Here is a 72,089-nt window from a genome sequence, read left to right on the forward strand (position 1 = left end):
AATCTTTCACTCTTTCGTGACGCTTGTTCCAATCTAAATTTTAGAATGACACCCTGCAGTAAGACGTAGTCCTACGACAAAAAATGTCCTCGGTTGTGATAAACATCGCAAAAACAAAAAAAGAAAATAAAAGTAAAGAAGAAAATACCGAAACATAAAATGACAATAAAATACTACAATCATTTATTAATAGAAAACACCATAAATGCATCAGTTTCTCAATTTCTACATCCAAATCTGAATTGCAATCAATGCATATAAAAACAGGAAGTACGAGATCTCAAATATGCAGATTTCGCTCTCATGTGTCTAAAAAGTGTGTTGAAAATATTTAAGATCATTGAAGTACTGAAAAATTGATTTTCTGGATTTTTCCTAACCGGAGAACTTAACTGTTTCACAACCGGGACGGAAGCCAGTTTGGAAAAATTTGTGTAATATTTTTTGTTTCAATTAGTTCCCTTAAAATTCGTCAGTGCGATGAAATAGAGGTCGAAAACTAAGGTTATATGCATTTTACTACCTTTTTCAGACACAAACAAAATCAATCCTAAAACATTCAAAAAAACTTTTTCGGGTATTTTTTTGAATACATTTCCTAAAGAACATTCTATAAGCAGTATTTTGATGGTTGTTTTCTCAAAAACTAGATTACAATGAGACGAGACGCTGGTAGTAATTTGGTTGTGCTAGTTTAATAAACACGCCAAAAATGGTGGGTGTTTCACAACCGGAGCCGTTTCAAAACCGGGGACAATCCCCTACTTATACACAATGTCCACTATGCTCCTGTCGCCTTAACTTAGAATCCTGCGGCAGCGAGTAGGTTATATGCTGGGTCGATAATATTCATAAATAGCACCAGTCTTTCATGTTTGAACCAGTTTTTAAGTATATTAGTACGGAATGCGGAAGTAAAAACTGATGCAAATTTCGATCCCCAGCTTTAAGTCGATGACCGCTGAGTTTAGCATCAAGTTTTTTCAAGGTGAATTTATGCATGCAGTTTTTTTTAATTCGAAGCCTATTTTTATTGCAAAACATTATGGACGTTTTTCAAAATTATCGTACAAGTTTGAGCTGAAGTAATCTTAAAATGCGTCGCATGCAACTCTTGAACCGAGCATAGTACAACAATGTTGCCCAATGATTTGTTGTCAATGCGTGCCAATAAGATTCAGTTATCTCCGGTTACTTAACGCGATAGCTTGCATCTGCGTTGTCTATCCTGGTATTTGGGATTTCGAATTGCAACCGGTTGTGATTGGAAACCCAACACAGCGGAACTGAAGAGTTTCAGCCAGTTGCTACATTATTGAGTTCCCGGTTTGTTTAGTGGTAAAACGAAGGTGTTTGTTTTACTGAGAATCGAACGAATTAAATGTTCTGTAGTGAAACGGAGAACTGCCTTTCAAAAAGTAAATAATGAGATGTGCTGCGGCTTGTAGAAGTTGTCCGTATTGGCGCGATACAGGTCTTCTATTTCTGGTTTGGGGTTATACAAGAACCGACAGATTAACGTTTACGAGATCAGACTGAATAACTGTCGTTTCATAAAAGAAAAAAAAGCTTTCCGCCGACCGGCTTCAGATAATAATCCGATCTACATTCAACTAGTTGTGTTGAAGTTTTGTTGGCTCAACAAATTTGAGAAACTATCGTAGCTGCAAAGCGCCTAAATTGATTCAGCATGGAAAAATTTGTTCATCAATATGTTAAAATAGTGCGCGGTTTTCTATAGAATAAGTTTTGCTATTTTTGTGCATCATGAAGTCCAGCTTCAAGTGGATCTGCTCGTTTCTGGCAATTTTCAGTGTGAAATACATCACGTGTGATAGTTTGCCGTGTGATTTCATCGATTCCGTTAACATCACCGATGGGGTTCGTGACAGTTGGGGAAATATCATCCACAACAAAATTCTTTACAGACCCAAGTATTATCGGACAATCGATTACGACTATGAGCACTTTTCGCAGAAAAAGTCCGTAACCAACTATATCCGTGGATGTCCGTGTGCGGTTCGGCTGTGCGTGAGAATGTGCTGTCCTCAGGGATACGTTTTTCACCGGCCAAAATGTGTACCGTCTGATGAACCGCTAGAGGTACGCGTCAATACGTCCCTGTACAACACGGAACGTAACTTCGAAGTGGTGGATTTGGCGCAAAACCATATGTATGGATTCCTGTATGGTGAACCGTGCAAGGATTTCTATGAGCTGGAACCGTCGGCGAACGAAGCGGATGAGTGGTCATTTGCGAGAGTGAGTATTACAAACATGCAAAAGTTTATTGATCATTAGTTATTTGATAGGATAGCCAGCCCAGTCAGCATTTTCATTTGTATAATTAGATTGCAAATAAGAGTTACGTACTGATGTGTATCCAACAAAGTCGTAAATTCGACGCGCAAAAGCCACTTATCCGTATCATTTTGGAGCCGTATATCGGCACTGAGGAATAATTTTGAGCGATACACTTATATAGGTATTTCAATACGATAAGATCCGATTAAGCGTGTCCAGCTTCATACAGCTGTACAAATTGGTGCTGAAAATCGTATGTTTGCCAGCTACTAGCATTATAAACGACAGAATATCAACTTGTGCGCGCTTTATTAGGCTTTATTTACGAACCCGAATTTGTTAAGAGATATTTACGATAATTTTCGTACATTGATATACGAGTTGGTGCTGGCTGGGAGGTGACCAATAATCATTACCATAAGCAATAAATCTGCCGCTTATTAGCATATATGGCATTTCATACTGCACATTGCTGTTACTTAGCTTTTTGACTGTATAACTGTATTAAATTGCCATCCAATTCAAATTCTTTTTGTCGATAATCAGCTATAAATGAGCATTGTCAGTACTATAAGAGGATCAGCCGTAAAATAGCCGAATATTTTGGCAAAGCAGTTTTTAAGTAGTATTAAGGGTGACTTAACGACAAGGGCGTCAGGGTCCATTTATGGCAGTCAGCATGGCACCGAATATCACCCTTCCTTTCCCTTCTTCAGTTTACCAGCATGCTCCCATAGACTCGGGAATCCATCACAAAAATATAAAATTAGTTCAACTAACCTGCTAGCCGTAAAAAGATCTTGCAACTCGAAGCACTAAACATTGCATTCTATAAGTTCTATTACTTTTTCGGTCAATAATTACTCTAAATATTGAGATTAGTGACCAATTGATATTCATCACTATATTTTCACTTGTTCGCCGTCGGTTTTTTATTAATTTTTTCGGCCGTTTCAGTCGTCAAATAATACTTGAGGCACAGAAAACTTTAATTTACCACTCGAACAGTTATTTAGAGAGATATTATAATCATTTTGCCCAAATTGTTCACTTGAATTGATAGGAAAAACTTTACTTAGTTTCGATTGCAATTCCGAATCCGCGACCGTCGTTGTTGAACGTTGCCAAGGAAACGGACGTTTATATGGAGTGATGCCAACGTAAACATTTGAGCATGAAATTGACCAATTATTTTCGCTATTAAATTAAAGGTCGTAGAGTGTCGATAATCTATACCTATAAAGAAGGATTTCTGTCTGTCTGTCTGTCCTGTGTTCCTTATAGAATCAAAAACTACTGAACCAATCGGCGTGAAAATTTGCATGTAGAGGTTTTTGGGGCCAGGAAAGGTTTTAGTGATGGTTAGAGACCCCTCCCCCCACTAAGAGGGGGGGCTCCCATACAAATGAAACACAAATTTCCTCATAACTCGAGAACTAATCAAGCAAATAGAACCAAATTTGGCATGTGGGTGTTTTCGGTGACAAGAATTTATTCTATGGTAAATTGAGACCCCTCCCTCTTTATAAGGGGAATTGTAACTCCTCTCCCCTTTAAGAGGGGGGGCTCCTGTACAAATGAAATACAAATTTCCTCCTAACTCGAGAACTAATCAAGCAAATAGAACAACATTTGGCATGTGGGTGTTTTTTTTGGTGACAAGAATTTATTCTATGGTGAATTGAGACCCCTCCCCTCTTTATAAGAGGAATTATAACTCCTCTCCCCTTTAAGAGGGGGGGCTTCCATACAAATTTCCTCATAACTCGAGAACTAATCAAGCAAATGCCACCAAATTTGGCATGTGAAGGTTTTCGAGAGCAAGAAAATTTTCTATGGTGAATTAGGACCCCTCCCCACTTTAAGAGGAGGGGCTCCTGTACAAATGAAATATAAATTTCCTTATAACTCGAGAACTAATCAAGCGAATTGAACCAAATTTGGCATATGTGTGTTTTTGGAGACAATTTTTTTTTCAATGATGAATTGGGACCCCTCCCCACTTTAGGAGGGGGGGTCCTATACAAACGAAATACAAATTTCCTCATAACTCGAGAACTAATCCAGCAAATGGAACCAAATTTGGCGTGAAGGTGTTTTTGGAGGCAAGAATTTTTTCTGTGATGAATTAGGACCTCTTCCCACATTAGGAGGGGGGGCTCCAATACAAATGAAATACAAATTTCCCCATAACTCGAGAACTAATCAAGCAAATAGAACCAAATTCGGCATGTGGAGGTTTTTGGAGGCAAAAATATTTTCTACGGTGAATTAGGATCCTTCCACACTTCAAGAGGGGGGGCTTCTACACAAATGAAATACAAATTTCCTCATAATTCGAGAACTAATCAAGCAAATGGAACCATATTTGGCATGTGGGTGTTTTCGGAGGCAACCATTTTTCCCATTATGAATTAGGACTTCTTACCTTTTTAGGAGGGGGGGGGGGCTCCCATTCAAACGAAATACAAATTTGCTCATAACTTTAGAACTAATCAAGCAAATGGAACCAAATTTGGCATGTGAGAGTTTTAGATGGCAGAATTTTTTTTCTGTGGTGTATTACGACCCCTTTCCCTTTTAAGAGGGTGGGCTCCCATACAAATGAAATACAAATTTCCTTATAATTTGAGTACTAATCAAGCAAATGGAACCAAATTTAGCATGTAGGAGATTTTTGAGTCTTGAATTTATTTTATGATAGTTAGAGACCTCTCACCCCTGTGGTAGGGGGATATGGACTCTCATACAAATAAAACAGAAAGTTTTGCGAAACTCAAAAACTAATCCAACTCGAGAAATTCGAGACTCTTCCATAAAACATTTATCAATAACAAGACCACAAAAACTATCTATAGTAACACTAGATCATTCAGGACGAGCCGGTCGCAAGTGTTGCCGGTGACCCGCCGTCGGAAGCGCCGCCCACTGGGGGGCTTGCAAAACTCGAGATAGTGACAAAGATCATCCGAGATTCATGATTTATGTACAACACAGATTAATTTGTGGCAATACGAAGTTTGTCGGGTCAGCTAGTTTATATATATAAAAGTGAGCGTGAGTATGTTTGTATGTTTGTATGTATGTATGTGCCTTGACCGATCTTCACCAAACTTGACACACATGTTCCTTGATATAAGAGAATCAGCACTGGGGGGTTAACAAAAACGAGGGAGGAAGATTCCCTGTTAGGGGAGAGGGTCCCTAATAGGGGGGGGGTTCATAACTCCCAAACGCCTTGACCGTTCTTCATCAAACTTGGCACACTTGTTTCTTGACATCTGGGCATTAGCAAGGTGGTTGACAAAGGGGGGAGGAGAACTAATAGAGGGGGAGAGGGGGCCAAACTCCGAAATAAAAGGGGGGAGGTTCGTAACAGGGGGAGGCCATAACTCCGAAATGCCTGGACGGTTATTCATCAAACTTGGCACAATTGCTCCTTGGCATAAGAGAATCAGCACTGGGGGGGTTAACAAAAACAAGGGAGGGAGGTTCCCTGATAGGGGAAACGCCATGACCGTTCTATATCAAACTTGGCACACATGTTCCTTAACATCAGGGAATCAGCACCGGGGGTTGACAAAGGGGGATGGGACTAATAGCACGGAGGGGCTAGAGACGATAACTCCGAAACGCCTTGACCGTCCTTTATCAAGCTTTCATACATGTTCATATACATGTTGATATAGGGGATCAGAACTGAAGGGGTTGATAAAAGAGGGGGTAACAGGGGCAAGACTTCGAAATGTTTGGACGGTTCTTCCTTAAGTGATGGTGAGACAAACGAAGGAGCTGATGACAAGAGACAAGAGGTTGCTGACGGGAAAGGGGGAGTAACGCCCATATAACTGTAACAATTTATCCGTACAACAGAAAAAATCAAAATACGAAACACTAAGCGGCAATGCTCGCAGATGTAGATTTGTCAAGTGTAATTATGCGCCGAATCAAAGTGACCCGAATAAAAAGTGTTCGACCATTAGTGCTAAGTGTTGCTGGTCGACTCTATTTGAGTCACAGCAATCATTGAAACAGTGTGGAGTAGATCTGAGAACATCATATTTTGAAAAGTACAATAACAAAACTATTCATTATCTATGGGTGAGGCCATTGTTACCGGAAGGTGCAAATAGGATAAATGCCTTTGATTCTCTTTCTTTATAGGGTTTTATTGGGATTTCCGTAAAGAAAAAAATGTGTAAGTGGCCGGGTAGACAAAAGTGAGGGAGCTGACAAATGGGGAGGAACATAGAAAAGAGGAACAAGCGTTACGTTATATTTTTGCATTATACGCATTTTGGTTACAATAACTGATGTACAAGTGACTGTGAGACAAAAGCGCCCCGAGTAAGATCGGGCACTTGTGCAAATTTGCTTGGCTAAGACGGTACTGTCAAATGAATGTGAATTGAGTCAAAGTGATCGTACCATCCCTGACTGGTATCAGTAAAAAAGCAACTGGACTCAGACGACCTTCACCTTAAATGCTTATTGGCTTGCATTTGAATGGCATTGGTAATGCTTATTGGTTACCTGGATAGAAATAAAGTAGTCTGCTGTAATTGTAAAACCCAGAAAGCATGGACGCACCCAGTTTTTAGTGACAATGAAACAAAAATGTTAGAAATTTAATTCTTATTAGACATTCCACGATTACCTAACCATTATCGTATCTTTTCAGAATGGCAGCATCATTCACGATACTAAATTATTGACAAGGAACCAGTATTGCTTCATGCAAACGAATGATTTGGAACCTGTGGTGTCTTTTATTTGCTTCGAGTCGGGAGAGGATATTAAATACGCTTTGTACCCTATCGGTAAGATTTGCGTTTGTTTGGTTGGTGACTGACTTTTTATGATCCAGACGGACAAAGTGCATTACATGCCATTGGAATGTTTGTTGACCTTTCGTAAAGTCAATTCTTGTGGAGGTTTTATTGTAGTTTGAAGCGACTCTTGGAAATCACTGTAAATACACCCAATTCTTTTTCTACACGGGGGATGCGTCCCGTGTAAAAAAATACCGTGCAAAAATAAACCGTGTTATTTCGAGAAACCGTGTAAAAAAAATCCGTGTTATTTCGAGAAACCGTGCAAAAAAAGTCGTGCAAAAAAAATTCCGCGTACTAGAATCCGTGTAAAAAGAGTTGGGTGTACAACTGTTGTTGGTGAAATTTTAGAAAAACCGTGTTATTTCGAGAAACCGTGCAAAAAAAGTCGTGCAAAAAAAATCCGTGTAAAAAAAATCCGTGCAAAAAAAGAATTAGGTGTAGATATAAATAAAAATTCAAGTTTCAAGAGGACCTTTGATTCTCGAGACGCTTTTTTAGTCTGGGTGTCTCTAGTTTTATAAAAAAATTATGACCGATTTATCACAGTAGAATTATAAGTTTAATCATCGGTTCTAAGGGGGAACTACTGAAAACCTCATCAAGTGCACTTGAAAACTAAATGTGTTACTTGAGAAGTGTTTAACCACCGAAGTAACAAATTCTATTATTTATCGGTGGAGTTTCATTATCGCTTGCAGGTATGCTTCTGTCGGTACCGTTTTTGCTCATCACCTTCTTCGTTTATGCGTGTATCCCGGAGTTGCGAGATATGCATGGAAAATCAAAGATGTGTTACGTGTTCGGTTTGATCGTAGGATACACGGTCCTGTCGTTGGTTCAGATGGGATTATTTGTGGGCAATACCATACCCTGCAAGGTGGCCGGCTACATGGTATATTTTGCGTTTATGGTCAGCTTCTTCTGGCTTAACGTCATGTCATTCGACATCTACTGGACTTTTAGGTGGGTGAAATTCAATTTAAACATTTTTCCATTGCTGGAAGGGCAAAAAATGAGCTCTAATAGGCATTATTTTAATATAAAGAAATGAAACCGGTTCAAATTACCCTTTGTTCTTCGCAGAGAAATACGAGCTGTCCTGACCAACTCGCGAAAGAAGTTCGCTCTGTATTCCCTGTACGCTTGGGGCTGCCCAGTACTGATTGTCACGCTGGCCCTGGTCATGGATTACACCGAGCTGGTACCGGCCAACTTTCGACCGCAAGTGGGCGTGAAGCGGTGCCTGCTACAAGGTGATTATTCATACTGCAACGAACTCTTCATTATTGTGTAGAGTTATACACTCAAAAAAATCGACACGTCGCATCCACGTGAAAAATCATGTAAACTTCTGTACAGCAACTTACGTGAGCTTCTTGTACTAGTTAATGGGAAAATTGATACAACTTACCGGAATCGCACGTAAACTGGCTAGTATGAGTGCGAGTTATCAACAATTCACATGAATGCTACATGAAAAGTGTGATGGATGAGAATTACCTATGTTTTCACGTAAACTTGACGTGCTGATTTTTTTGAGTGTAGATATCTAATAATTAATGGTAATATCACAGACTAACAGACGTAACACTGAAGCCTCATTCCATCGTCAATAAAAACGATCATTTCAAATTTTCGCTTAAGCCAAGACACTCGCCTGCGCTGTTGTCAGATAATATACAAGTAAATTTATAGCATCGCCAAATTTATAGCAACCTACTCTGCGTAGCGCGAAGACTGCGCCAGGTGATGCTAGTGTTTTTTCCAAGTTTTAGGAGTGTCATTGAAACGATGTTTTGTTAGAAAATTTGTTTGAAGTGTTCGTCTGTTAGTCTGTTGTAATGTTTTTCGGATGGATTTCTCACCCTTTTTCAGAAGACAAATATGTGGAATTTCTGTACCTCTACTTACCGATGTTGCTGCTGGTGTTTGCAAATGTAATGTTTTTCGTGGTAACTGCCATACGGATAATATCAATTCAGCAAGAGGTTTCGACGGTTATGCGTGGGGATTCTGGGCGTCATTCCAAACTGTATAACGATCGGGATAGGTAAGTTAAACTTTGTGCTTGGTAATCGTTTTTTCTAGCACCGTAAAACCGAGATGGCCCGAGTTGTATCAAGAACTTGTCTCCACTGTATTCGGTACTGGGCTACTCGTGGCCAATTCGTTACGCAACTCGGTTTCGACGTGGTCGAGCCATTCAGAACGTGGGATCCCTCTATTTCTGGTACCGGTGGGGTTCTTGAAGATAACAGTCGTTTGGCATCCTTGCGAAAATAAGCATCTCTCCAAATAGTGCCTGCAGAGGCGTAGTAGATGCGAACATTGTTTTCTGTGGAACCTCTTTCTATCATATGTATGTTTGGTTTTCGTCGCATTGATTTTCAGCCCAACCGTCCAAGCTTCCGTTTGTTACCAGTTGGTAACATAATTATTGCTCGTTTCTTTGGTAACAAAACGCGCTGCTCACTTTTTTGATAGCTTGAAATCGTCGCAGAAAGAATCTGCTTGGCTGTATGAAAGTTATAAGTATACATTATGCTTGTCTAGCACGTAAGCTATTGATTTACTTGACAAAATAAATGATATTTGCCCCCGCGACGATTCTGGCGACGGTTTCGCCCGCGACGGTTATAATTCATCGCGTACGAAAGGGTGGGAAATTGATAATATATACGTCGGCTCCGCCAAGTGCGTTTTAGAATAAAGTGCTAAACGCACCGTGGATTCGAGCAGTTGCAGCAAAGCTTCCCCTCCAGTTTCCTACCACAGTTGATTAGGTGATAGGCGAACACGAGATACTGGGTGTGAGCAGTATCACATACGACTACCACTAAAAAACCTATAGAAAAATGTAACAAAGCGGAGTAAGGGAAAGAATAACATTTATTGTCATTTTCCAAATTTGTATGGCCTCTTTCTCACAACCCCAAAATGATAAATAGTGACTCAGCGCATTAGACGAATTCAATCCTTGTGCTAGCCTGAAACTAAAACGTAGTGCGCGGCGGTTTAAAATCGTTTAGTCTAAAATTATTATACCTAAGACAAATTGTACTGTATAAATGTGCTATTGTGTAGTTAACAAAACGAAAAACGTAGACAAAGAGTTAAGATTGTTGAAACTTACGGTCTCCAGGACAGTTGAAAAGACGTTAAAATTATGTAAAATTAGTACGGCTATAGTGAAACTCCCTAAAGATAAAATAAAAACTAGTGAGAGCGTCTAAGTAGTAAAAAGCTAAAATTGATCAAAACGAACTTCTGAGTAAATCCTCACCAAGGTCTATCAGAACAGTGTGTATTGTATAATCCATCATTGTTAAAGAAAAAGGTCCATCGGACCTTTTTCTTTCTACTTCAGAATAAAATCCGGGTGTTGCCCGTTTCAAGCGATTGATAATTTTCATAAAACCGTCGTTTGCCATTGTGAAGACAACTCTTTAGAGGGATTTTTGCAGAACTAGCGCTAGCACGGAATGCTGACCCGTTTCTACTCAGTGCTCATCGTAGTGGTTACCATCCCGGTTGCCGGTAATTACCGATCGTGGCAGAAACTACCATCCTTCGGTGCCGATAGTAGTTGGTGGACCGAAAAGCCATCTTTGTCCACGATTGTCGAAAGTAATCGGTGGAGCGAAAAACCATCCTTGTCCGCCATTGCCGGTAGGTGCCGCTGCGCGTTTTGAATTGACAGCCATCGGCCATTGTCGGTGGATTCAAGAAGCCATCTTGACTACCATTGTTGGTAGGAACCGGTGCGTGTGGTCAGCCATCTTTATCCGTCTTTGCCGGTAGGAACAGGTACTTGCTGTAAGACATCTTCATCCATCATTTCCGGTTGGAATCGATTCTTGGGATCAACTATCTTCAGCCGCCATTGCCGGTAGAAACCGGTACTTGCGGTGAATTGTAATTAGCTTCCATTGCCGGTAGGAGCCGATCGGTATGGTACATTCGATAATCTCAGCCATTGCCGGTAGGGACCAGTGTCTGCGGAGAATCTACTACAGACGTTATTACCGGTTGGGACCGGTGCTTGCTGAATTCTCGTTCGTCGTTGCTGGTGAGGGCCGGTGGTCGCAGAGGTCATCGTTGTCGTCGAATATGGTCATCGAGGACTAACGCCAACTGGGATTGTCATCGAGATTACTGTGATAATTTCCCCCTGCACCTCACCTCAAGTACAACTGTATCTGTTGGGAAGAATAAATGCTTAATGCGAGAAATGAAGATTCAGGCAAACTGAAAATTCTTGATATTAGGCCAAAAATATAGACTTAGCGAAGGTGAGAGTCGAACTCACAGCTCCCAATCTCTAGTTAGCCGAATAGCTATATGTCTATCAATCTGTGCGGTCGCAACACATACAGTCAACAAAAATATATTCGCGCTGGATAAATGTGCGAATGAATGATAGAATCAGGCAAGCGTCATAACAAAACCTTGATATAAGACCACAGAGTATAGACGGCTTAGTGGTGTAATTGGTTAAACAACACGCTCAACTAGAGATTGGGAGCTGTGAGTTCGACTCTCACCTTCGCTAAGTCTATATTTTTGGCCTAATATCAAGAATTTTCAGTTGGCCTGAATCTTCATTTCTCGCATTAAGCATTTATTCTTCCCAACAGAAAAGTAAAAAGCCGACTGCTATACGTCGTTGAAAAGAGAAAAAAAAAGTACAACTGTATGTAAGGTATAATTTAAAACCCCACGTGTAAAAACCGTATAATATAAGATGAAACCACTGACGAACTGACATGACACATAGAAGAAAATTCTTCAAAAACCATCGTCCTACACATTTTGCTTGCACACTAGCGTCCTCTGTTATGTATGTTGCGGAGCAGCTTGCATTTGCAGGGTTTTATACTGTAGGCTTTTCACATTTGCAGGGTTTTATACTGTAGGTTTTTTACATTTGCATGGTTTTATGCTGTAAATTTGAAGCAACACTCGAGCGCCGCGGTGTGGCCATCTTGCAAAACATGCTTTTTTGAAAAATAAGTGGTTTTTGAATGGACGATGGAGTTAACGCGAGTGTCTCGTCTGTTTGTCTGTGATGAAACGTACGTATAGTTCGTTTAGTTAACTCATGCATATAGCCATAGATCCATTATAGTTCGCCTATTTGAAGTTCGTTCCGGACTCGTAAAGGAGTCATAATACCTCGTTTTAGGTTAGACTCACTAAAGAGAAGATTCGTTTCGCTTTTGAGAAGTCGCGGTTGTGAGCCTCCGCCTCGTTTATTTTCACTTAAGGTTGGTTATTGGTTCATTCGAATACGCTCCTCAGGTGAGTGGCAACCTACACCGAGTCGACATTACCCTTTCTTCATAGATTTCCCGCTGAGCTAGAACTCTTTGGGTTACACGTTTTAAGTCTGGCGTAGATTGCCACCACCGCTATGATAGAGTAGTGGATAGAAGGAGTGGTTTGTCTCATCTACAAAAAGGACACGATGGGCTCGACTGCTGTAAATTACCGTGACATTACGCTGATTAACATCATCTACTAAATGTTCTCTTAGAGCTTGTTTCGTCATCTATCCAAAATATCAAACGTCAAGTGTATTTGATTTTAACATTAGTAAGGCTACCGACAAAGTTAGAATTAAGGCATTAATTTAGTAAACAGTCTGTGCAACTATATGTTGAAGATGAATGAATAAATAAATAAAATCCCGGCTCTATACTGCTAGTACAGAAGAACTGTCGACAGATACTGACATTTTCTCTTAAATCAAACAACTCGGTACGTCGAAGGGCTTGCTATTTCCTAGTACTTACTAAATCATTTGACCAATCTAACGCAGTTGTTTATTCTTCCCACAGATTCTGTCTCTATTTGCGTCTGTTTATCATGATGGGTATCACCTGGTCACTGGAGGTGATTTCCTGGGTCGTAGACAACGAGGCATGGATTTTCTACATCTCGGACGTATGCAATTGCATCCAGGGCTTTCTGATCTTTATGCTATTCGTTAGGAAGCAGCAAGTGATGCAAGTAATCTACAAAAAGTATGTAGGTGAATGACAATTGATTGTTTAGCACGCTTTTATAATTTTTACCTCCTAAGTAACAGTTTTCCACACCGCTTTGGCGTATTTGAAATGTGAATTACTTGTATTTATATACTCTATCAGTATAACATTAGGCATACAGAAGTTTGGTATACACACGTTAGACATCTAGACGGTTGGCATAAACATATTGGCCATAATGGAAGATAGGCACAATGTGCGGAAGGCATAATATCAGGTAGGCATGTTTTGCACCAGCAGCTATCTCCCGTTAGCCTGCAGGAGGCCTAATCGGCTAAGTAATAAAAAGCAAAAAAGCAAAGTCTTGGGCTTAGACGTTTTTCTAGGACATGACCTTTCTCTATCGGCAGACTTCGTAGCTGGCTCTTAGAGTATAGGACAATTACCAGGTAACGATCCTACGACGACTGACTTTTGTTAGCCCAGCATCGTAGCTAGCTGAGTGGTTAGTTTTGAAAAGCATTTATTGCGTACCAAGGAACAAAACGGCAGCACTTTGAAGAGCTGGTGTGGAATAAGAGTTGTGTGGTAGCAACAGGAGTTGAATAAGCGAATTTGCTGAAGTACTTATTATTTCAACGTCATATCCAATATTTTTTTAGCTTGTAATCAACATCTACACGTTGTTGTGTAAATATGGAATAAGAGTCGAATAAACGTTGTGCAAACGTATAAGCAGCACCGCTAAGAGCAGGTATGGAATACCCATCGCATAAAGGCAACCATAGAAATCCATGTCGAATAGACGTTGTACAAACGTATCAGCCGCATTGCTAAGAGCAATTGTTGGATAAGAGTGCAATAAGAGTGGAATGAGCATTGCACCAAGGTATCAGCAGTCAGTGTGGAATAATAATGGAATTAGGGTGGAATGAAAGCTTCGCAAATGTATCAGTTGCTTTGCTAAAAGCAATTGTAGAATATGAGTCGAATAATCATCGTACAAATGTATCACCAGCACCACTAAGAGCTGGTGTGCTTTAAAAGCTGTCGGTCAAACGTTTAATAAGCAAAAATTGTTCTTTGAGCTGATACATTTGGGCAACATAATTTTCATTCTTATCCTAGTCTTATTGTTTTATTTGGTGCTTTTAAGCGACCAGTATTCCACACCTGCTATTAGCGGTGCTGCTAATGCATCTGCACAACATTTGTTCGATTCTTATTCCGCTCTGCATAATGGTGCTTTGAATACTCAGTTGAAAGACAGTTACACAACAACAGTTGAGACAGAATGTAGATGTGGATTAGAAGCTAGAAAAAATCAGAGGGGTTGTGCACAAGACACGACGGCATGGTTGACGTAGGACTACGTAAGTCCCTTTGTTGCATGATCGTCTATCGTTGGACGAAAAATGTGCTTCCATATCGATTCTCTAACATAGCAGTTTCAATAGAAGCATAAACGCAAACGAAATACTAAATATGTGACATAGTAGCAACTGTTTACGTTCAACTAATTTACTATGGTTTGATAAAGAAAATTGTGCTATATCAAATAATTAAACGGTTTTGTAATTTAAGACCAAATGGGTTATTGAGAAATTTCCTTTACATAATTTTTTGAGCGGCTTAGGGACATATTTGCACCTTAGAAATACTTAGATCAAACGATCAAAAAATGGTCTTTGTAATGAAAAAAAAAAAAAAAAAAAAAAAAAAAGGGTAAGGAGGGGTGAAAGTGGGATTCAACGATTCATCAGTGCAGATTTCGTGTAAATTAACTATATTGCCATGAATGGGTGACTACCAGAGGTTGGAAAACTCGCAAAATGAATAGATACGCCGAGCATCGGCAAACGGTTTTTATCATGATAAAACAGCTACGCGAGTGGTTCAATTCGCCTATAACAATGAGCAACATACACTCACACTTCATAGCATCGCTGCATGTACGAATATCGTGAGCAACGTAAAAGTGCAATTTACCGCCTTCTGCTGCTTGTAAAGCCACTAACACTACTTTAAACTATTCCCTTTTCGTGGTAATATTATTTTGAATACTTTCCGGCGTCCCCAGGAGTTCTATATCCGATCAATCGAACACACTCAATGTTCAATATTCAATATTTGAACGAATTCTGATGTTCACTTTGAGGTTTTGTTCGTGATAAAATTCAAAGCTGATGCGTGCATTATCGGCGAGGCAGGCGAATAGTGTATGTTCATGGCGGATGTTCATCAATTCAAATGATCACTTTTTCGCGAATTCTCCAACCACTGGTGACTACTTTGGCAACTTGAATCTATCGTAAACATTTGTTGTTTGTGAATGTATTCAAATTGATCACGATCGGTGAAATTTCACCGATCGTGATCAATTTGAATACATTCACATAAGTGCACGGTGATTAAAACCAAATCATACATTTGTTGTTTGCGAAGAAGAGTTGCTAAGCTATGGGTAAATGGTATTCCAGAGCGGATTTGATGTAATATTTCATTATACGGCAAATGAGACATCAACAGGAGGATATTACTTGTCAAAAAATTGGTGCAGCATTTTACATCACTCACCTTTTTTGAAAATGCGGTGAGAAAAATTTACAAAATATATTTCGATTTCCGATAATTTGATCGAACCCCGTTAAGCACCTAGCGGAGTTGCGCTGCCGGAAGAGGACCAGCAGGAATAGCATCACATGGAACGAATTCAGTAGACCGACTGATACGTACCTAATGCAATGCATGTAAGATGGTAAACAATGAGGAAAACACTGCGTGGGCTGCAATGAAGGCCATCTTGAATCTTGAAGACTACCGACAGAGGAAGATGCAGCGAACGCAAATCTTCCGGAATGTCGAGCAATTGCGTCGTTTTCAGGAAGTTCATGAAAGTTTCATGAAAGTTCTACCAAAAGAATACGGAATACGTAAATCTATGTTAAAACATAATCAGCTTCGCCAAAGACAGGTTAAAAGTTTCTTTTAAATTGGAGACTTTTTGCAGACCGATTTCACCTTGAACTGCTGAAAAGCAGTAGGGAATGTCTCCGTGTCGTCTTTCGACTGCTCGGCAAATTTACCGGAAATACGGAAAACAATACGTAGGTTGCATAAATATGTCACCGGATAAAATCTCATTCCTATGCGCAGTGCTTTACTTATTATTGGATAGAAGCGTTACTCGCACGTGTTACCAATGAGCAGCTGCAATTAAAATGTTTATTTTAGCGCAGCGTGGGGCGCCGAACCGTGTTGGTAATCTAATATTTTGGGAGAACATCTCCACCTCATCTCCTTTGCACTGCCAACTATAATTGGAAATCATACATTGAAGAAAGCCTCCAAACTTACTGGCAGCGATTACTAGTTCTAGATTACTAAATAAAGATAGTGAAAGTTTGAACAACCATTTTTAGGTAGGCGTAAGCTCACTCCACGAGAAATATTTAGCTCGACATTAACCTTCTCTATACCACAAAACTGTTTTCCTAATGAGGGATATAAGTTGTTCTGATTGCTGTGCACATCGTAGTCCGTAACTTGCCAGACTGAAGAAGGTTACGAGTAGTAACCGAAATACGCGTATTTGTGAAGATTGCTATTAGTTAAAGTAGAATTAAATGAAATTTTCTCCTAACCTTTCTCGTTGATACATGAATTCAACTGAAACGCTTAAAAACAATTTATATCTATCCTGGCCGTAGTTTACATTTAACGGGTGTTTATCGTCACGTAAATTGAAATGAAAGTGCTCTGTCTTTTCTCTTCCGTTCGAATGTACTGAAAGCAAAACTTTCACCGACTAAACGAATGGTTTCATTTAAACTATCGTCGAAAGTTCATTAGTCGCGAAAATGGTTGCCTTAGTGAATTTAATTAGATCGAACCTGCTTCCCGAGATATATCGACGCTACTAGCTCAGCACTTATCCTTACGTTTGGCAGGCGTGATTCACGCAATGTTTTGTTCGGGAAACTATCGCGTAGCACGAATATGTGTGCACAATTGGCGCTCAGAAAGGCTGCGACCCACCGACGCTAAGGTTCTAGTTGACATTAGTCACAAAAGCGTGCGTCATATTCCAAGCATGGTCGGTGTGCATAAATTCTGGCAATGAAGCGTTTTTTTCTGGTGAAGTGTAAAAGTATGCAACATGCACGATTGGTGGAATGAGATTACATCTAACAGTTGATTATGTACAGTGGAAGTAATTTTAGGGTAAATAGGAATAATTTCTCTGCAATCAAGCATTTCGATTCGCACGTTTCTCACAACTAGTCACAAGTGCTGATTTGTGTGCTGTAGTGTGTTGATATACTTTATAACAATAAATTTGAAAGTAAGGCAAGAATATCCGGACATGCTTCTCGTAGAGGTTTTCTTTATTTTGGGGCTGTTATCAACTGAATGTTTGAATATTGTGGAAACTGAAATAGTGCAGCTGCCGTGTGATTTTCTAGATTCAGTAAACATTACCGATGGAACGAGGACTCACGATGGAAACATAACTCACGAAGGCATTATTTATGAACCGCAAAACTATGCAACGGTGGACTACGTTTATGACAGTGATGGGCGCAAAATTAGTGCCCCAAGTCACATTCGCGGTTGTGTTTGCCAAGTAAAGTCTTGTTTTTATATGTGTTGCACAGCAAATGATATTTTATACGATAGTCCGTACCCGTCGTGTCGATCTGTGAATGAGTCTTTAGCGGTGCGAGTAAACATATCAGGTGTAATGGTTGATCTAATGGAAGAAGGGTTTTTCAAAGCATGGCGCAGTGAAACATGTGAGGAAATGGTCGAAGCAACTTTGGACGAATGGAATATGGATTGGGTTAGTTTAGGTGATCTATGCCGCTGAAGTGTTACATCTAATCGTTTTAAATTTGTCTTTAGACCGGGTATGTGCATTCCTTAACTGCGGTTCAAATCATGCAGAAAGAATATTGCTTGCTCGTGAATGAAGTGAGTGATCCAGCGGAATTGTACTTCTGTTCGAAGTTTACAGCGGAGATTAATGAACTTGCCATTTATAAAGCCACCGGTATGAACACTGACATTTTACATTTAGAATTATTACACAAATCATCTACTTTGATATACGTTTCTCGAAATCTGCAATTATAATTTACATATGGTTATTCAACTATGCAGTTGCTATTTTTCAGAACTAATATTCAATATTCAAAAGCGTAAAAGCTCTCTCTACGGTAGAAAATGACCTGTAATGTTCCACTACCCTTAAGTTAAAGCAATGCTAGTATTACATTTTACATTTTGTCGCAGATTCATGATAACGATAACAAAGCTCGGCAAAATCTCGCGTTCTAATTCATTTAAAAACCATTACATTAGAAACTTAGTAACTAGTAACATATCTGGGTGACCGACCACCATGTTCCGGAACTATATTCGGCTCTCCACCTGAGATAAATATTATTGTAAATTACCACATGTCATGAGTCCACGTAGGGTTACGAAGCCACCTCGGCATACATAATCACGATTCATACTTTATTTCGAGTTTTAAAGCAATATATCCACAAGCACTCAAGTTTTTAGCACGAGTTGAATCTTTCACTTCTTGCCTGTATATGTACATCCAGCAGGAAGACGACATAGGTAGTGTGGGGTTGGCTATACCGACCCCCCCCCCCCCCCTGAGGCGTGAGGATGCCGACCCACTAAAACCCTACTCGAGTCTTCAGCCTCAATTCTCCCTGGAACCACCTTATCGGTATTACTTCAGGGAGGGGATTTGTGCTCAACGTACCCTCTTAGGTAACTACTGGACTACGGTAGTTATGCTGTTTACTCGCTGTTTACTCCTGCTGCCATGTGGTCATCGAGGCCGATCGTGTGGTACTCCGTATGCCTCTAGTTCCACGTTGGTTGAAGCATTCTACGTCGTCGCTGATGATGATGCCAATAGGCATAATACTCGCTAAGACGAAGATTGCGTCATGTGAAATTGTGCGATACGCACTCGCCACTCTCAAGCACATGAGACGAAAGGTACTTTCCAGCCTACCTAGGTAGCTTTTGGTAACTAACGCCGATGCCCAGGTCGGCCCACCATACCTGAGTATGGACTGGAACACGTTGGCTAATAGCCTTCGCTTACTGTCATATACCGCAGAGCAATTAGATATTAGACGAGACAATGTCGAAATAGCTGTGGAAGCCTTCTTGCAGGCATAGTCGACGTGGCTCCCGAACTTGAGTTTGTCGTCGACCATGACACCCAGGAGTTTTAGGGACCGCGTTGACGAAATAGTGTAGTCTCGGATGCTGATCTTTGCTTTCTGCACCGACTTGCGACTCCAGTTTCCTGGAGCGCATCTAATCTGTAACATTGCTTGTAGACTGGGCGGCCGTCAACTCAACCATCAGAAAGACAGGGCAAGACAAGTAGCGCAGCTACAGAAAATAATATCTGCAATACCAGGAATAGGTGAGAAGGGGCTCTTCAATTTCTTGGCACCAGCAATAACTATATCTGGAGTTATGTCCAAAACATCCAGATCAACAGCACCATCGGGAACATCCGACGCAGCTATATCAGCTGTGCAGTACAGCTACTAGCGAACACAGAAGAAAAATGATCGGCAAACAATTTGCAAGATTGGGTAATTGCCGATTCCGTTTCAGCCGGGAGCACACTAGAAGGAATGGAAAAGCTTTTCCTCTTGGAGTTTTCCAAATTGTGTCCGCAGTCCATAGGATTTGTAGAGAGAACTATTCAGCCTACGGTAACCGTCACAGGCATCTTTAAAAGCCGGTTATTTACCGGTGTTCGTTGCTTACAAAGTGCGCAGCTCACTGTTATTACAGGTAGTGTTTAAGAGAGGTTTAACTCTAGGTAGACATTCGTTTAACCAAGTACAGTATTGCAAAACTACAATCCGCGATGCATCTACGTCCTTCTCGCCCAACAATGCAGCCTAGTCCGGGGAAGACAGGTATTCATCAAGTGCTTCAAAGTTTATACGACGACAACTTAGAGGTGCCGTTCGACCATTGATTGGTAGCTGGAGCGTCAACGGAATGTACCACTATAGACAAAAATAAATCCAGTGGAGGATGGTGAGGATCGACGGGAGGCAGTGGAGATATTGTGAAAATGACAGAGATCTTTTGGTTAGAACTGTGAACTAGGTCGAGTGTTCGTCCAAGGTAATTGCTCGGTGGATTTACTTGCTTTAAGTTTATGAATTCGAATCCTGCAATTACAACAGCACTAGCAGCAGGAAGCAGGAAGTCGTATTGTACTCCATCCTCTCCATCAAACCAGAAAATTTGTGGTTAGTTGTAATCACCGCAAATCAGAATTCTGTGATCAGAAGCTCTTTTCTCGCGAATTGAGAGGTTGTGCTCATGTATGAACTTAACCACTTTGCTGCTATCGGGAGGGATGTAAACTACTACAAGCAAAAACTGCTATCAGCAGAAACATAAAGTTATTCGAGGCAACTTCCATGATTTAGATCGACCATCGAACTGGGGAACTGTTGAGCAACGGCAATCAATGCGCCATTAAAACAGCTTTTGGAATATTATTCAAGCTACGATCACATCGGTAAACGTTTTCAGTTAACATGATTGGATCATTGCTGCAGTCATTAGACTGAACTTTCAACAACGGAGTGGGTTCGAAACTGGCAGTAATGGTCCGATTACAGCTTGGTTCAATCCATGGAATCCCCCAGCTTGGATAAAAGATTGCGGTACATAACTTCTTAAGCGTTGCTTCATATAATCCTCCCTTACCCCCCATCTTTCGCTCTCTTCACGCCTGGTATCAATCTGTTAGATCCTATCGACTCTTTGTTTTATTACTTTTTTCTACCGTTCCCTCCGTAAATTGTAAAATTCACCGTAATAAAAACTTACGGAGTCTACTTTTGTTTTTGAACTACCTTGAACATCCGTGTCATTGGTGTGTGTTGAGTTTCGAAATAGTACTCCTATCAAGTGGAGATCCTGAGCTGCATGCGGGAAAAACGACACGACTGCCATACGCGGGTTGGACCTCGAGGGCTTCTATAATGCCAAATTCAATGCACCCCATATGATCGTTCAGGAGATAGTTGAGACGAAGCGTTCGAAGGATCAGTAGGAGTTACGTTCAAAATGGGACCGTATTAGCCTGAGAGTGGTTGACGGGAGATTCCGTCACCAACCACGACGGAAGGATCAGGACGACTCTGTTGGCAGGAACCATCGGGAACTCGATGAATATGTAGACAAGAAGTATTAGGAAACTCGACTTGGGGACTCGACGGGAGGCTCGGAAACTCCCTTAGCACTATGGGCAATGCGTGCTGGATGTTCACGACAGCAGCAATCAGAGGAATAATCACCAACAATGTCAACTTTGCTGATTGCAGGTTCGTTGCAGCTGTAACGTAAGAAGGAATCAGGCAGGTGGAGAGAATCAAGAGAAGCCGGACGATTACGTATATCAGGAAGTCACCATAAGGATGTGCGGCAGGTTTCACGTAATTGCTATAAAGCTATTTATATGTTTTTGATACATTGGACTCTATGCTGAGTAGATTTGGAAGAAGATGTCAAACCGGTTTTGTAGCCGGATCGGTAACGGACCATACCTTTGTGGTGTGGCAGATTCTACGCAAGTGTCGCAAATACCATGCCCTACGTACAACCTATTTATATATTTCAAGGCTGACTGAAGTTTTTGGAGCGTCTTAGTAGAATACGAAACCTACATTTAAAGAAAGAAGAAAACTTTTTCCAAATCAGTTTTCAATATTAATATAATTTTATATTTCAAGGCTGCCGGTTATAGTATCCACCGTGAAGAGCTAAACTATATTAAAAATAATGACCAAAATACCTTTCCTGGGAATGGTATTGAACTGAATAACGCCTCGTACACTGTACAATGGTGAACAGTACTGTGTGAGGATATCAGGTGCGTTATCATGGTCGTTTGAAACACACAAGGGACTTCGACAAGGCGATGGTATTTCCTACCTCCTGTTCACCATTACGCTAGAAGGTGTTTGTTAAAACATTTCGCCGAATACATTTCGCGGAAACCCAATTCGCGGTTGACGATAACACGGAATATCCTGTTTCACGGAAAACTATTGCGGTTTTCCGCGAAAGGGTTTTCGGCGTTGTAGTTTCTATCGCAAAATACGTGAAAATGTTTTCCGCGACACGGTATTACCGCAAAACAGTACTTCGCGATATGGTCTTCGGTGAAATGTTATACAACTAGCTTTGTTTTATCCGGGGCATGATCTTCAATAGATTCTGTCAATCTGCTTATCTACTTCTCTGGCGATATGAACATTATCGGAAGAACGTTCCGGGCGGTTACTGGGTAGTACACCTAGCTGAAACGCGAATCAGAGAAGGTTGGATTGGTAGTGAATACGTCAAAAACTAAGTATTTGTTAGTAGAACGAACCGAATGTGATTTGTAGAGCTCGCATTTTTTTCCAAGTTGGGTATTTTTATCACTGCGACCATTTGTTTGATCTATTTTGATATAGCCCCTTTTATTACATTGCTTACCAAAAGTTCTTTTACTTATCCATAGAGCATTTGTAGCTTTGTTTACTCCTTGCTCTAAGTGTGTGTTCCATTTAAGTTTACTGTCAAGAAACACTCCAAGGTACCGCCATCCGGGGTGAGACTGTGTCATGGGGGTGAGATTGTGCCAAAAACCAAAAATGTTTATTTGTGAAAATTTATTATATTTATAAAAATTGGCGACCTAAATTCAAAATGATGATGAACAGAACATATTTATTCATAACTTAGAATAGAACACAGATAATATCAGCAAACTATTTAGTCTAAACAGGGTTTCAAAGTTCGCGATTAAAAATACTCGGAAATAACGTTTGTAAAAAATGTCCCGCATAGACCAACCCAAACAAGAAATCGCATCAACTTGCTATTTTGAATAAGTTGGATAAGTTTTGATTACGAAAATAATATTTTTCGAAACTTTGTACTTTTCGAGCTTCACGGGGGTGAGATTGTGCCAAACCATAATGATCGATTCAATTTGTGGATTTCACAAACACAACAAAAATACATCAGTTTACAATCTCAGTTTCTTGATATTTTCGGTGAAAATTAGACCAATACTGTGTTTTCAGCGGACGTTTCGACCTACTATTCTTCGGTCATTGACTACGCCTAAAACATATAACATTTATTGGATAAAGTAGACATTGAAAAATTTTCTTCGGATGTTACCCACTTACATTAACACGTATATTCTCTACCTCGTCATCTATCTAACTAAGCTAAGCTATCGTTTTTTCTTCTTGTCGTCCAATTGTCGTAATTTGAGCATTAGTCCGTTGTATGTGTCATTACAATTTCCGCTTTCTCGTTGTAAATTGACTGTTCTCTCGTTTCCTCTAACTTTTATGTGAAACATTACGGCTGCTAATCTCGTGTCTTTGTTGTTTATTTTTTCTAAAATCCGCGTTTTGCTAAAATGAAATATATGACCTTCTTGTATTGTATGTAAAGCTAAACCTGATCTTGCTTCAGATTTTTTAGAGTCAATTTTATGTTCTGCTATTCGAGTTTCCAATTTTCTGCCTGTTTGCCCTATATAATTTTTGTTATCTCCTGCTCCACATGGTATAGAATATATAACGTTTTTTTGTCTCATCATTGGAATTGGATCTTTTAATTGGCTGAAAATTTGGTTTCTTATTTTGTCCCTAGGTTTCATAGCTGTTATTAAATTACTTTTACGGAGAACTTTTGCCAATTTTTCACTCAAGCCAGGAACATACGGAGTCGATATATATTTTACTTCAATTTGGTTTTGAACATTACTTTCCAACGTGTTGTAATGCTTATGCACGCGCTGCTTCAACATTTCCTGAGTGAACCATGCTGGATAATTATTACCTTCTAGCAGTTTTGTTGCTGTTTGTATTGCTGCTGAACATCAGTTTACACCAGTACACTCACATTCTTTACACAAGAAGCACAACGAGCACAATATTTTGACAGATTAGATTGCATCATCCATTTTGGAGCAAACAACATCATAGGTCTGCTAAATAATTTAAACTAATTTTTACCTTTTCGTTGGAAATTTCAGATGCTTTGAATAAACACTCTAATATAAGACGAATATATTTTACCGTGTATAAACTGCCAGTTTTAAAGAGGGAGAGGGGGTGGGATAGGGCATATGTTCTGCGGCCGCGGGTTCTCGAACGAAGTAATGGTTACTTTTGTTAAATGATCAAATAGGTATGCCCCCTTAGGATACACTTCTTCATATATCTCCCCCTTGTTAACCCTAGAAACGTTACTGGCCATATAAATGCCATTTTTAGTTATTTCTGACCTCCCCGGGTTATTTTCGTTCATACTTTTTGTATGATGTGTTGTTTTTGGCCAACCCCCTGCCCCTAATAGTCCACTTAGTTCAAGGACGGCCCCATATGAACTACTTTATACTGATATTTATGTGTATTGTTTATAAACATGCTAATGTTCACTAGAAGGGGTGAGATTGTGCCAAAGTTCATGCACTTCCAGTAAAATTAGGTTTCATTGTAACTAAACCATCTCTACGGTAGATGTTAATTGAACAATCTAGTGTATATTGACAGGTTTGAAATCAACTTAGTTCCTAAATTGTGTGTATACTGAGCTAAAGAACAAAAACATATGCTTTTTTGGCACAATCTCGCCCCGGATGACGGTACTTTTAAAGTTTCAAAACTGTTCCTTTTCATGTGTAGATTATTGAATGAAAATTTTTTCCTTCGCGTAAATGGTATAAGTTGTTTTAAGCCTTTTCTATCACACCATGCAGACACAAAATTTAAAGCAATTCGCATTCGATTAGCGATGATAGAATCAAATGTTCACGTACAATTATGACTATATTATCGGCGACGCCAATTATTGCGAAGCCAGAGCCGTCAACTTTTCGAGAAAATCATCAACTATTAAAGACCACAATAGAGGTGATATTCCGCCCCCTTGTGGGCACCCTTTAACTACTCTTTCGCTGATCGTTGAGCTTCCAAGGTTTGCTGATATTTCTCTTTTTGTTAGCATTTCACTGATCCAGTGGATGATGGATATATCGAAACCACGTTTCGTCATAGCCATAATCACTGAATCATAAGATAAATTATCAAGAGCGTCTACTACGTCGAGGAAGGCAGCTAGTGAAATTTCTTTTGCTTCAATAGACTTTTCTAGTTTCTTACAACCGTATATAGTGCTGTTGTTCAAGATTTGCCTTCTTGATATACAAATTGATATTTGCTCAAAGTATTTTTGGGTTCGTTTTGCGTTTTTGAGCAACCTTTCAAGTTCTTGACTCCATCCCTAAGTTTTAAATTATACTGTTCCTAGTTTGTTTTCCTGGGATCTCTAATGATTTCAGTAAGTTGTTGATTAGTCTCATAATCGAATATTATTTGTTTACTGCACACTGCACAAAGTTAGATAAAGTACCTCTTGGTTTATTGCATTTACAAAAGTTGGCTTGTCCCCTTTCCATGTTGTAATCAATGGGGACAAGTTCCTGGTGATAGCCAAATTTGTATACCGCGGGTCATTGGTGACGTATTGTTGCTGGAAAAAACTGGAAGTTGGAAGCCGGAAGTAGTGCTTTCTACGGAGCCTGCAAAACGCTAAGGTCTGGTAAGCTTCTACTAAGTGTATACAAAATGCTAAAAGGACACAATACTCGTTGAGAATTTGCCAGCACTGGCCGTTTTTGAGCGTCGCATGCTTAGAATCATCTTTGGAAAACCATGTAAGAATGGTGAATGGAGTAAAAGGATGAGCCCCGAGCTGACGTAATCCGACAGCCAACCCACTATCCTATAGTTCGCTAAAGCCAAGGGTATAATAGACAGAACCTGTTGAGAGAACGCAAGACAGCTATCCTTCAAAAATGGTGTTCGTAATAAAGGCTTTTTTCCTCAATTGTAGGAATTAAGACCTACAAGTTAATCTTTTTCGCTGTCACCCTACTATTTATGAACTGTTCCTCTTAATGTGATTCCATTTCGGATGTCAGCGTGCTTGCCGAGTCATTCGGCTTTCCTTCGTAAACAATAGCGTTCCGCTAAGCGGTCGTCGGCTTGTTTAAAGTAGCGCTTTCTCCTATCGAATCGAAACTACCGGGGTTTCAGTTTGTTCTAAAAATAGTAAATGAGTATTCGGTTGTACTCCCCGGCATCGCGTCGATCCGTTTTGTCGCCCAAACAGTGCCAATCATAAGCAGCGCTCATAATGGAGCTTATCTGCGCAAGTACAATAACTCACAACATCAAGCCAACTGTTTTAAATTTACACTCCCCTATACCGATAGCGGCTACAGGATGATATACTAGTTTAGTGCGAAGAACTGCTGTGCGGCATTGAAGTGCTTATCTGGTGATGACTAATTTCAAATTAAATCATAAAACAGTTTTAAGACTTAATTTATACGTTAGGGAAATATTGATTTTTTATGGAATCTGATGATGGAGCACAACACGCAACTGCGCCATGCACTTCCGGTACCCCAGCAGGAGCGAAGAGCAAAATAATATAAAAACAATATTAAACTGTGTTATAATGCTATATTTTGTTATTGAATAAATATGGAGATACATTGATAACACATTTTGTTATTGAGTAGATATTATAAACAGTGGTTGTAAGATGATTTTGCTATCATATCTTATTTTGAGTTTTGACCTTAAAATGACATTCGATAGGGTAAGGAACGAGTTAAGCAGTGTTACCTATTTTAATCAGTTGAACATAAATGAGCCGAAAATGCACTTTTTTATTCATATTTTCAAAATCTTTTGATATGATCATCTTCACAAATCACTTAACCATACATTTGATTCACACAAACACAATTTACTGGGTTTCCGACAAGAAATATGATGAATTAAAAATTGTTGTCCAAAAACGTACATTTTTCAGCTGCTCTTCAACAATCGCCACCTCGCTACTAACGAATTCATCAAATTTTCAGCACTGATTACAACCACTCTGAATGTCAAGCACTCAATTGTCACATACCATATTATTCAGTCTCTTTTTTCTATTATCTAAGGCTTTGTCACTAGCCAAAAGTTTTATTATTTTCTAACAAAACTAAAAAAAAATTCTGAATTGACGGAACCTGTTCACCACTAGCAGCAGCTACAGCACAACTGATGAACTATCGTGTTGCCAAGACACTGTTTCGGTTCTGGAAATAAGAATTTTAAGTTTGAAATTAACTGAAACCTCCTATGGTGAAAACGTGGTTCAATACTTTCAAGAGAAATGTATGTTCATAATTAATTTTTCTTTATTAAAAACAACACAAAAGACAGCTTTTTCAATAATTTTCGAAGATTTTCTCAGTGATTTAATAAAGCAACGATGTGTTTCAATGTTATTTGCTTTGACAACACTGTTCTGAGTCGGATCGTTTGTACTGCTATATGTTTACCTCTTTTGTTCTCCCACCATCCTTATGAACAGCGAGTGAGACGTCAAACTCGCAGTTTCCCATAAGAACACCAGAGAATAAAAGAGACGACGAATACCGTTTGCCGAACGGTGCGGTGAGTGTATGCCCCGATAAACAATTTAGACAGATGGCATTTTACGCATCTATGCCGATACGCTATGCCGATTACGCATCAGATGCCGATTAGTAGGTCGCGGATAGGAACGCGAACTTACTGAATAGGGGGAAAAGTTCGAGGGATTTTTTAAGGGGACGTAAAAAAATTCAGATTTCAGGATTGCTTAAAAAAGCACCTTGCGGGTGAAAATGGGTTCGGTCTGTTCAAAATTAGTTCCGCCGCTCCAACTTTTAAAGCGAAAAATCAAAAGTTTAGCTCAACAATAGTGTCTTCCAATGGTAATAGCTTGAAGAACTAAAGATAGCAAGAAGATTGGTGTGCTGATATCCTCCACTTAGTCAACCTATCGCTTGTAATAAGGTAAAACAATCAGTGACCTGCTTAGACTGCTTAAAACTAGTTCTTTACCCTATATTTCATAAATTTTTTTGTATTGATTACAGAGATTTTAGATTTTAAATATTTTATAAAATGATTTTTTATATCTCATATGCTACTGCATTTGTTATTCAATACCTTAATAATACTAAAATATGTTATTCTAATCTCTGAATACAGTCATGTTATTGTTTTGTGATTCAGATAACACAACTAGTTATTCTTTTGGCCTTAAAGGAGCAAAATTTTGATATTGTTTTTTGTTATTTTACCAACTAGGGTGCGGGAGGGTATTTTTAGCAGGTTTCTAACTTCAGTCTATTTGCAGTCTATCTTCTTTCGCCAATAAAAATACTTTGCCGACATACAATTTTAATATGTTATAACTATTTTCTCAAGACTGTAAGTAATCTACTATTTTTTATTCAAAGAACGTCAAAACCACCTGTTCTTCCACTAGGCCATAGGCCAAAAAATAGATGCCATCGCTTAATGGGCTGAAAATACCCTCCCGTGCCCTATGTCAGCAGAAACAAGAGCAAATTTTGATACGAGTTATTCGATTTCCATTACATATTTTGATATCATTTTGCTCTTCGCTCCTGCTCGGGTATTGATGTAAACACAGTCATTTACAGGAGGTCATTTAGCATTTTTAATCATTGTATTTGAAGCTCCCAAAGAGGACTATTTGGTCTTATCTGCTTTCGCATATAAAAACTATTAAGTAAAGGACTGAGAGTTATTAATCAAACGAGAAAGATTGAGAGGCAATAAGCTGTATGCAATAACCAATCCAATTGCGCCAGACTTGTCTGCGTGGATTCATAAACATAATTACCAACTAATAATTAAACGCTCAATAACTGTTATTTTTCCTTGTCTAATGTCTAGAGCGGAAAGTATCATACAGTTTTCCCCTGATTAAGCATCACCACCCACTTTTCGTTTCGTTACGATTTCGTAGCACGGCAAAAGCACCACCGAGCACATCGCTCAACGAATTCGTAGCAGTCGACTATCTTCGTAAGTGGTTTTCTTTGCTTCCATCCGTGATATTGTAAACATAAACCGTCGTTGACGGGTGGTCGGAAAACAAAAAAAAAGTGTTAATAAATAAATATCCAGATCCGATTGGTCGGTGCGGTCGGGCGGAACACAGTTTTGGTGCTGTAAAGATGATTGTCCACAGGTGCGAAAGCAATTAGGTCCTCCCCTCATAAGGAGGCAGGGTTGCGAACGCGCTCGTGTCTTTATAACCCCATAACAAAAGCCGCCTTCCTTCGAAGTGAGCCGGTATTTTTGGATCCAAAATTTTGGAATTCATGCTCCATGCGGGTGCGTTTGGATCACACCGAGACACTGTGCTCGACTTGCTCATGACTAACTTAGTAGACGTTAAGTGATTTCCGAGTGGAGCGGTCGCGTAGTGTTTATTGCTAGCATGGCGATATCTTCATTCTGCACCTTCTTATCAACGCTCAGTGTCTTCGGGTTAGTCATAATTGTCGCAGCTACTGCAGATAAGGAGTTGCCTTGTGATTTTCGGGACTCGATTAATATTAGCAGCGGATCGCTTGACGGGCAGCGAAATATTTTATATGACGGAATTAATTATAGACCAGAACATTACGGTTTGATAAACTACGACTATGTGAGCTACGATGTAAGAATTGCAGTTCCTAGTTATTATCGTGGGTGCATCTGCCAGTTAACGAACTGTGTACGACTATGTTGTCCAATGGACTATTGGTTTTCGAATGATGGTGAGAAAACATCCTGTAGTGAGGCACCGAGCGGATCGCCTTTTAAGGTGTGGGCGAACGTTAGTTCCGTAAATGGAACTCGCTTCAACGATTTGGTTGGTGACGTGAATTATGGATTCGTTTATGGCAAGCCATGTCCGGGAGTTTTCCCTGGTGATTTGGATGAGTGGCTTCTAGATGACGTAAGTTACAATTGAATCAAGTGAATGAAAGTCCGTCTAATAGTACGAGTTTTCATTTTTAGAGTGGCACGATTCAAACCGTGGAAGATATTAGTATCCCGCAACCGGAATACTGCTTGGCGATAGCGGACAGTATCAGTACGGCTGTTCCATATCTATGTCCCTTTATCGAAGAGGCAAAAGTGACTTACTCTATCGGTACGTGAAAACCATTGTAGTTTAGACTTGTATGGTGTAAAAACCTACAATGTAAGTTTAGATGCTGATAACAGTTGGTTAGTTTGTTTATTTTCAACCTATGGATATAGTTGGGGCGATTTTCAGCCAATTAATAATATCAACTTGAGCTGAAATTTAATACTTATTGTTGTTACATCAAATAAGTATCAGATGACATCAGAAATGTTTTGTCGAAATCTTGCAGGTTGAGAGTTTTTTCAGTTGAAAATACTCTCAATTACCTATTTAATTAAAATTTAGTCAAGCAAAATATCTGAGCAATAAATTAACTTTGAACTAGAGGACCCGATGTGAGTCGCTACGTCATTTGTCAGAGCATAAGTGCAAACTTTGGAGGTTTATTTATTGTTAACCATGAAAAATAGGACTGACCCGTTGAAAAATAATACCGCAAACTTTTAAATTCTCCATAAATAACAAATTTATTGCCAATCAAACAGAAACAGTAGATTGAATTCGTTCAAAACGAAATGGAATATCGGCAAAAGTCACTGACTTAGAGAAAATCTTTATTTGTCCTTGTATTTTATTCTGGAAATTGTCGTTCCGATGATTTGCTTGTTTATTGCAAGGTCTCCGAGACTGTAGCTTGCATCACCACCATGTTAGAGAAATATTTATAGTCCAGAAACGTATACCGTGATCTACGCGTTATACAGCGAATCATTTTTATGTGCGGAAGTACGCACCGAAAAAGGCACATTCTTCAAATAATCGCAAATGAACAGTTAATAAATGTAAAGGTGGACAACAAAGAACAGGAAATGTGAATGTTTGATGTTGTTGAATGAAATAGGAAAAAATCGAGCGGTTGATTTTGATTTTTTTTTCCTAAACTACGTCAACTAAATATAATCAAATTCCTCAAGATACTCGAATATTTGCGTGACGATGTATCCACCATTTTCCTATCTGTAGAAAAATTTTTACAGGAAAATTACATCGAATTGCTTTAAGTTAATAGCAATGGCGAAGCGGCGTTAAACCTATTCCATACTTGCCATCCCGTTTTGGTAATAGAGTAAGGAGGGGTAAAAGTACGATGCGGGTAAAAGTACGATGCGGGTAAAAGTGCGATTCAATGATTTATCAGTGCGGATTCCGAGTAAATTGACTACATTGGCATGGATGGGTGAGTACTTTGACAGCTTAAATCCATCATAAACATTTGTTGTTTACGAATCATAGTTGTTGAGTTATGGGTAAAAGTTGTTTTAGAACGGTTTTGATGTAATATTTCGTTGTACGGCAAATACGATATCAACAGGAGGATATTACTTATTCACAAATTGTAGCAGCGTTTTACATCACTCAGATATCTGTCTTGAAATTGCGGTGAGAAGAATTTACAAAATATATGTTGCTTTTCCATAATTTAATCAAACCCCGTCAAGCGCCTAGCGGGGCAAAAGTTCGATTTATTGACGGGGTAAAAGTTCGATTCATGGATCGAGAATCTAACTCATTTTACTGACGGGACGACGACACTATGCAAGTCCTTGCGACTTGTGAGGTACTGCGGGCGACGCTGTTCGTCTGTCAGCGTTATAGCCGCGATTCTCAACGGGGTTGTTCGGGGAAAGGAGTTCTAGTTCTATCACGGAGCGAAAAAATTCGTTTGTTTCAAACGAAATTTTTATAACAACCTAAAAATATTTTTGTTTCGAAACGAAATTCTATTTGAATCAAGAAAATAACAGTTTCGCTTTTCCATAATTTAATCAAACCCCGTCAAGCGCCTAGCGGAGTAAAGGTGCGATTCACGGACGGGGCAAAAATGTATAGCTTATATACAGCTTTTGGCACTATATTACAGATACTAGTAATGGAAGATCTGCAGAAAACTGTGTTCTACAGATGTTGGTCGAAGGAAAACAATGTTTTCCGCTGATGAAACATAAAACAAACGTTTGGGAAAGTTTCGATCTGTCGGAGGCTGCAATACACCAGCGAAAAATAGGAAAGGTGTAAATTGAGAATATTCCTTACCGAAACATACCGCAGATTGACGATAATATGGTTTTGTTAGCTACTGCTGTGCTAATTTCATGGATTCGAGCTTCGCACTTTTGCCCCGCGGTAATCGAACTTTTACCCCGCTAGTGGGGTAAAAGTGCGAATCGGCACTTGTTCAGAAGAATGAAGAATTTATTTTCAATAACACTATTATTCCAGATGATTTATAGTTGAATGTAAAGACATTGAGTTGCTGCATCACTGTAAAATATGTTTTGTTGTTGTTCTTCTTTATATCTCGCGAAAATTGATGACAACTTCAAACATCGCACTTATGCCCCGCCCTACTCTATAGATGCCAGGCATTGGATCCGTATTCGAGAGTTGCACGGATGAGTACGCAGTATAATGCCTTGAGGTAATATACGTTTGATAAGGTTTCATCAACATAATGCCGAGTTACACAACGTTAGATGTCAGTACCATAGAGCTTGCAGTTAAAAATCACAGGTTAACGAATACGGGTGAATGGAGCATTTTTCAGGATTAACGAGCATGGTTACAGTTCAAGTTGTCACCAATCCACAAAGTTGTCCAGCTTTCGTGGAAGAAATATTGCATCAACTTTAGAGCGAATTATCAAGTAAATCTTCGGTAACCGTCAGTGTAAGCCTCTAAGAACGTCGTTAAGATCATTGAAGTACAACAGCCTCTAAGAACGTTGTTAAGATCATTGAAGTACAACAGGAAGATTGATGGTCCCGAATGACTGCCTTGTGGGCAAAGTTGGAAGAAGTTATTCACTCAAGTGAGCATTGCTGAATTAAAGGATTGGAGGCGAACAACATTTTTGCGGGATTGTTGTCTTGCATTCTCACAACATATCCCGCCCATTGCACCCTACTAGCTTTAGCAACTTTCTGGGTACTGAATTCGCCGAAAAACTACTCCAGCATGGGGTTCATCATTCTTCTCCATACACCGTTCTCATATATCGTAGTAAGCACGACTTCCGGTAAGAATACGTCTGCGTATTTCTCAGCTGCAGTTGTTAACGGACATCATCAACGTTCCGCAGTATACAATTTCGTCTACCACCTCGAACTCGTATCTGTCGACTACCACATTATTACTAGTGCGAGCTCGATCACGCGCGGTTCCTCCTACTAACAGGTACTTGGTTTTAGACGTTTTTACCACTAATCCAACTTTCACTGTTTCCGTTTCAGTTTGGTAAACTGCTCAACAACCGCCTGGAACGTCCTTCCGACAATGTCTACGTTGTCAGTGAAACAAATGAATTGGCTAGATTAATTGAAAATCAGGCCCCGCATGTTAAAACTCGTACTTCCATAACACCTTCTAGCACGATGTTCACTTTATGTTGGAACAACTTGATATTCAAAGCTCAGATATTGCAATTGAATTATTCGAAGGCCTCAAGGAACGAAGTAACAACAATCAGTTTACGGGGATCTATTCGTTTTAACACACGAATAAGTTATGCAGAAAGACTATGTGAGGATGTGCGTGCGCGAGTGTGTGGGTAGCAGAATATCTGCAAACAGCAATGGTGGTTGTTTGTTTTACGCTTGCGTACGTAAACGTTTAATGCTATGTTTCCCATACTCTTTCACGTGTGAGTAAGCACCGTTGACTTCTCGCTCAATTTGCAACATTGTATTGTAATTCTATCTTGCGTGGTTTTTAGAACACGCAACTTAATACTCCTGAATATATGGTTAAGATATAACTTAATATTGCAATCATCTATACTGCTTTATAATTCACAGTTATAAGTTATATATGAGGACTCGTATGACTGCAAAACAACTTATTGTTCACTTTCTTTTGACATACTCTAATTATTATACAATTCCAATGTAAAATTGACATACATACGCTTTAATGTGAACTTTCTATTATGATCCTGTGTTATCTGGGTGGTTTAATGAGTTTCCTCTAGTGTCAGCGAGTGAAATAAACTAAGAAGGCATAATCGCTAGAGAATCTACAATAAGAGAATGGTCAACGGAACTCAGTAACTCGCGAGAGCCCATCGCATCGTCACCGTTCAGCTTTAGCCACCATTTGGATACAGCTATAGAGCTGTGCGAGTTCTTGGTTCACCGAAGATCGGTCTTAGCACTCGTCTTTCGAAAACTTCGAGCACTCGTAGGTCCTCTTCGAGAATTGTTCATGTTTCATGCCCGTTGAAAACAACCGGTCTAATAAGCGTCTTGTATAGGGTATACTTTGTACGGGGGCTTAGTCTGCTCGACCGCAATTGCTTGTGAAGCCCATAGTAAGCACGACTTCCGCTGTTTTTTTTTTTGTTAGATTATATTCACTTTAACTAGCTTGGGTCATTGGTGACTTCTGCGGGGTTGGGATTTGAACCCGGGTCCTTGGCGTGAGAGGCGTGAATGCTAACTTCGAGTCTCGCGGCTGATATCATTGTCCGCCATTATCAGTAAGGCAAATTCGTTGACTACCTCAAACTCATCGCCGTCGATCATTATACTACTGCCCAAGCGCTGTCGGTCGGCTTCGGTTTCGTTGGCCAGCATGTGGTTTGTTTTAGATGTATTTATCTTTAACTCAAACCTTACTGCTTCGCGCTTTAGTCTGGTGTACTGTTCTGTCACCGCCACAGATGTTCTGCCGATGTCCAAGCAGACGAATTGACTAGATTGGTTGAAGATCTTGTTCCGCGTGTTGATATCCGCTACGTTCATAATACCTTGTAGCGCTACGTTGAACAGCAGGCATGAGAGTCCATCATCATGACGCAGCCCGGTGTGATCCGAATGAACTTAACAATCCACCCGAAATCCGAACACAGCACTGTGTACCATTCATCGTAGAATGAATCAGTTTTATGAGCTGGGGAAACTGTTCTCGTCCAAGATTTTCCATTCCATTTTCCGGTAGATGGTATCATATGTGGCTTGGAAGTCAGCGAACAAATGGTGTGTGGGAACTCTGTATTCACGGCCATTTTGGAGGATCTGCCGCAGTGTAAATATTGTATGTATATTTTATCCATTGTAGACCGACCTTCGACGAAGCCGGCTTGATAAGTTCCCACAAATCTGTTCGCAATTGGGGATAATCGATGAAAAATGATTTGGGATAGGACTTTGTAGGCGTTGAGAACGGTGATCGCTCGGTAGTCAGGCAGATAACTCTATCTTTCCACTCCTCCGGTAGCTGTTCCGTATCCCAAATTCTAACAATTAGCCGGTGTATAGAAACGGCCAGCTTTTCTGGTCCCATTATAATAAGCTCCGATGTCACCTTTCCGAGCTGACTTATTGTCCTTTAACCGCATGATGACCTCCTTAGCTTGCCTCCCAGTTGGCCTCGAGGTAAGACGCTAGTCTAATAAGCCAGTCGTCGTATGTTCGAATCTCGGCTGGGAGAGGCTGTTAGAGTCAATAGGATCGTAGCACTGACCCCGCACTGTGCTGTATTCTAACACCTGGTTGCGAAGTCTGTCGTATAAAAAACAGAAGGTCAAATTTCGATAACGGAATTAGCACCCAGCTGGCACCTTTTCCTCGTGTTTTCATCATCAAAATCACTTTCCCCTGCGTCATGGTTCTCCGCCTGGGCGCCATGCAGGGGTTCATCGAACTACTACTTTCACCTATCAGTCACCTCACGATCGTCAGAATACTGCCATTTTTATCCCGACACAATTCGGCTCGCGGAACAAAGACTTTGCGGGATCCGTTCAGTTTCTGGTAGAACTTTCGCGTTTCCTGAGATCACTTTTTTCCCGGAAGATTTGGTTACGCTGCATCTTCTTTCGTTTGTATCTTTATACGTTCTGACGTGTGACACTGCGTATCTTGGCCGCCGGCGCAGCGTTCTTCTCATCCAACACCCTCGTGAAACCAATCGCTCCACTGATTCCATGCCACATACTCGATGGAGCTCTCCACTACACTGCTGCTCGTCCTCTTTCGGCATAGCAGCTTCGAGTGTAGGCCCAGACACAATGCATACGGATTTTACTACGTTGCGGAAATTTGACAGAAAACGCATAGAAAAAACTATCGAATTGCCGCAACGTACTAGATTCCGTATGCATTGTGTCTGTGCCATGAGTGCGCGTAGTTTGCGGTGACGTCTGGCTACTTCAGGTGAGTTCTAACCGAGGCTGGCGTCGGTACCGAATGTCGTTCACAATGGGGAGTTTTGTCTTAATCATCACTAGGTAGTGGTTCGAGTAAACGCTAGCGTTTCGATAGTATTTGATGTCGATAATCTCTGAGAAGCGCCAACAGTCGATCAAAACATGGTCGATCTGCGAATCTGTCTGATTTGGTGGCCTCCAGGTGTACTTGTGTACGAGTCTGTGTTGGAAGAAAGCCATTCTGTTATTCCAGATTCTCTAGCTTTTGTATCTCTGGTACTCTGAGTATTTCAAGTGGAAGGAAATGGAGCGTCGTCGTCGCGTACTCGCTCGGACGGAATATAAATTATACACAGGATCTACACCCATCTCTGTACTAGTTTTCGATCATTTCCGAGTCCGCGGTTGCAACGGAAAACTACAAATTCGGTTCCGAACACTTGAAAAGGTTTGTGAGTTGAGCCTAGTTTCAGTTGTTAACACAATGCTATCGTAATTTGAGTTTATTTTTGATTCGTTTCGTTGAAATAAAAATACTGTGTTTGTTTTCTACGTGACACGTTTCAGCCTACTGAATTTTTTTCGGCTATCTTCGGACGTAAGAACATGCACGTCTAGTTGCTTTCAGTGTTCACTGGGAAGTAGACAGCGTTCACTGGGGAATAATTTAGAAATGTTAATTGCTCCAATCCCCAAACGATGTAACGATGTATTTCTCGTAACATCCTAGTTACATCACAATAGTTCAAAGAACTGATCGATGTGGTCAAATTCCCCCAACAAAGGAAAAATAACATCCGAGTTATGCAACTACGTCATCAGGTACATAAGGATGCCCGCGGACTCCGGAAAGTATTCAATATAGTACCACTACGAAAAGAAAACAGTTTAACCGTTATGTGTTCGACAAAAAAAAAACACCTTTAAGTGCTCGACAAGGGTACCCGGGTACCCACAAATTGAAACGCTTGTAACTTTGGCAATATTTGACCGATTTGGACCATCTTACCACCTAAAGATTTAGGAACTTATCCACTTTCAGAGGGGTTGCAACAGAACCGGAAGTGGTTCATCTGGTTCCCGGAAATCCGGTATTCCGAGAGTGTGTTCCGGAATTAAGGCACTTTTTAAGATTTTTGATGTAATCCAAAATTCCTCAAATGACTCCGAAAGGTCATTTTTCATAGTTTTAAAACCGTATAATGATTTATCCTCGGAATGGCCATTCAAGAACAAGTTCCCGTGGGACCTCTTGTGGCCACAGAACTATTTGGCTTGCAACACTGGCAATTTGGGTATCTATATTCATGAAATTACTCCGGAAGGTCGTTTCTCATTGTTTTGACTCTATCTGATGATTTTGCCCCGGCATGGCCATTCCGGAACATATTCCAGTGGGGCTTCACAGTGGTCCAAAACCACATAAACGTGCGCATTACAGTTTTGAGTGGGAAAACTTGATTTTAGGTTTATGAAGGCTTTGGAAGAGTTTCTTGAAATTAAAAGTTCTATCGTTTGGTGGAATTCAAATTTTGATTAATCCCCCTAAAAGTGAAATAAAAATTTTATTTCCTTCAGTTTCAATATAACACATTTACGGGTTCTGCAAGGTTTTAGAGCATATTATTACAAGAATTTTTCCAGAAGACAGTAACCTTCTATCTCTTTAGCGAAGATAGAAAAATCCTTTTCAGCACTTTTTAGCTTTAGTTCCGGAACACATCCTCGGAATACCGGATTTCCGGAAACCAGATGAACCACTTCCGGTTCTGTTGTAACCCTACTGGAAGTGGATAAGTTTCTGAATCTTTAGGTGGTAAGTTGGTCCAAATCGGTCAAATATTGCCAAAGTTACAAGCATTTCAATTTGTGGGTACCCGGGTACCCTTGTCGAGCACTTAAAGGGTAAAAAATTTCGAAGCCTCCCCTTTCCTCCCCCTTAAGTGGTACATGAAAACTTATTTTATAAAAAGTTGTAATTTAGCGAGTTCTGAGATGTCACGAAGTTTCAGTATCCTGGGTCGAAGAAAACTTTAAAATTTCTTACTTTGAAATCTGAAAAGGTACCCGGGTACCCTGTCGAACACATAACGGTTAAAGTAGTGTAAGTTGCATTTTGCGTTGCACACGATATTCGAATATTCGGTGATGCTATGAAGCGTGAATGTATGTGGCTCATTAGTTATAGGCGAATTGTACCATTCGCTTCTTTGTTTTCTCACGATAAAGTCGTTTGCCGATGCTCGGCGTATATATTTATTTTACGAATTTTCCAATCTTATTTTCAGTTTCATGTTGAGGCTTTATTGAATAATCAAAATATAGTTGTATTAAGAGTAATAATCTTGCATAACATTTCCCCATCGTATAAATTTTTTTCAAATTACACTACAGTACAATAACTTTTACGTTACGTCTCTTTTAGGAATTGTTTTGTCAATCCCCTTCCTAGTGGCCACACTGCTAATCTACGTTTGCATACCGGAGCTACGAAACATCCACGGAAAGTCGTTGATATGTTACACTCTGGCGCTGACCGTAGCCTACATTGTGCTGATACTGATCAACTTTCACAGTACCCTGATTCCGTGCAACGTGCTCGGGTACCTGTTGTACTTCTCGGTACTGGTTAGTTTCTTCTGGTTGAATGTAATGTGCTTCGACATATTTTGGACCTTCAGCAGCGGGGTGGTAATACGGAATGAAAGGAAGCGCTTCCTGCATTACGCACTGTACGCCTTCGGCTGCCCGGTTGTTATTCTGGTGGCAACATTAATCTTTGACCACACCGAATTGCTGGCAGAAGAGTTTAGACCACGCTTTGGAGAATCTGGATGCTTCGTTTTCCGTAAGTCATAAGTAGTATCTCAAGTGAAACTTGTAAATTAAAACCCTTGTAATTGCAGGCGATAAGATGATTGAATTTGTGTATTTCTACCTGCCTTTGCTTATTCTGGTGATTGCAAATTTATACTTTTTCGTGGTAACCGCAATTCGAATTGTGCGAATCCAGCGTGCAACGGACGCCGCCCTGCGGAATGATTCCAGACGGCACAGCAAGTTCGAGAAGGATCGCTATCGGTTCAGTCTCTATTTGCGACTTTTCATAGTGATGGGTGTAACGTGGACGTTCGAAATACTTTCCTGGGCTGTGGGGAGCAGTAATTGGTTCTTCTACCTATCTGACATTTGTAATTGCTTACTGGGTGTAATCATATTTTTTCTGTTCGTTTGGAAGCAGAAAGTAAGACAGTTGGTGGTAAAAAGGTAAGATGCATTCATTTGACATAATAGACTAGTCTAATGTTGACATTTTCGAATGACAGAATAGGTAACAACCAGCAGCTGAGACGTCTCAAAACAACATCCGCGAGCGCCGGTTCTGTCGGGGATGCTACCAAGTTTTCTAGTATTCAGGATTCAACCGTATCCCAACCACCGGCTATGGCCTGAGAAGATTCTAAAATGTTCATGCGACGCGAGTGCTGTTGTAGTAATTGTATACCACAAAGTTACATGACACAAAACTTCAATACATTACAATGCAATGCTGAAACTATAAGTAAACCCAATAAAGGGAAGTTACAAGTAAAAGCTAGTATATGAAATATGCTATTTAGGAATCGTGCACAAATTACGTATCACATGGGAGAAGAGGAAAGTCAAGATATCGTTGCTTATTTTTAGAAGGATGGGAAAGGATAGGTCGTGAAAACTTATTTAACATTATTGACCAAAGAAATAGAAACAAACCAAGAAGTCACGAATTACCCAAAGCTGGTTAAAGTGACTATAATCTAAACAAAAAAAAAATAAAAAAATAAAAAATACAAACCAAAACGCAAATCAAAAAAAAATTGTAAAAGATATATTTTATATGTTCAATTCATGCGCTCTCCGAATATACGAGGAATATTTTTTTGTATGTATTCTTTTTCATTCCAAAGTTGAATTAATTAATACAATATTGTTGCTTCTTATCTTATTACGTATTGGATTTGTTATCATTTTTCATCATAGACAGATTCTAATGTCAAATCTACTAGGTAGGGGAACTGTGGGTAAGACGAACAGGGTGGGTAAGACGGACAGGTGGTTGATTCTACCAGTTAAGCATTAAAATTCGTAAATGTTTTGATGGGAATCCAACCAGCTTGCTATCTCATGATGTCTGAACGTTTCAATCATCATTTAAAACTTTCCAATTTTGATAAAGTACAAAAAAACTAAAAATTGGACATGATTCTGCGGTTGGATGTAACTTTTTTCCCGTCGGAATTAAGCTTTTTGAGTGGTTTAATTCCAAAATGTTGCCCATAGCATGAAGTATTTCGATTTAATACATTTTCAAGTAACGTCTGCATTGAAATAATACGTAATTTCATTTGCGTATGAAAAATTGTGAACGCTTTAAAAAAATGTATAATGATGGGGTGAAATGGACAACTGCTAGTGTGGGTAAGATGGTCAGTGAACATATTATATTAAAATTGTTGATTTTGCTTCTTAGTGATATCTCAAGCATATAAATGAAAATTTAACCGGAAAACGTGAACTTCAAACAAATTAGCAGCGGCCAGGCATGAAACAGTTTTTGGAATGCTTGTTCATATAGCCGCTGCCAAACAACTTTCTATTGGCTGCCTCTAGTGGGAGGGGGTGGACTGCCCCCTTCATTTTTTGCACGCTACACCACCATATTTTACGTATTCCATTTGTTAAGGGTCAAAAATAATAATATGCGCTCAGTTGGGGCGATTCACAATACCTGTCCATCTTACCCCCACACATTGTCCGTTTCACCCGCAGCACTAAAAAAGTTCACTTTTTCGGACCATTTTTAAAACTCAAAATACACATTGAAAAACATTTTTTGTTAAATATTTCACTAGCTCCTTTTGAAAACAATATGTTGAACTGAAGTAAACTGTATTTAGGTTTTATAAATCATAAATTCTCTGTATTATATTAGCTGTTCTTCTTAACCTGTTCGTCTTACCCACAGTTCCCCTACTACCCGGCAGTATTCTCACTTGGGACTAAAACTCTGACTTCTTTCTGCTATTCGTTTCATTGCAAGTAAAATCAAGATACTCAACTTAATAAAGACGCATGGTGTTTTAACCATGCGTCTTCCTTCATTGACTTGAATTACTTTGTTTCTTTAAAAAGGTTTATCTCTAAAATAAAAAAATATACATTTCGAAATTTTGACGTCAAAATTATCTGAGAAAAACGGGCATTAGGCGGAAAATTTCCCGAACAAGATCAAATACACAAAACTTGAACAAACAATTTTAAATTTCGATTCGACTTATCACGGAACTGCTTTGCTAAAACCTCCCGCGAAGACGAAGTTAGTTAATCAACGGGCCACCTATGAGAAAATAATAACGCTTTCTGGCACAGTGGCACTATGAACTTCGCGGCGCTGAATGCGTCGGCGCGGTTTAAAGCTTTCTATTCTCTTCGATAAAGCTCCATGTAACGCTTTATCCGAAAATGTTTATCTCAACTTTTGAATAAATGTGATGAAAAACGGAAAAACGTGACCATTTTGAAAGCAATATTGTTTTCTCGTGTTTTCTGCATTCTCTAAAATTTTCCTATTCTGTGAAAAATTACATGATGCTTTTTCTTTAGTTGGTTGTTTTTCTTTTGCGTCACAAAATTACGTTAATGTAATAACGAATTCGATTTTTAGGCAGTTCTACACAAATAAATAGCTGAATACTGTCAAACTGCAGAAAATGAAAGTTTAATGAAAGAATTTAACGACGTTTACAATTATTAAATATTAAATATTAAAGCCTAGTTCAGTAAATGACGTTAATAGTAAAGTTAATAGTTTGTGTAATCATAGTATGAAACATTTGCTGTTTGGTAAAAAATGGACTACACAATTTTTGCTACCATTTTTGTGTAATTTTCGTATCAGCACTATACAATTTCTGTATCAGTTTTTCATAAACATCTTCGTTTCTTTTTGGAGCTCTTTTGAGTTTTTATTTGATTTAGTAGTATTTTTGGGTTATTTTTCAATTATTTTTAGATTTTATTTCTTGTTTTATTTTATAGCAGCAAAGTATCAGTTTGCGTCACTTATTAATTATATTTTGTAATATTTTTGAGTCCTATATGGTAACAGTTTAGTATCATTTTTTACAATTTTTGTCGTTTGAATCAACTTGCTGTTATTATCGTATCATTCTGGTGCGATTTTATGCTATCATATCATTCTGGTGTCAATTGTATTGAATGCAGCCAGGGATTGCCCACTAAATTTTTTACCATTTTTCTCTAATCATCACAAACCGCGAGGCTCTGTGCGACCGCACGGGTTAACTGGGCCAAAAGTTCCAATATTTAAATACCTCGTGTCAGTAGTGGCCCCGTTTCAACGAGAATTACTCCCATGCAATAAAAAGTTATACACAGAAGAAAGTGTTGCATTTTTTTTAGTACAATCTTTAAAATGATAAACAACCGCAAGCAACAGCACTTCACTAGATAATTTTCAGAATTTGAGAGAAGGAAAAACTACCGGGGGAGTGGCTTGTCCTATTTATGGAGAGGCCTCTCTTCCGCTTTTCACGGCGATATCAATGCATTGAAAAGAAAATTTTCAAAACATTTAGCTAGCTAGTGACTCCGGAAATCGATTCATGCAAAGCTGATGTAATAAAATGCATTACTATCGCCGTAAAGAGCGGAAGAGAGGAGACACGAAGAGAATCTTTGTCACTTAGGTCTGTTTGGAAAATTACCCGAGATTTGACGAAAAAAATAATAAAAATCAAAAATAGGATGAACAATAGAGAATATTATTGTGCTTCCCGAGAAAATATTTCGTTTTTCAGCTTTATATAGTTGTGCGCAAAGGTAAATCATGTATTATTGACAGCGTAAGCACAGAAAAACAGACATAACACTCGTTTTCCATTCTTCGTACCGATTAAACCGCCATTTCAAATTTGGGCTTAGTTGGGAATGTCTCCGTTTTGGTCAAAGTGGCGTCTGTGGTGTAAGCACGTGTAAGTTTTCTATGTTTATGTTCTTATTCTTTGCTTAGATAACATTTGTTTTGTTCTATTACGTACATACTTACAAACAACACAGTTACAACACAGACAAACAGTCATAACTCTTGGAAGAAAAATAAACAAGAATTATCGTACCTCACATTTAGCCTGAACACTAGCACCATCTATGATCGACATTCCCAAATATAAAATCGCGACAGGAGTATCCCTCGAACTAGTAAGTATTTTTTATGGGACATTCCCCTTCTTTCGTCAAAAAGCGTCACTTTGACCAAAACGGAGACATTCCCAACTAAGGTCAAATTTGAAATGACGGTTTAATAGGTACGAAGAATGGAATACGAGTGTTATGTCTGTTTGTCTGTGGTTACAATGTATTACGTTAACCGAAAATGATAAAATGTAAATGCTGATTGCGTTTGTAAAAATATTGTCCATGTTCGAACGGGCAAACACGAAGCAAGCTACCCTAGCATTCAGCTGATGAGAGAGAAAGAAATATTGTTGCTTTTCTCATCACTCTTGCGTTGACAGTTTCTTTCGAGATTTCGTGTGAGTGTAAAAGAGATACTTTGACTGCGAGCAACCAGAACAGAGCTGCGTGCAACTGTTAAGGCCCAAACAGAATGCTGCGTCAAAGCATACGTCAGCGTCAATTTGACAGTAAACCCATGGGAAAACTGTCAGAATGACGCCGACGGACGCGTTGACGCATTGTTCTGTTTGGGCCTTTAGACACACAACTTAGCCGACGAAAGAAAAGTTTTAGATAATAATCGCAATAAGCAAGCCGATTGATTGACATGATGTCAGAAGTTCTCTCTCTCTTCTATCTTTCTGATAGAGCTCTTCATTTTGATCGAGCTTTTGACAGCTCTCATATAAAACCTGTATCGTCCGATGACCATAGTTTATCTATTTACTGTGTTGTCTAAGGCGAGCTGAGAAGACAAGTGGTTTACTTATAAGCTATCGTCTTATCCCATTTTTTTAAATACAAAAAAATGCTTTTTTTATTACTTTCACTTGTCAAATTTGAAAAAGTCTTCATGTGACGATTCAGTGACATCATATCTTATCAGAATATGCGAAAATTAGTACCACTAAAATACCCAATTGGGTATTTTCTCTTGAAAATTTAGGTAGAAGTTGTTTAGAGTGTATTGAGTACACTATATTTTTAGCGTTGCAAGTTTTTCGAAAACTGGAAAAAATGGCGTCACCTGAAATGGAACGTCGCGGCTTGATTTTGCGCAACCACCTGGAGAATCCTCAGCTTTCTCATCGGGACATTGGAAAACAACTTGGAATCGTACAGTCAACGATGAGTCGTGTGATTAAACGTTATTACGAAACTACTCTGAGCATCGAACGAAAGGAGAAATGCGGTCGGAGTGGATGTTCTATTTGTGGTCAAGATCACACGCGTGTCTTGAAAGCATATAAGCGGAATCCCAATGCTTCGGTCAGGAAGTGGTCAAAAAGTTGAATCTGCCCAAGTATTTCGTTCAGAGAGCCAAGGACAGGGAGGGACTGCATACGTACAAAGTGCAGAAGGCTCCAAATGGTGACGAACGGCAAAATACCGTGGGGAAGTCACGAGCCCGGAAACTGTACACCTACATGCTGACGAAGCCCCATAGTCTCATCATGGATGGTAATATTCACGTCAAGGTGGACTTCCGGCAGCTTCCGGGCCTACTGTTCTTCCCCGCCCAACACAAGTTTGATGTTCCGGAGGAAATATGGAAGCAGAAACTTTTAATGTTTGCCAAGAAATACATGATTTGGCAAGTGATCTGCTCATGTGGCAAACGGAGTGCGCCGTTCGTGACTATCCAGACTGTAAACGGGTAAACCTCAAGCAGTGTCTGCATATGCTTCCTCTGTTGAAGCAACAGGAGGGCCCTAAGATCTTCTGAACGGATCTAGCTTCAAGCCACTTTTCCAACGAAGCCAACGGAGTTATTTTCCTACCCATGACTCCAACAAAACTACAAAAGATAATTCAATTGAACAAATATAAATAATTTAACAATATTATCAGTTGAATTGTGGCAATCATACCGAAAACAGTCAAGCAACTACGCTCAATGCTTTGTTCGTACTGACAACTCCACCCCGGGGTGAAGAAGTTGGACATCGTGAGGCACTTCGTGTCCGCCGGGTAAAGGCTGATTCGGCATTTATAACGTCCTCGCCCGTCTGGAGAAAGGCGAAAGCGTCAAATGGAAGCCTGGTTCCGGCCGTCCGATGGTGCAGTGCTGCAGAAACTGTAGAGGAAGACCAAGTGCAAGGTTGCCTCATCGCTCCGCGCGTTGGTCCGCGAGATTAGAGGAATCGGCCAAACAGCGATGAAATGCTGTGTAATGGACCAAAATGTGCAAAAGCGACGGCCGAGGTCGACCGTGTCTGAGTATCTGGCAACCACCCAGAAGCAGCTGAAGGTGCTGATGAAAAACATATTTCAGACGAAACGCGGCTTCGTGGTCGTAATGGATGACGAGGCCTACTTGACGCTGGACGGCATCGACTGGCAGGAGATTAGGTACGTTACGTTCCACGCCAAGGAGGTAAACGATTATGTCAAGTATATCTCCCATACCAAGCTCTGGAGTAGAGCTGGCAGTACGAACAAAGTATTGAGCGTAGTCGCTTGACTGTTTTCGTTGTAGCTGCCGCAATCAACTGATAACGTGATCAATTACAGGAACGTAGGATTCAACATTGAATTATCTTTAGTAGTTTATTTTTCGTCGCCGTCCAAAACTAGGACGTTTCTTAATACATACGTTACGTGCGTGTTTCGGGGGAGCTCTCTCTTCGAATCGCGTAGAAGGATGCGGCAAATGGTTGGACTATCCTATATGTAAGTGGTTCCGAACCTTTTCTGGTTCGTGAACCTCGTGGCGGTATTGCGTATACTATTTTGCTGCGAACAAAATTTTTAGCGAAACCCTATTTGGGAAACGCTGACAATAAACAAGTGGGGTACGTACCTCATCGTAGGCACACGTCTGTTTCGCTCTAGTTACACCAATGACTCTGATACGAAAATCAATTTTAGACTGAACTAGAACAACGCCCGAACGACAGCTCTTTTGTTAGTTAAAGAACAAACCGAATCTGAATAAAAGTAACCAAAGGCTTTAATATTTTATATTGTTTTGATCTATTAGCCGTGTTCTGTCTAGTGCTCTGCATTAGCTAAATATTTTATAACATTTTAGATTTACTTTACACCTTCAGTTTGGTCAGTATGTGAAACAAATCAGCCGACAATGTCAGTTCATCTAGCTGCCAGCTATAACAGTGGCTCATCGTTTAATGTATGGCTCTGGAAAAGTTTGCAGATTACGGCTTGCTTAACGAGACCGCAAATGTGTACAACAATCTACCGACAGCCGACGGAAGCACCAGTTGTCACCGAAATGGCTTGCCAGCCGAGCCGAGAAATTCCAACTTTTCAGATGAAGCCCTGACTGGAGGACACCATGGATGGCAAACGTGAAGCAGCAGAAAACAATTCGTATTATGCATAACCTCCGTAGCCGGTTTCTCTGCTGGATCGGTCGTCTTCGGTTACTTTGGAGAAAGAGGTATGATAAATGTTTAATTTTAATTTGAATACCTGACCCAGAAAGCGTTGTACGGGAAAGAGGGTTTTTAATAATTTTGTCAATTGATGTTAGTCGATTAAATTGCTGTGTGATCTAAAAATAATGATAAAATGCTGATACGAAAGATTTTCGAAATCGAATTTACTATGTATATAAAATCTGATTCATCGTAGTTTTCTGATAAACAGCATATCTGTTTCATATGATTCTAAATAAGAAATCAAATAAAAAAATAGGGATACCATCGATGTTAGCTAATTCGGCATTAAATATCATATATATCTAATTTTGTAATCTAGTAATTATATCATTAGTGTTCTCCTTCCATCAAAATTAATGTCGAATTTGAACCCTTCTGTTGCAACAACAAAGATGTGTTCTGCATCTCCCTTTAAGTAATAATATTGCCATTTGGAATGCATTTCAGGGTACACCATTATTGTGATCGCGACCACGCCGTTAGCTTAATTCGATTTCGACTTCTGTGATACTGTGGTACTGAAGTTACAATGTTGCCGAGTAGTATGCTACCGAGTGGAAACTTATGCAATTTTTTTTACTCTCCCATTGACGGGTACTGCGATTTCAGTCCTGACCCAGACCTTGTCCAACAGACTTGCATTGGCAGCAGCCAGTGGACTGTGGGATTGCTGGACTTAAATTCAGAGGGTTTTTCATCCACGATTAAGTCGATTATTTGACAGAATAAATTTCATTTGCACGCAGTCGTTGAGACGGGTTGGTTTCACGAACAGCAGCAACAACGAAGGTCGACACACACCGCTCAGTGAGACGGAAAAAAACATAACCTGGCAGCGAAACGAAAATGGTTGGAAAATGCCGCGCAATGTCGAGGAAAAATGTCATTCCGGAAAGATTATCCGAGATAATACGATTTTTTGCCTTTCGCCACGCTCTTTTACGTGTTTGGGTGGCGAAATAATTTGCTCTTCGAATCCGAGGGTAGCACTTTTATCCATGCAAGAGACGGTGCACAGTGTGCATCATTTCAGGCGAAGTTGATTTTCATCTGGTGATGTAAATTTCATCATTGGAGAAGGGATGACTTTGCGTTGGCAGTGGCAGGTCCCCAACGGAAGACGGAAGAAATCATAGCTAAAATAGCACTCAAGTCGGCAGGAAGTCTGCGGTTGCTTTTTTTGGTAAACATGCCTTTTGTGGCAGTAGATTACACGGGATATGGTGAATTCATTTGTAAATTACAACGTTGTCAAGCCTGTTGTAACTTTAATTTGTAATTTGTATGTCTCAGGCGCCAGAAATGTAAATATAGAACTTGCATTCTGACTACATTTATTATTTATAAATCCTAACTAAATTTACTAGGAGGAGGCTCTGTAGCCTCCCCCAGTGGAATTACTCTATTGTATACGCTCGTCTGATGTTCAGCAAAAAAAACTACATTACAACTGCACAGCACGGATTCTTCCCTGGCAGGTCTGTAACTGCCAATTAATTAGAGTTCACTACATTTTGCTTGCGCGGCATTGATCGGAGTTTCTAGATTGACGCTGTATACACTGACCTGAAGGCTGCATTTGATCGTGTCGATCATCGGATATTATGTGCTAAGTGTGATAAACTCGGAGCATCTGTCACGATGGAGATAAAATCATACCTGCGGGAGCGTAAAATTGCTGTTAAACTGGGAACGTCACAATCTTGCTGGTTTAGCAACAATCTCGGAGCCCCCCAAGGCAGTATCTTGGGGCCTCTACTGTTTTCTTTGTTGATCAATGATATTAAAATATTTTTTTTAAACGATGGTTCTACAATTGATGGAGGGACGGTAAGGGAAAGTAATGAAGAAGGATTTTTTTTGGGAATGAAGGGGAAAAAGTGGAAAGGAAGGGGGGAGGTAATAGGTAGCTACGCTTAACAAGTTGTCTTTGTGACTCTTACCTTTTGTCCAATGCTGGAAGGTGCATGGGTCGAACCAAGCTATAATCTGAGATTATGACCGGATTTGAACCCACAACACCCGCCAGGGCATGTGACTCGTTGGTACCCGTGTACCTATGAACCACAGAGGCGCTGGACACGGGTACCAACGAGCCACATGCCCTGGCGGGTGTTATGGGTTCAAATCCGGTTATAATCTCAGATTATAGCTTGGTTCGACCCATGCACCTTCCAGCATTGGACAAACGGTAGGAGTCAAAACGACTACTTGTTAAGCGTTGCTACCAATACCCCCCCCCCTCCTCACCTTTCCGCTCTTTCCCCTCCTTCACCAAAAAAAATCATTTTTTTCTCCTACCGTCCCAGCATCAATTGTAGAACCACCATTTCAAAAAAATATTAATTATATGTATGACCGCATTTCAAGGTCAAGACTAAAACATGAGATTAGTCTAGATCAACGATATCACAACCTTATTACCTCGTGGCGTACGATTGCTGTACGTCGTTGACACATTGACAAAAAACTATTTGTTATGTGAGGTGCAAGCATTTGGAGGGACGATAAAGTTTAAGTTTAAATTAGTCAAAATAATGTTTTGGGCGCTTGGTTCGTTCTGGCAAAACCCCGGCCATAGCTCCACGAATCAGCATCGTTTTTACCACGGTAGCTCAACAACGACAAACTTATTTCAGTTTACATCCCACTGCATTAAAAATGTGGAGTGATGTTCCAAGTGAACACTATTTGCACCGATTTGGAAGCTGCGTTTGATCGCGTAGATTACACTGGACCGTATGAATAAAACACTTTACTTTGCTTGTTTCATAAGATTTACCCGGGAAAGGCAAACAAACTGTTTTTTTTTCATACGGGCTACTATATCAACTAAAATTGAACTCTAGCAACTTCAATTCATTTTACCTGGTTGGTCGTTGATTCAGCGTCAGCGTAGGACAGCAGTGAGTCATATAGCTTCGTACGCTCGTTTGGTGTTCATCAGGGGAGCAATCTTGGGCCGCTACTGTTTGCCGGTTCTTGGTTCTTTTTTCTAACTGGTGCTTACGTTATTGTATCAAAATGTTTTGTGATTATTTTTGACGTAGGACTGCGTCTTACGACAAGGTTTGGGTTTGTCATTCCGAAAAATCGAAAATATGAAAAATTTTGAACGCTAATTGCTCTTCCAATGATGAATGAATTTTCATGGTTTAGACACCGATCGACTCATATGTAACCTTCGGTTACATAATATATATACAATTAGCTCTGCCAATTTACCATGCTTATTTCAATCTGCTCATAATTCCCAATCCAATTTCCCTAAGTCCATCTCTGAGCAAGCTGTCGACTGTTTGATTGATAGCGCTCCAAACCTTCGGGTGGAGCGGTCACTCACACGGGAAAGCTTGTTCGGTCATATCTAAAACAACCTGAGTAAGCTGTCTACTGAGTGAGTGATTTCCCTCCAAGTCTCTCGCTTTGCGATGGGCGGACGGGTCACTCACTCGGGAAAGTCCCTCCACGTCTGGCGTCTCTCGTTTGGGACGGAGGGATAACTCTCTCGGGAAGGCCTTTTCCAGTGCAACCAGAAGATTCCTCTGTAAATGGGATAACCCTCCACGTCCCCTATAGACGGAGGGGTTCCCCCTACAGGGTTGCTCACAGATACCACGAGAAATACAACCAAGGTATTCAGTGCCACAGGGTATTATACCGTAAATAATGGTTGCCAGGACAAAAGATTGTTAAAAATTGAAAAACTTTAAAAGATTCAATTTTTAATTGACCGAACTTATAAAAGCTAAAAGCTAAAGCTAAAGAGCTAAAAGCGAACAATTACAAAAATAATAGTGCTGTTATACAAAGAAGAAAAAGGTAAAAATAGTTCTAAGCAAATGTTAAAATGTGTAAAAGTAGACTAAGGCTGGTGTAGGAAAAACTAAGGCTGGTGTGTGAAAAAGGCTAATATCCCTTGAAAAGGTCCTCGAGGGACCTTTTATTCTTGGACTATTTCACAGAGGCAGAAAATCAGCGCGAACTGCTGTACACAGCGAGCCTGCGGGCCCGTCAGCATTCGGCGCAATGCAAGAATCGGTATTCCTTGCCATCGGTACATTTGGTAGAGACAGTAATCATTGCCAGCCGGATTCCGTGGCTGATCTAACCCGCCGCAAAATCCCCGCTGCGGCTACACCTTGCGGGAAGAGAAAAATACCCCGTACCATACAGTTCTCGTGGCCAAGGCCACTTTGGTCTCATAATCGTCAAGATTGCCGTATTAGATGAAATGTTCGTCGTCGTCGTCGAGAGGAGATATCTGTAGTACCAGCCTTAGATAAGTAATCTAGATTTAAGCTTAAAAATTGTTGGCACAATCTAGAGTTTTACCAACAGCATCATCCTGTCCTAAATTTCTATCTCCACCTTGCTTCTAAATTCCGTTTGCGAACTCGAAAGGAGTTTTAGTCCTAGTAGTTTATTTTTCTCCTGAAGTGTGACCTCAATATAACCTCGATCATTTTGTTTCTGACAGCATTATTAATCGTAATAGTATCCTATTTAGTGGTTCGTTTCCAGCGGTTTCTGTTTGCGACGGAAACACTTATTGAATTGAGGAATAGCCGTGACGCACACCCGTTTCTATCCGTTTTAGCACCATTACCCTTCCCTTCCTTTCCCGCTGAGCAGTTTGGAGGGTATCACATAATAGATGTAGCAATTATAATATTTGTATTATAACTTTCTTTTTTAATCACTAATCAATGAAAATTAAGTTTCAAGGTCAAATATTCCCATATATTTTCTTCCTAATCGCCTTGCTTCACAAGTAGGGACGACAGTTAAATACACCTTCTGTTTACTGTGATTTTGATGTACTTTATTTTTAGAAAATAAAAGTGACAAAGCCTTAACAGGTTGAAAATTTTCTATGACGTTCAAAAATTTATACTAATTTGATATCTACGCCTGAGTAAAGTGATGTCTCCTCATACCAACAAGATTTCTCATCATCGCGATAAACCTAGTCCAATTGGATGTCCTGAAAGTGAACAGTTATAAAAAAGTGAGCGACGAGCTCTGTCGTTCGTCCGATTGTATCCACATACTGCAATAATTTATTCAAAACTGATGTGAAAAAGGGGTTGACGGAATATTCATGCAGGTGACGTGATGCAGCATTCTTCAAAGTGAGGAAAAATCAGCGACTATCTGATCTGAAAATAGGTCTTGAACGTTTAATTTATTGCTTTACAATTAATTGTATGCAATTGTTTACATACTTTCAATTATATTGCTGTTAGGCGTGAAACAACTGATAAACAGAGTGTCAAAAAGAACTATTAATGTGCAGAGGGCTAATTGATGCTATTTTAACTGTCAATTATGGCAATTATGTTACAAATCAACCTATCACAATAAATGGAGCTATATGTCAACTATTTTCAAGAAAATTGACGAATGTGAACCAGTAGCAAAAGATAACCCAGATAATTTATTTAGTTGTTCCTTTTAATCGTGTGTTTTGTGGTCAATTACTAATAGTTTAGGTTTTGAGCAAGGTCCTTAAACCAGTGAACATTCGTTTCAAGCCTTCAGACTAGTGCTACAAGTCACATAAATAAAATACGATATCGTATATCGTATACGATAGAACACCAGAAGAAGTGTAATTGTGACCTGATGAAACTCTTAGTGGGACTGCAAACTCTACGAAACGGATAAAACTGATATACAGCGCACGGGTATTTAGGAAATTTAAATTTCTCTTCTTGTATCAAATTTATAGGAATGGCTCAGAGCATTTATTACAAAACAGTAAATTAAAAATATGCGTAACAAATATTTGCGAAATGTCAAGCATTGTCGAGTTCATGCCCCCAGGCACAGACATACTTCATATTTTCCTTTATGCGTAAGAAAAATCCATTACTATGGAACTATATGGCATCTGGTGAGCTACTAGAAAGAGTATCAGTAATCAGAGATCTCGGTGTACTACTTGACTCATAGCGCTCCTCATTATTCACACTTCATAGGACACGTTAATAGAAACCACGGCTTTATCATGAGAATTGCCATTTTACGCTGACCGTTGTAGTTTACTGGGGATCGACACACTGGAAAGCAGACGAAATATCAAAGCCGTTTTGCGGAAAAGTTATTAATCGGAGAAAAGACGGATGTTTGGCGCGTTTGATCTCCCAGATCAATTCAAATGTGTCCCTCAGAATTTTAAGGTTTCGAGCGGTTCTGCGCTTTATTTTCCACCGCAGCGAATACGGTTAAAACGAACCTATGATTACTCAAAACTACTCAATGTATTGGAACATATTTTTTTGTTTTGTTGGTATAAGTTTGAAAAAGATTTTTTTAACTTTTGAGCTTTGTACACGAAACACTGCTTAAGAAAAAAGAAAAAGAAAAAAAAAGATAGTTGAAAAAACTAAATTTTGTTTTCTTTTCCTTTTCTTCAAGTTGTGTTGAGTAGTTTCCGAGAAAAAGGTACATAAAGCTTGATAATCGTGTTTTTACAGGAGTGGCGTTTTATTCCGTCGAGGTTCTTCCACGCCGCACTGGAATGCTTATGTGTGAACTCGTTTTTCAACCACTCCCCGTGATCGGATCATTACAGAATTAGTATCAAAATAAGCGGAAGAGTCTGTAGAATCGAAATCTGTAATAAAAAACAATGATTTGTTTTTCAAATTTTAGTCGTTCATGCCCCCTTAACATCTTTGCACTACCACTAAGATGAGTAATTTTCGTTTTAACATACAAATTACACTCAAGTCTTTTTTACACGGGGGATACGTGCCGTGTAAAATAAAACCTTTTAAAAAACTACAAGGTATACAGCCCTAAGGGTTGTACGAAAGGGTGACGTAGGACTGTGTCATATAATAATCATTACATTGATAACATGTTTTAATCGATGAAGTATAACTTTATGTCTGATCATTGATCAAAGACTAATGCAAACTGCATTTATGGCATATGCATATTTGAGTATCTGTGAGTATCATTGTTTGAGTGTTTATTTGTAAAAGAGCGAAATATTCTGATTTAATTCTTCATTGAATCAATGGTGGTTTTGAATAAAACTGTTTGAAATTGTTTGGTGGCCCTGAAAAGAACTATGTTTGAGCTGATAGCACTTCTTAAAAATCAGTACTATAATTACTGTTGCCAATATATAGATGGATGTCGCTATTCGGTCCTTTAGACTCTAGGATGATGGTTGCCCGCTAATACAGGAGTGATAGGAAATACCAAATCACTGTAAAGTAGAAATGGATTAGTTTTATCAAAATACTGACCGTCCGTCAGTGCGATCGTGCGAGAAATGAGCAGACGGCAACCTAGTGTGCTATTTTATAGTTACTAGCACTGCCGTTGCTACTTGTAAGCTAGTGTAGGTGTGGGAGAAACCAGATCGACTGCTGCTGCTGCTGCTCAAATGATTATCCGACGCTGATTGAGCAAGCACTTCCCATGTTTACCATGGTACAACGCAAAATGGAACGTTAACCATTTAGAAAGTGTAGAAAAATCTTTCCATTCTTCAATTACTATAGTTCTTATAAGAACTGTTTAAGACCACAACGGCCTGCTACTGAATTTGCTGCCCGTCAGTCGATCCGTTTCCATCTGCCTTCAGTGTTGGTTTGCGATAATTGCCAATGAAACTGCCGCCAAAATGCCATCGGGTATGCCACGAATTGCCATTAATTGCCGCAAAAGTCCTTGGATTTGCATCCAATTGCCGGTGTTGCCGCCAAAATGCCATCGTTTTTACCTCCAATTGCTGTCGGTGTTGCCGCCAAATGCCGTTGGTTTCGCCACCAATAGCCGTCGATGATAAATACTGACCGTCCGTCAGTGCGATCGTGCGATAAATGAGCAGGCGGCGAACCAAGTGTACCATTTTATAGTCACTGGCACTGCCGCTGTTACTTGTAAGCTAGTGTAGGTGGTGGAGGAAACCATATCGGCAGCTGCTGCTTAAATGATTGTCCGACACTGATTGAGCAAGCTATCGAACAATTTCGCATGTCTGCGATGGGGATAATGCAAAATGTAACGTAAAGTGCATCGTGTGGGATTCACGTTGACCATTGCCCGCTGATTCCGCTTGTCTTCGGGGTCGATGTTGCCGTCAATAGCCATCGATGTTGCCAATTGGATTGGAAAAGGGGTGTGGCTTACAAAGTGATCTCAAAGATTATCATTTGGATCCAAATCCTTTGGTGTATCTAATTGTCGTCCGTGCCTGTGAAGCTAGGTGATCACAAGGGAAATGTATGGGAAAATTCGACCTTAAAACTTTACACACATTTTCACTATTTAGCGTATAAAAAATTATTATTAATATGTTACTATAAAATTGCTGGACATTTTATCTATCCAACGACATATTAACTGTTATGTTTCGTTCAGTAGTATAGTAGCTATTAGCGTTTGAAATATTTCATTCAAACGTTACACTTCTATTTTTCGTTTTTACAAAGTGCTACCCAGTCCCAGTATAGTAAACAAAGACGTAGTTCTACGTCAAAACCGCGTTAATTCGAAAAATGTTGTGAAAAAACCGCGTTAATTCAAAAATCGTCATAAAATAAACCGTGTTAATTCAAAAATCGACGTAGAAAACCGCGTTAATTCAAAACCATTTGCGGCCCTGTAGCCGCAAGGTTACCGAGTCTGCCTTGACAAGCGAGTGGTCGTGTGTTCAAATCTTAGTAGAATCAGGCCATTCGATGTTAAGCGACTTTAGCACGGGTTTATTCTCAGGCTCCTCCACATCCCTCTTACTAAATTCTGCATTTACTATCAAGGAAGCCTCTTGCCAGGGCAAGTTATAAGAGTGGTACTTCCTTGAGGTGCGAATGAAGCCACTTATTCAAGGGCAAATTATAACTTGCTCCACTTCTTGTTCTAGGAACGAAATTGGTAATGTACAAGTAGTAAGAAACACATACATACACACATACTCACCCCCTATTTCTGTGCTGAACTCTGCTTTACCGACCATGAAGCCTTTAGCCGGAGCTGGTTATAAGAATGATACTTGCTCGAGGTGCGAATGAAGCCTCTTGTCCAAGGACAAATTATAACTAGTCTCCGCACTCCCTGGCTCTAGAGCTAGATTGGTTGAAAAGTAGTAAGAACCCGATCAGACAAACATAACAAAATTATAACAAATCATGATATTCTGTTATGACGGTATTTCTAACATAATTTGATATAATTTTGGTCTCGTTAGTAGTTAAAATAACAAAAATTCTATCAGAACTTCTTAGCAGCAGTAGCAGAAATGTAACAAAATTTGTTATGTTTTGAACAAAATTATTTCAAAATTTGTTATGATATTTGTAACAGGTTTTGTTATAATTTTGTTAAAATATAACAAAAACTTCTTTGCCTTTATCTGCTATATCGACATTTTATTTCGGCTAAATTGCCAAAAATAGTACAACTATTTTATCAGGAACATTCACAAATAGCACAGAAAAAAACTTTCATACATTTGAAAAAAATCGTTCCGGTCGCGGCCGGGATTGAACTCACGACACATCGCACAGAATGCAACAGTCTTAACCTCTGTGCTAGAACTACTCTTGAATGAAGGTAGATTAAATGCTTATATGATTTGGCCGATAGCTCATTCGGGGTTGTCAGTTTTTGCTTCGAGCTGTCTATAAATAGAAAATAAGCGTTCAATCCAAAGCCAATCAAGAAGACGAAGAAATTGAATCATGATATGTTGCGCCACTTTAACCGTTATGTGTGCGACAAAAAAAAAACACCTTTAGCAGGGCGAGAAGGGTACGCGGGTACCCAAAATTGATATTGTTATAACATCAACAATTTTAAACCGATTTTGATGAAATAGGTGTCATTTGATTCGTTAATTTATCTAGTTTTGAATTATCTGGCCATTTGGCCGTTAAAAGACATACGGGGCCCGAAAATCCGGAATTCCGACAGAGTGTCCGCTGTGAGGTAGAGAACTGTTTGTATTGCAGGAAAATCTGCCATGCGGATATAAAAACGCTAAAAATTCATACAATGAACTATTTCATATAATGAGATGAATCAGGTTGGCCATTCCGGAGTAGGTTCCTGTGGGGTCATGGGTGGCCAGTCTAGGATTGGAGGTAAAACCTAGCAGTATGGGTATCAAAGTTCTTGGAATTAATTCGGTAGGTGATATTTTTTACATTTCGATGTATTTTGATTGGTTATTTCGAAAATGGTTTCTACGGGGTCACAGATGATACCGCAGGATTTAAGATAATCAGAACAGTTCAAAACGTAGAACCATCCGTTATACATTTGGAACCAGTTCCGAAATTATTAATCAGTACTAAACTGGCCATATCAGTTCAAAACTTTTAAAAGATCCGCTAAACCAATTCTAATATGGGATTAGGCACCCAACTGGTCATCTGTAACCCTACAGGAACCCAATTCTGGAATGGCCAATGCGATTTAAAGTCACCAATTTATATAAGATAAAAAAAAGGATCCAAAATGTCAAGTTCAAAACTAATGGCTGTGCTGAAAGCTGATATTCTTCCAAAACAAGCGGCTTCCCACGTTTTACCGGACGTTGCTCCGGAATTACCGATTCCCAGGAACTACATGTCAAATGATGGCCAAATGCTTAAACTAATCAAACCTAGATAAATGTACGAATCAAATGCCACTGGTTTCATCCAAATCGGTTCAAGATAGTCAAAGTTATGAACATAGCAAATCATGGGTACCCGGGTACCCTTGTCGCCCTCCTACGTAATAAAAAAATTCAAGTGCCTCCCATTGCTAATCCCCTTTATGGATATGCACCAAAAAACCCTTAATTAATTAAGATCAACGAGTTTTACGGTGTCGAAAAATTTCAATGACGTATGTTTTAAATTGAATGAGTTATAACTATTTTAAAACTGAAAAGGTACCCGGGTACCCTGTTGCACACATAACGGTTAAGAATGTTGCACGAATTGCCATTAAATATGGCCGGTGTTAGATCAGACTGGACCAAGTCGCAAATTCAAAAAATGAGTTAATGATAGCTAGCGATCAACAATTTTCTAAGCTGCATTTTACTTTAATCAGACTATCATAAATATTGCAAACAGCCATAATTATCAGATGATTTCGAACGATTGATAGGTATTAAACATACAGAGCAACAAACTTTGATCACGTTTTTCTAGAAGAGTTTTGTCGCTTGGTTCGGTTTGACTTAACGACGACCATATGATCGGTGTTAAGTCAAACCGAACCAACTGAGTGATTTCGAGAAAAACACGTTCAAAGTTTGCTGCTGCTGTGTAGTTTAAGTTGCTGCTGTTAGCTATCAATCATTCGAAATTATTTAATATCTTTGGCTGTTTGCAACATTTATGTAATCTGATTTGAGTAAAATATAGCTTAGGAAATTATCAATCGTTTGCTGTCATTAACTTATTTTTTAAAATTTTGCGGCTTGGTCCGGTCTGATTTAACACCTACCATATAAGAAAATAATGCCAGGCTTCATTCTTGGTTTTTTGCTCAGTAGATGCTCAATTGACTACAGCGCCTCAACTAAAAAGAATTCGAAAAAGTAGTGTAAAGGGCGTTTGTAGAGCTTATTATTATCTACATTATTGTTGAAGAAAGTATAGTTCTATCTTTTTTATTTACGGCGCTATGCGATTGCTACCCCGATTGCTACAAATGAGTACTCTTTTTGCTACCAACGGGGTAGCAGCCACATAGCGCCATCAATACAAACGATAGAACTATACTTTCTTCAACAATAATGTAGATAATAATTAGCTCCACAATCGCCCTTTACACTAGTTTTTCGAATTCGGTTTAGTTGAGGCGTTGTAGTCAAATGAGCATCTACTGAGCAAAAAACCGAGAATAAAGCCTGAATAATGCAATGACTCCTATGTTTCAGTTTTCGAGTCTGTAAACTTTTCTGTTCATTTTAGCAAGATTCAGCCACAGAAAAGATTAAAAACAACCATGAAATCAATTATTTAAATGATGTGAACGGTTGAAAGCCTAATTAAAAAGTAAAAAAATAAATAAATAAATAAATGATGTGTAGAAGAATCTATTCCTCAGTAATTATGCGAACTATTTAGATAATTTTTTTGTTTTGTTGGTAAAGGTTTGAGAAAATTTTAACTACTTTTAAACTTTGTAAACATACATAAACCGAGAATATGATAAGATTTTATTTTATCTCAGTTATGTTCAGTCCAAGCATATAGCATATAGCATTAACTAAAAAAACTGGTTCTCTCATATATGAAATTCTACAATGACATTCAAAAATAACTCTTTAGGTTATTTAAACCAAGACTTCTGTCAATACGTTCTTTAATTTCTAGTAATAAACTGCATGAGGTTCCTCAAGCGCAACTTGACAGGAGCGGCGTGTTACTGCATCGAGTATGTTTCTTAAGGTGCATTTAGATTAGGCAATTTTTTAGCAACATGTAGAATGCGACATGTTGCTAGTTCTTGCTCGCATTAATCGTGGGGAGGACCAACCAGCACCAAATTTAGGATTTTTACATTCTGACCTAAAACAAACAATCTGACAAAATTTGGTTCAAATCCGTCAAGGTCGATTACATCTCGGATACTTCGCGTAGAATTACCCTAATACGTGACTTTTAGATTTTAAATTTGCAATAATTTGAGAACGACCTAAGAAAAAAGTTTATATGATATAATGCGTAGAACTTGATTTTATTTTAGTTTTACAAAAACTTGTCAATTTTCAAAGATTATAAAAATTCCGAAAGAGCTCTTTACCAGATTTTAGAGCATTATTTACGCTAAAAAAATCTTTAAAAAAAGACATGTTTTGAGATAATTCACAATTTATGATTTTTATCGCGTATTTGCAAAGCTTTTTCTTTCAGTGTAATTGTTTACTGAAAATACACTTGATTTACTACGAATTTTGCTTTGACGTCATTTTCATAAAATAAATAGTTTTCGAGATAGAATTTTTTGAAAAAAATATTCTAATTTCTAAATACGCTCTTTTTAAAAGTTACTCTTGACGAAAAAATATATTTTATGGAAAATCATTCGGTGCGGGATTGTAATTAGCAAAACTTCATTGCAATCAAAACTAGTCGAGACAAACCGTTTGCAAGCTGGAACAAGCTGAAATTGCTCAGTAACAAAATTATAACAAATTTTGATATAAGAGCAAAACTTGTAATAATTCTGTTAGCCTCATTATTTTGTCTGATCAAAAATATAACAAGTTCTGTTATTTCTATCTAATTGAGATATTTTTTTGTTATATGTTTGTTATAATCATTTACTCGGGAAGCGTAGCAGGAAATAAGGGGTGAAAACACACCGACACTTTAAGCACGGATAATAAGCAGTTAGCTCACTCTATCCAGCTTTACACGAGCGATAATGGCGGATATAGAGCACAAGTGGGCATAATCTTTTGACATTCATTTGGAGGAGCGTCGAGTTCGCCCTGACGGAGTTACTATGGTTACTATGGTTGTTGTTCGAATGTAAAAATGTAAACATTGTTCAATTTTGCAGATCAGCTAAAGAGGAATATAATTGAACGGACAACAAGTTTTATGGATTGTGGCTTTGCAGTTTTCGCAAATCGTTTCAGGGAGAATGTCCAAATACGGAACGGAAAGTTTCTTATTAAGTCGAGACGCTGTTCGAGAGCAAACTTGACAACGGCTCGACCAACATGAAGTTAAGGTTTGCGTTAATGTTTAATGTTTCGAATGTTTAATTTGCACGATTGTGAAAAATTATTCTGAGCCAGTGCCTTCAGCAAATTATGACCGCAAACCACTATAAAAGTTAGTATCCGTTTAGTTATGTTTCACTTCAGCTCATCTGCAAAATTAAACAATGTTTACAGTTTTACACTCGAACAACAAACAATCATGAATGTATCCATAGTAACTCCGTCAGGGCGAACTCGACGCTCCTCCAATGAATGTCAAAAGATTGTGCCCACTTGTGCTCAATATCCGCCATTGTCGCTCGTGGAAAGCTGGATAGCGATATTGCAATAACAACGAAGTGCGGAACAATACCTGGATAAGATCACAATAGATCCAAATGCTGGTCGTAGTGATTACTTACTTACTTAATTGGCCTAACGTCTTATGACAAGGCCTGCGCAGTATAATTTCTCCATCTGTTTCGGTCCATGGCAACTGATCTCCAGTTCCGCGGGCACCCAGTGCTCGCCAGATCTCGCTCCACCTGGTCTTGCCACCTCGCTCGCTGTGCCCCTCTTCGTCTTGTTCCTACCGGATTTGATGCGAAAACCATTTTTGCAGGATAGTTGTCCGGCATTCTAGCAACATGTCCTGCCCAACGTATCCGTCCAGCTTTAACCACTTTCTGAATACTTGGTTCGCCGTAGAGACGCGCGAGCTCGTGGTTCATTCTTCGCCTCCATACACCGTTCTCTTGCACTCCGCCAAAGATGGTTCTTAGCACCCGCCGTTCGAAAACTCCGAGTGCTCGTAGGTCCTCTTCTAGCAATGTCCACGTTTCGTGCCCGTAGAGGACAACCGGTCTAATTAGCGTTTTGTACAGTGTGCACTTTGTACGGGGGCTCAGATTGTTCGACCGCAAGTGTTTGTGGAGTCCGTAGTAGGCCCGACTTCCGCTGATAATACGTCTTTTAATCTCACGGCTGGTATTGTTGTCCTCTGTTGCCAGCGAGCCAAGGTATACGAACTCGTCGACTACCTCGAACTCATCCCCGTCGATTACCACGGTGCTGCCCAAGCGAGCCCTGTCGCGCTCGGTCCCGCCCGCCAACATATACTTCGTTTTAGACGTATTTATCTGCAATCCAATCTTCTCTGCTTCGCGTTTCAGTCTGGTGTACTGATCTTCCACCGCCTCAAATGTTCTGCCGACAGCATCCACGTCGTCAGCAAAGCAGATAAATTGACTGGATTTATTGAAAATCGTGCCCCGCATTTCGATCGCCGCTCGCCTTATAACACCTTCAAGCGCAATGTTGAATAGCAGGCAGGAAAGACCATCTCCTTGTCGAAGTCCCCTGCGAGATTCGAATGGGTCCGACAATCCACCCGAGATTCTCACACAGCACTGGATCCCATCCATCGTAGCCATGATAAGTCTAGTAAGCTTACCCGGAAAGCCGTTTTCGTCCAAAATTTTCCATAGCTCTTGTCGGTTTACGCTATCATATGCGGCTTTGAAATCGATGAACAGGTGGTGCGTGGGGACTCGGAATTCGCGGCACTTCTGGAGGATCTGCCGCAGGGTGAAGATTTGGTCTGTTGTAGACCGACCCTCCATGAAGCCGGCCTGGTAACTTCCCACAAATCTATTGGCTATTGGCGATAGTCGATGAAAGAGGACTTGGGACAGCACTTTGTAGGCGGCATTCAGGATAGTGATGGCTCGGTAGTTCTCACAATCCAGCTTATCACCTTTCTTGTAGATAGGGCAGATAATCCCGTCTTTCCACTCCTTCGGTAGTCGTTCCGTATCCCAAATCTTGACAATCAATTGATGCAGACAGTCGGCCAACTTGTCCGGGCCCATTTTAATAAGTTCCGCTCCAATGCCATCCTTTCCCGCTGCTTTGTTGTTCTTCAGCCGCTGGATGGCTTCTTTAACTTCCCTTATCGATGGGGGTGGCACATCTTCGTTGCTTGCTGCACCAATGTGGTCACTTCCTTCGCTATCATGGTCTTCCGCCTGCACGCCATTCAGGTGTTCATCGTAGTGCTGCTTCCACCTTTCGATCACCGCACGGTCATCAGTCAGGATACCTCCATCTTTATCTCTGCACATTTCGGCCCGCGGCACGAAGCCTTTGCGAGATCCGTTGAGTTTCTGATAGAACTTCCGTGTGTCGTGAAAGCGGTACAGCTGTTCGAGTTCTTCGCACTCCTTCTCCTCTTGGTGGCGCTTCTTTTCCTTGAAGAGTCGGGTTTGCTGCCTCCGCTTCTGTTTGTATCGCTCCACATTCTGACGGGTGGCTCTACGCAGCATTTGTACCCGCGCTGCGTTCTTCTCATCCAATATCTGCTGGCATTCCTCGTCAAACCATTCGTTACGTCGATTCGGTGCAACACTGCCTAGGACGTTCTCCGCTACGCTGTTAATGGCTGTTTTCACGGCATTCCAACAGTCTTCAAGAGGGGCTTCATCCAGCTCTCCCTCTTACGGCAGCGCGGTTTCGAGAGATAACGCGTAGTTTTCGGCGACCTCTGGTTGCTTCAGTCGCGCTAGATTATACCGTGGCGGGCGGCGGTATCGTATGTTGTTCACAACAGATAGTTTTTGACGTATCCTTACCATCACTAGGTAGTGATCCGAATCAATGTTAGCGCCCGGATAGGTTCTGACGTCGATAATGTCTGAAAAGTGCCGACCATCTATCAGAACGTGGTCGATTTGTGATTCTGTCTGGTTGGGTGATCTCCCGGTGTACCGATGGTAGAGGTTATGCTGGAAGAAGGTACTACGTATGGCCATGTTCTTGGAGGCGGCGAAGTCGACAAGTCTTAGGCCGTTTTCGTTCGTTTGCGGGTGAGCGCTGAACCGTCCAATCACCGGTTTGAATTCCTCCTCCTGACCAACCTGAGCATTACAGTCCCCGATGATAATTTTGACATCATGTCTTGGGCAGCGGTCGTATTCACGCTCCAACTGCGCGTAGAATTCGTCTTTGTCATCATCGGTACTTCCGAGGTGAGGGCTGTGCACGTTAGTTATGCTTATATTGAAGAATCGGCCCTTGATTCTTAATCTGCACATTCGGGGGTTGATCGGCCACCACCCGATCACCCGCTTCTGCATCTCGCCCATCACTATAAAAGCTGTGCCCAGCTCGTGTGTATTGCCGCAGCTCTGGTAGATGGTATGACCATCTCTATACGTACGTACCATCGTTCCTTTCCAGCATACCTCCTGCAGCGCTACGATGTCGAACTTGCGGCTCTTCACTTCTTTAGAAAGCACGTGGGTACTTCCGAGGAAATTTAGAGACCGACAGTTCCATGTTCCTAATTTCCAATCGTTAGTCCGTTTTCGTCGCCTGGGTCTTTGCCGATTGTTCCGATTAGAGTTATTATTATTACTTACGGAGTCCATTGCTTTGGTTTTTTTAGTGGTTCAGGCTTGCAAAGCCCGCAACCAACCCCACAGTATCGCCGGAGGGCCAACGTAGCTCGAAGGAGCCCTCCCCCCCTGTCAGCATACGACCTTGGTTTCCACCGGGGTTGGTTACCCGATCTCCACCCGAGGTTGCTCGTATCCCGGCTGGTACCACGAGGAGGTTGGGATAGGAGTTGCTAGGTAAGAGGCTGTGAACCACTGTGGGGTCTATTTTATGCCCAGTGCACAAGGCACCGATGGTACGCATTACCTAGCCATTTACCAGTCGTAGTGATAATATCCACAAATAAAAAAACACCAAAAAACCGCTTGAATTTAAAAATTGCTGATACAAACCGCGTTTATTTGAAAAATGATGTAAAAAAATCGCGTTAATTCAAAAATCGTCATAAAAAAACCCGTGTTAATTCAAAAATCGTAAAAATAAACCGTGTAAAAAACTTGAGTGTAATCAATGAACCCATATTATAGGAGACAAATGTCTCAACACAATTTAAGATCAGTTTTAAATGTATTTTTAGTTGATATATATTTCAGTTACCACATTTTGCAACTTTTAAGCCTATACGAGTACAAAATGTGCCATTTTTTACACTAATTTTGTCAATAACTCAGTCTGAGTGTAAGATACAGGCTCGCAGAGTTCTGCAAAATGGTGTATTTTAATGATATTTACATATCTGTAGAACATTGTTGTTGTCTAAATTGTTTAATTTTAAATATATACTGATAAAGTTTATTTTCAGGGATCTGTCATAAATGGCGCCTAATATCTCAAAAACTGTGTGTCTTAGAAAAATGCAAATATTTTTGCAATAAAATTATCTACAACTTTTTGGGAGAAATCATAGCTCTATATCATAAAACAAAAATGTTTGATTTCGCAGCGCCACCTGTGGTTAAGTTCCGAACTAAAACTAATGATCAACCATTGCATTTCTTGATATACAAAAATTCTACCAAGCATGCTATATTAAAAAATCGCTATAACTCTTTTTTTATTGAAAAAGTTCACAATTTCGAGCATTCAAATCACTGTGCAGTGGTCAGTTAAAATAAAAGATATGATAATTAAATTAATTTGTACGAACGTTTATGTTTTCAACTTTCCTGTATTACTACATCTACAAGTTAAATTAATTAACTTTGCAATAAAATTCAGTTAAATATATAGTTTAACAATGAACAATTTCGATTATACAAGAACAATGTACTCAATTATAATGTAAAACGTATGAGAAACCAACCTTTTTAACCCATTTTGAACCTCAAATTATTAAATTTTTCTAAAAGTTACCATTTTGCACAACCCTCTGCTACGTACAAATTAAAAAAGTTTGCTTATACATATACTACTATCAATGTGATTCATTCAGTGTAAACACTCCGCTATCCAAAAATTGGCCAAATGATTCATTCACTTCTTTTGAAACACAAACAGTAGCAGAAACGGGTACGTTCACCGGTTGGTAAGGTACGCGGCGCACACACTATCAACCAAGTTGATGCGTATTTACGCATTTCAGCATAGGTATCTATCTATACCAAGCAAACAAAGGTAGGAACGGAACACGGCAACATACCGGCATTAACAACTTCATGCTAATGGAGCGTCGAACTTGCGGTATGAGTAAACCAACTTAACAAAAGCGGTTCATTATTGTTCCGAATACAGAAGAACTAGCATCGCGATTGTACCGAGGAGCTACTCTAGGCTATGACATTGAAATGATGACGATTTCGGTCAAACGTTTACTGCTGTTTGTAATCGCGGCTGGTGTAGGAGTGATTGGTAGGTTAATTGAGGCTGACAATTTTCGGTGATGCCCAATTGATCCGAACGTATTTTATTTTGTATCTTAGCGGCTGCAGATGTGACACTGAACAGAGGAAATGTTGCTACGGAGTTGCTCCGAGCTCGTAGAAGCCCCCAGCAGAATGGAATGCCAACTTTTCCGAACTTCGCACCGTGAGTAGTCCAAACAGTGATGGTGTTGAACAATGAAATATTAATTATTGTTTTATTTAAAGTCCTGGATTCGACAGTTCACATATAGTGTCTCAGAATACTGATAGCAACAAGAACGGCTTTGCACAATCAACTATTTACAAGTCGGAAAATGGCTATGGATCCTCTTCTATCTCAATTGCCAAATCGGTTTGTGTTAATCATAATTTAATTTTTTAACAAATAATTTTTCATATTTTATTTTTAGGGTGGTTCTACGATTAATACGTCCATAGTATGTTTCTTAGGACTCAGCGTTATGACAATCATTAGTGCATTCCGAGTGTAAATCATATTCTTTGTTTTAATAATGAAAATAATATTTGTGTAAAACATTGCTAAGTGTATGTGTATGCACGTTTCATGGAGGAGTTTAGGTATTGGCAGACTGTAAATAAAAACAAAAATTAACGTTTGAAGGTCACTGCGAAAGAGACATACCATGGTGAATTCATTCAGCGACGTCATAACAACAGGCGTAACAACGTTACGGTGACTAAAAATATAAAGAGCAGGCATTCATGCATAGCACGACGCGAAGAAAATAACCTGAACCTAAATGACTAACATTGGATTTAAAAATGTTTCCGTGATACTAGAATCAAGGCTGGATTTAACTAGAGCAGAACATATTTACACTTGCGTTCTATGCATGATACGTAGCAATACGATGATCAAAATAAACAGAAAAACGTTATTCTTATGTGTGCATAATTTTGCGTTTGTTTAGTTCATTAGTCAGTGAATATTGCTGCCTGACAGACGGCCTCAATGTGATATCGCAGGTTGCCATGGAGATCAATTTTTTTTTGTATGCCAGAAGGGCACTGTGTTCATTTTGACCGCTGCGACAGTCATGGATATTGTCTTTTGTAGCTGGTACAGAGGTTATAGATTACAGAGGCGACGTGGCACTCAAAAACCGCGCAATTTTGAATCATAACGGAGAGTACCATCACAAATAAAGGTAACTTTCCGTTTTGATTCAAAATTTATCGGATTTTGAGTGCCTTGTCGTCTCTGTAGTAGCTGGCCCCAATTGCTGTATGGTGACGGAGCCGCCAAGTCATAGGTAATCACGTATCACACTTTATTTTGCGTTTTAAAAGGAATCATATCCACAAGTAGGGGAGTGTCGTCGTGGTTGGGCCACGTTTTGGCGTTCGCTCATAACTTCCGTTTCAAAAGGAATTTTGGAAATCTTAATACATCGTTGCAAAGGTCTAAGAATAAGGAATATTTCCGGAAAGTTTTGAGCTGATTGCTTTCTCGCTGAATTTATCTCGATAATTGCATTTCATGAATCATTTCTTGAAGAAAAGTTCATTGCGCCTGAAAAACTTTTTTTGTAAGATTTAGTCACTAAATTCAGTACGAGCGTTTTGAATACGATTGAAACTCACAATATTGTGAAAACTTACCTATTACAGTAAGAAGTTTTAGAATGGTTGTAGTATAGATATCATGAGTTACTAAAACTGTAAAATCGTGATGGCCCGACCATAACAGTGGCCCGACGATAACGACAATACCCTACTCAAGTTTTTGGCACGAGATGAATCTTGCGATTTTTACCTGTAAAATATATCATAAAATATATTGGAAATATATTCGAACTTACATTTTTTACAAAAACAAATTTTCTTCATCATAAACAAGATTTGTTTTCGTCTACCATGGACAAACACAATTGTTTATGAAAATCATTATGTGTCTATGTGCACGAGCTACCCGACTTGCACAAAAAAGAATCGGAGCTCAAATTTCGATATTTTCACTGCGACTAATCTACTGATCTACTGCTGATACTCTTTCATCATATTCAAAGCGGATAGAAACACTAAGTGGACTTTTATTTTTGAATAAATAGTGAAAAATAGCGGTTTTCTTACATTATCTTTTGCCGATTACGAAGCGACAAACCATAAATATTGATGCCAAGTATAAGTTTGAATGTACCTAATTCACATCAAAGTTTGTTATGATGCAGGTTTTTCGTGCCTAAGCTGTCGGGAAAGTAGACGGAGAGCTGCCGTAGACGAGGCCATCCAAGCACCCTGTTGCTCATACCTATTGAAGGAGTTGTAAGACCGTGCCACAATTAGGTGCTACATGGTTAATAACATCATTGAGGGATTGAGTTTTCATAGACAGTAAAGAGATAATGGGTAGCATCCGAAAAAGCTGTACCTGCGCCGAACTTTCTAATTCTGATTTGCAAATGCGGCAAATGTCAGTAAAGACCTTGCCTATTATCGATAAATGTTCAAGGGACAATGATTGGTATGGAGTCCTGTGATTGTGCGTAGTTCACTACGCGTTAATGTAAGTAATCTATTAACTTTTTTTAAGGGCCTGGGTTGATTAACTGCTTAGCTTGCCTACAGCCCTGCGCTTGGTACTAACTAGGCTGTCAGCAACCTCATTTCCCCCGATTCCGCAGTGTTCAGGCACCCAGAATAACGAAACTTTGTACTGGCGGGAAAGTTCCATTAAAGTTGTGCTGCAATTCCAAACTAGTTTGGGTGCACATTTAGTGGACTTGAGAGCCAGTAGTGCAGCCTGGTTATCCGTAAAGGTAGAGATTTTCGCATGCCTATACTTCCGTTGTAGTCGATCATGGTGAAGATGTATTTTGCGTTTCGCTTGGAGAAAGGTGGGCTATTTGTCCTATGAAAGAGCTTCCTTTATCCCACGTCCGTTGACTCCAGGAATCTGTGCAGGCCTCAATTTTTGATCCATCTGTAAAGAAACAGATAGTACCGGAAGGAAGAACAGGCCCTCCATTGTTCTTTATAGACTGCGATCGGTCTCAATTACACTAAAAGGAATATCAATGTTAGGCCATGTCTCCTTTCCAGTCAGAGATCGTCGTTACTACTGTGTACTGTGTTACCTGACTCAATTTGTAGTCTCAAAACTTGAAGTAGGGTCATTAATTCCCGTCGTAATAAGTAAAGCCATTCTAATTTTCATCATTTGTTGGATAGATTTAATGAATACTCCAAAAGTTCTTGTGCTGATTTGACTAAAACACAGTTATCTTCCAATCCGTGAACTTTGTAATCACTGAAAAGCGACTATTAAAGCATACTATTGAAATTACGCAACCGACTTTATTTCTAAAATTCGTCATATCGTTTTAAAATCCGTCCATCAAAATTTTTCATCGTCACAACAATGTTTACGAAACTAACGCGCATGTATTTGTGTAGGACGGCATGACAAATGTTATTCTACAAAATTTCTGCAAGTCAGGCAAGTTTTCCTGACTGTAGAATAACGACAATGCCTTGCGTGAGTTATTTTCATTTATGAATGACGGAAATTAACACGATTAGTCGACATTGTTTTCTTCGTCGCACAAAAAAACGTTGGAAATTTGGCTGGTAGGACATCTTTAATGATAAAAAGCATTTAAATAGATCTCAGCTTACTTTGATTGATCGCGTATGATTGACAACTAACTAAAATATTAAGGAATAACTAGTTTCGCATTGTGTGTCATAAAAAAGCTGATATTTTTAATAATTTGTGTTGGATAGGACGGGAATAGGCAATTACGACGATGTAGCAACATAGAACATACCCTACATTCGAGATTGTATGCGTTTGTCCGCACTTCCGCAGACTGTTCACAATTTATGTAAAAATTTAGAAAAAAGGATTTAGTTTATAAATAAAAGTAAATATAAATATAAATATAAATAATAAATAATAAATTTATATAAGAGGCTTATGTCTGTACCGAAAACCAGGTCTCTGACAGGACGTCATGCTTTCGTAGCAATGGGTTGTATTCTCAGTCACATCACTGGTCGACTGTTTGGACAGCTCGATTGCTCAACTAGTTGACTAGACTGCTCGACTGGACTGGTCGATTAGACTACTGGATTTGATTGCTCGACTAGACTGCTTAATTGAACTGCTCGACTGAACTGTTCGATTCGACTGCTCGACTCAACTGCTTGATGGGACAGATCGACTTGACTGCTTGACTGAACAGCTCGATTTAACTGCCCGAGTGGACTACTCGACTTAACTACCCGATTCGACTGCTTGACACATTTGCTTGACTTACTACTCGACCCGACTGCTCGACTTAACTGCACGAATGAACTGCTCGACTGGACTGTTCGGTTAGACTGCTCGACTCGCCGAGTGAACTGCTTGACTTAGTTACTCAATTGGTTATTCGAATCGGCTGCCCGACTCAACTGCTCAACCCGATTGTCCGGTTCAACTGCTCGACTAGACTAATCGATTTACCCACTCAACCCGACTGCTCGACTCAACTGCTTGACTTAACTGTTCGATTCGACAGCTCGACTTAACTACTCCAATGGACTACTTGACTGAACTTCTAAACTGAGCCGCTTGACCCGACTGCTCGACTAGACCGCTCGACTGAACTGCTTGACTAGACTACTCGATTCAACTACTCGACTGAACTGCTGGATTGGACTGCTCGACTTAACTGCTCGACTTGGCTGCTCGATTAAACTGCTCGACTGGAGTGCGCGATTAAACGACTCAACTGTTCAGTTCAACCGACCAACTCGACTGCTCAACTCAACTGCTCGGCTGGACTGCTTGACTGAACAGTTTGATTTAACTGCTCGATTAGACTGCTCGATTTGATTGGTCGACTCAACTGCTTGATTTCTGTTTGATTCAACAGCTCGATTTAACTGCTCGATTCCACTGGACTACTCGACTCAACTGCTCGAATAACCCGTTCAACTGGACTACTCGACTCAACTGCTTGACTCGACTGCTCGATTCTACTGCTCGAATGAACTGCTTGACTCAAATGTTCGACTTAACCGCTCGACTAAACCATTCGATTCGATTGCTCGACTCAACTGCTCGACTGGACTACTCGACTTAACTGCTCGATTAAACTGCTCGACTGGACTACTCGATTTAACTGCTCGACTTCACTGTTAGACTCGACTGCTCGACCCAACTGCTTGACTCGATTGCTTGATTCGACTGCTCGACTCGCCTGTTCAACTCGCTTGCTTGTCGCGATATCTTTTGGTCGGTGTTAAATCAGACCAGACCAAGCCGCAAAATTTTCAAAAATGAGTTAATGATAGCAAACGATCAAAATACGGATCTCCAGATAAACAAACGCGATTGGTCAAGGCGAGGATGGATCGAGTAATGTGTGTTGTTCGAGTATTAGGGGCAGTCTCGAGTCCTTTTGAATCTCGAAGCGGGTTACGGCAAGGTAATGGGCTTTCATGTTTGCTGTTCAACATCGCTTTGTAGGGTGTGATAAGAACAGCGGGGATAGACACGAGTGGCACGATATTCACGAAGTCCGTCCAACTTCTTGGTTTCGCTGACGACGTTGACATCATTACACGTACCTTTGAGAGGATGGCGGAAACGTACATCGGACTGAAAGCTGAAGCCAAACGGATTGGACTTGTCATTAATGTATCGAAAACAAAATACATGAAATGAAGAGGTTCTAGAGAAGTCAATGCAGACCTCCCTCCCCGGATTCATTTAGACGGTGATAAAATCGAGGTGGTAGAAGAGTTCGTATATCTGGGCTCACTGGTTACCGCCGACAACGACACCAGCAGAGAAATACAAAGACGCATTATGGCAGGAAATCGTGCCTACTTTGGACCGCACGAAGTTAACAATCTACAAGACGCTGATTAGACCGGTTGTCCTTTACGGCCATGAGACATGGACTATGTTCGTGGAGGACCAACGCGCCCTTAGTGTTTTGAACGGAAGGTGTTGCGCACCATCTACGGCGGAGTGCATATGGAAGACGGATTGTGGAGGAGGCGAACGAACCATGAATAGCATCAGCTGCTTAGGGAACCACCCATCGCTCACACCGCAAAAATCGGTCGCCTG

At 39.9% G+C, this 72,089-nt stretch overlaps 3 protein-coding genes across 3 annotated transcripts; all 3 read left to right on the forward strand.

The window, feature by feature from the left end:
* Window positions 1–1,767: 1,767 nt before the first annotated feature.
* LOC128736167 (G-protein coupled receptor Mth2-like) lies at window positions 1,768–13,905 on the forward strand. The gene is made up of 7 exons (XM_053830648.1): window positions 1,768–2,262; window positions 6,986–7,124; window positions 7,838–8,102; window positions 8,223–8,392; window positions 9,015–9,189; window positions 12,980–13,165; window positions 13,884–13,905. The coding sequence occupies exons 1-7, from the start codon at window positions 1,768–1,770 to the stop codon at window positions 13,903–13,905; spliced, it is 1,452 nt and encodes a 483-aa protein (XP_053686623.1).
* A 15,673-nt stretch (window positions 13,906–29,578) lies between these two features.
* LOC128736168 (G-protein coupled receptor Mth2-like) lies at window positions 29,579–40,236 on the forward strand. The gene is made up of 5 exons (XM_053830649.1): window positions 29,579–30,082; window positions 30,145–30,280; window positions 38,848–39,270; window positions 39,329–39,689; window positions 39,749–40,236. The coding sequence occupies exons 1-5, from the start codon at window positions 29,579–29,581 to the stop codon at window positions 39,873–39,875; spliced, it is 1,551 nt and encodes a 516-aa protein (XP_053686624.1). The 3' UTR covers window positions 39,876–40,236.
* A 25,643-nt stretch (window positions 40,237–65,879) lies between these two features.
* Window positions 65,880–66,882, forward strand: LOC128738038 (uncharacterized). Its single transcript, XM_053832854.1, has 4 exons — window positions 65,880–65,987; window positions 66,059–66,164; window positions 66,227–66,353; window positions 66,412–66,882. The coding sequence occupies exons 1-4, from the start codon at window positions 65,924–65,926 to the stop codon at window positions 66,490–66,492; spliced, it is 378 nt and encodes a 125-aa protein (XP_053688829.1). The 5' UTR covers window positions 65,880–65,923; the 3' UTR covers window positions 66,493–66,882.
* The last annotated feature ends 5,207 nt before the right edge of the window (window positions 66,883–72,089 follow it).

The sequence above is a fragment of the Sabethes cyaneus genome, chromosome 2 (genome assembly GCF_943734655.1).
Source record: "Sabethes cyaneus chromosome 2, idSabCyanKW18_F2, whole genome shotgun sequence".
NCBI classification, from domain to species: Eukaryota; Metazoa; Arthropoda; class Insecta; order Diptera; family Culicidae; genus Sabethes; species Sabethes cyaneus.

What these genes read in the sequence shown, in the direction of transcription:
- LOC128736167 (XM_053830648.1), top strand. Translation starts at nt 1,768, where the DNA reads ATGAAGTCCAGCTTCAAGTGGATCTGCTCGTTTCTGGCAATTTTCAGT. An exon ending in ATGAGTGGTCATTTGCGAGA is followed by an intron (nt 2,263 to 6,985) that starts GTGAGTATTACA and finishes GTATCTTTTCAG; the next exon opens with AATGGCAGCATCATTCACGA. An exon ending in ATACGCTTTGTACCCTATCG is followed by an intron (nt 7,125 to 7,837) that starts GTAAGATTTGCG and finishes TATCGCTTGCAG; the next exon opens with GTATGCTTCTGTCGGTACCG.
- LOC128736168 (XM_053830649.1), top strand. Translation starts at nt 29,579, where the DNA reads ATGGCGATATCTTCATTCTGCACCTTCTTATCAACGCTCAGTGTCTTC. An exon ending in ATGAGTGGCTTCTAGATGAC is followed by an intron (nt 30,083 to 30,144) that starts GTAAGTTACAAT and finishes TTTCATTTTTAG; the next exon opens with AGTGGCACGATTCAAACCGT. An exon ending in AAAAGTGACTTACTCTATCG is followed by an intron (nt 30,281 to 38,847) that starts GTACGTGAAAAC and finishes CGTCTCTTTTAG; the next exon opens with GAATTGTTTTGTCAATCCCC.
- LOC128738038 (XM_053832854.1), top strand. Translation starts at nt 65,924, where the DNA reads ATGATGACGATTTCGGTCAAACGTTTACTGCTGTTTGTAATCGCGGCT. An exon ending in GGCTGGTGTAGGAGTGATTG is followed by an intron (nt 65,988 to 66,058) that starts GTAGGTTAATTG and finishes TTTGTATCTTAG; the next exon opens with CGGCTGCAGATGTGACACTG. An exon ending in CTATCTCAATTGCCAAATCG is followed by an intron (nt 66,354 to 66,411) that starts GTTTGTGTTAAT and finishes TTTTATTTTTAG; the next exon opens with GGTGGTTCTACGATTAATAC.